Raw genomic sequence first — 70,167 nt, 5'->3', positions numbered from 1 at the left:
TTGTCTCCAGGCTGTTCTCTGTCCCAGGGCCTAAAGAGAAGGGGAGAGAAGATGAGGGAATGGGGTTGGGGGAAGAGGAAGATGGGAGAGGATGGAAGGGGAAGCATGTGGTGGCAGAGGGGGAGAAAGGAACAGTAGGAACTCGATCACAATGACCTCGGCAGGGTGCATCAGCTTCCCGTTTGTTTACCTCACTTAATCCTCAAAACAACTTTGCTGTGGCTGTTGTTCTCTTTTTACAGATGGAGAAAAACGGTTGCAGAGAGACCGCACTTGGCTCACGGTGCCTAAGACTCTGCCCAGCCTTGCCCTGGGCTTTTGTTTCAGAGTTGAAGGGGCAAATCTCCTCTGAGAGCGAGCGCTAGGCATGCCTGAACTGCATCAAACAGTGGCCCTCAAATACCGACCGTGGCCTGTGTCTTGGGGTGTCTCCATCCTCATCCATCTGTGAACTAGGGCTCCATCTGTGCCACGCACCCCACATACAGTCAGAGACTTCAGTTCCAGTGTCTGCCCTAATACTCACTTCCTGTGTGTCTCCGGGATGATCATTAACCTCTCTGGGCCTCAGGTGCCTCACTGCTTGGTGCTGATTAGTTGAGCGTGTCCTGGACTGTGCACACCTTCTCTGCAGCACCCCACACTTGGGGCCCAGGCCCCATGCTGCTCCTCAGCCCAAGTGCTGACTCTGGTTAACTTCGCCCTGGCTGTCCCAGGCCAGAACTTTCCGAGCCATTTTTCAGACCTCCCTTGCTCTTACCAGGCAAGCACTACGCCCTGTTGAGTGCGCCTCCTAAATACCTTGAGTCAAACCCACGGCAGACACACTGCCCTCAGCCCTGGCAAGCGTGCTGGCCCCCTGACTGGCCTCTCGCTTCACCTCCCCCTGCCAGCTCACCCCCGGCTTTAAAAAGTATTTCCCACTCACGCACGGAGTGAGCCCAGTAGCTACCCCAGCGGGCAGTAGGGGGATTAGGCGGGATAGTGGACAGAAAGCACACTGTGCCTGGTGTTTGGTAGCTGCTGGAGGAGGCCTGGTCCTTTTGTAGCCTCTCTGCCTGCTTGGAAAAGTATCAAGCGGTCTGAAAATGTGCTTGTCACTGCAATGCAGCCGGATTCCTGCCCCCCCTTCTCACTTCTCTATCTCCCCCCCAGGGGCTGGGGCTTTATAACAGCTTCTGTCACCCAGTTCCCACTGCCTGGCCTGAGTTCAGACTCCAGGGGTGGCAGTATGACAAAGTGGTTCAGCACATGGGCTTTGGACTCCAGCCCCAGCTCTGCCACTAACTAGCGGTGTAACCTGGGGCACGTGACTTAGTCTCTCTGTGCTTTAGTCTCCTCACCTGTAAAATGGGGATGATACTGGATACTGCACTTCATAGGCTTGTTATGACAGTCAAATGAATTTGTATATGTAAAGTATTTAGAACAGTGCCTGGCCAAAGAACACTTCAACAGATAGTAGCTTTTGTTGTTATTGCCTGGAGTATAATAACAACCTCCCAAGTGGTCTTCCTGGTTCCAGCTTTGTCCCCTCCAATACATTCTGCACTCAGTGCCCAGGGGACGTTTCTCTGTCACTTCCATGAGGGATGGCCAGTTCAAATGAAAATTTAACTGGATGTCTGGGATTCTGATTTGCTAGATCTGACACTTCCACTCCCCTGCTTAAAATTTTCTCCTGGTTATCCATTACCTTTAAAATAAAATCTAAGCTTTCTAGCATGACATTCAAGCTCTTCATGATTCAAACCCCTGCCCTCACCATTTAATCTCTCGCCTCCCTATTTCTCATCACCCCCCAGCCCCCTCATCTTATGCTCCAGCCACCTCCAGCTGCCATCTTTGAATCCCAGAGAATGAATCTTAGCATTTTGGAGCCAGGCAGACCATTTGCCACATTTTAAGAGGAGAAAGTTGGGGCCCAGAGAGGTTAAGGGCCTGCCCAAAACCACACAGCCAGTAGGTGAAGCCTACAGTATTCCTTCCAGGACCACAAACTTTAATTCTGAAACACTGAAAGCCACACTCAGGCCAGAGGAGGACCCTCTTGGCGCAACAAACATATTAATAGCTTCAAAATCCCTGCCTCCAGAGGACCAGCCATATGCTTCTCATTTAGCGTTTGAGGGCTGGAGGGAGGCTGGAGCTGCCGGCCCCAATTCTAGCGGCTGGCCTTGGCAAGAGGTGACGTCTAAGGGGTTTTGAAGGGGCAGGAGAGATGACCTGAAGTGTTAAGGGCTCAGGAAAGGACACACCTAGGATATAGGGGAAGTGCTTCTGAGACTCAGGGCTGGGAAAACGAGATCCAATTTGCAGATCCGTACTTGGGGTTTGGCCAGGAATGGAAACTTATTTCCTCCACTCCAGGCAGCTGAGAGTGAGGACATGTTAGGCTGCCGATTCTGGAATTTGGCCCAGCTGCCTTGTGGTGACCTCAGGGGCAAGCACGGCGAGGAGGCTATCATGATGGAAGTTGGGGACACCATTCCCTCCAGGCAGCTGGGGCAGGTCTCCTCAACTCTGCAGTCACCCCCAGCAGCAAATATGAAGTGGAGCAGCCTCCCAGCCAGATCCCCTGGGAGGCTCTGGCTCCGTTACAGCCACTTGATGAAAATATCTCTGCTCAGTGCTGAGAACTTGGTCTTAGTAATTGACTTGTATAATGTCCAAAGACTGTGCATATAACTGGCTCAAAGTGATGCATCATCTTTAGCAAAAAGATTTATCATGGAACCTGCGGCAGCCTCCCGATTGTCTGGAGCAGAAATAGGAACGACTTTCCTTGCCAGGACTCATCCTTTGTCTTCAAAGCAAATTCCTCCATGGTTGGACGCTTCCTGGGCCCAGGCTGGGGCCTGTGGCCAACTTCCTGGCCAAGGTCCCAGAGTCCTAGCCTCTCCATCTCCGGAACCTCAGCCACAGGCAGCAGGGAGCAAGGGAGAAAGTGGAGCACAGAGTTTAGGAGCCCTGAGTTCTAGGACTGATTCTGCCACCAATTGGCTTGTGACCTTGGGCAAGTCACTGAACACCCTCAGGCTTTTCCTTCTCTGTCTGTAAGACAGAATTTGTGATTCCTGCTTGAACTGTCTCCCAGGAGAAATGGGCATGACATCGCCCATCACCTACTTTGTGGAGAGTCCCTGTGGAATCTTTAAAGCCTGGGCTCTGGGATCATGGTGGATCCGGGGTCAAATCCCACCCCTGCTGTTTGGTTATGTCACATTGGGCAAGTTTCTTAACCTTTTTAAGCTTTGATTTTGTAAAATGGGGACACTAACAGCATCTACTTTGTAGTGTGGTTTTAAGGAATAAAATGAAAGGATGCATAAGGAGCCCTTAGAATGGTGCTGGTATGAGCCAGAACTTTCCTTGTGTGCCCAGCTACCTGGGAGCAAACAGGAAGCGTGAGTGGGAATGTTCATTGTCATAAGACAGGCCCATCACTACATGTCATATCATTTAAATGAACCCCCTCAACAACTCTAGATGAGGAAACTGAGATTTGGAGAAGTTAATGACTCACACAAGGTCATTCAGCCCATCAGTGCAAAGGCAAGCTTTCAGCCACTGCTAGCTGCCTACAGGGTCTGTGTCCCGGCCACACCACGCTGGCTCGCAGCACAGCTGGAAAGAGTCGAGATGGTCAGGTCAGGGTCAGAACAGCGACGTGCAATGTGTGGCTGTGGAGCCAGGAGACTCGGGCTTAGCTTCCACCTTTGCCACCTTTTGGCTGTGTGAGCGTGGACAAGTCACTCACCCTCTCTCGGTGTCATACATGCTAGGTTCTTAGTGCTGTAGATGGCGGTTCTGTACGACAGTTCTCGCTGCTGCCGCTGTTCAAGACAGGGTGTGCTTTGTCACTAAGAGGTGCTGGCAGAGTTGGCCTGAGGGACATCACTGTGGACTGGAGGTGATAAGACAAGACAGGGAGGAGTGACATTTAAATGGGCTTTGAAGGACAGAAAGGCTTCGGATGAGTGGAGCCAAGCAGGAGAATCTTCTAGGCAGAAGGGATGGTGCACGGGAAGGAATTCCAGGAGAGTGAGTACGGAAGCTGGGAACCCGTGAGGAAATGCGCTTCCTTTCGTCCACCCGTGAGAAGAGAAGCAACTGCCTTTTAAAATCACATTCTATGTGCCACTTTGTAATCATTATATCTAACGTTCACGACCACCCATCAAGGCAGGCGACATTATCCCCTTTTACAAGATAAGCAACTGAGGCTCAGAGAGACTAAATAAGCTCCCCAAGGCCACAAGAGTAAGTGACACAGCCAGGACTGAGATTCAAGTGTGTCTCCAAAGCGTGCTCTGTCTGCACCACCATGCTACATACCAGCCCTCCCAGGCCACTCTGAATGGCTTTGTGCTCCCATCCAACGCCCCCTGTTACAAGCCAGAGAAGGGGTCTATAGAATTAGGCTGGGCATTGTCTCAGGCAGCCCGTGGTCCCGGTAAAATAAACACACGCAGCATGGGCGCTCAGCTGGCTGGGAAGCGGGGCAGAGTGTGGCGTGCACACGGGCGGCACGGCCTCCCTCTCCACACAGAGTGCTCTCACCTTTCCAGGCTGGGCAGGGACTGCTGTGGTCAGTCCACTCGGCTGGCTAACAGACAGTGGGGCGGGGGCAGGGGGGGACTCTGCCCCCTGCTTCACGCCCTTACTCCTAAGCTCCACCAAGGTGGCACAAGTGAAGAACGGGGTAGACAGAGACTCAGCCTGGGCCACTCTGGCTGCTACCAGGCTCCAGCATGGGGGATTTTAACCTCCATGGAGCCTGCTGGACATCTGTCCCAAGTCCAGATGGTGACAGTGCCCACAACTACTGCTGACAGTCTTCCAGCCCTGTGATGACGTCTGCTTTTGTTCTTGGTCTTTTTCAGGAATGTTTCAACGCAAGTGTTTCTTTATCTTCTCTGAAGCCATCTCCTTCTGGACCCTCACTGCCGGCTGCTCGAGCACACGTGATTGCACCATATGAATCAGCTATGCAGGCGGCAGCCGTCCTAGCGGAAGACTTGGTCACCTCAGTCAAACCCACTCTCCCCTACCGTGCCACCCAGTGTCCCTGAAAATGCAACCCCCCATCTGCCTGCCAGGCTCTGTCCTCCCCCACTTCCTCCTGGAAGCTTTCCCTGACCTCTGTGGCCTGCCCTACTTCCAGGCCCAAGAACTTGCCCCAGAGCACAGCTTGCTGGTTAACAAGATTCTTCTATTTACTTGTCTGTAAGTATCTAAGCATGGCCGCTCTGTGAAGGCAGGAAGCATTCTTTTCCTGTCTCCTCATGTCAGCCCCAGCCCCAGGCAAGGAAGGGCGCAGGACTTGGTGATGTTTGAGGGATTCAGCTGGATGGTGGCAGATCTGGGACATTCTTAACAAAAAGAGATTTCCATAGATGACCAAGGACGACATCTGGCTTTGCTCACCACGGCAGGACCTTTCCTGATTTATTAGCCACTCTCTCCCGCAGTTATCAGCCAAGGGGCCAGGACTGAGACTTGGCACAGACTACAAGAGCTGTTTTCGCCTCCCTTGGAGGACCTACGACTCCAGTCAGGTGGAATAACCTGGGAGCAAAGGCACCTGAAGTCCCCTCATCAGAGTCACACTTGTATCTCTGTGGCCTACTGCAGACCCCAGCCCAGAGCTGAGCCCTAATTAGATGGAGAGGAATCTGCCAATGACATGCATCCTGGTCCTCGCCCCAGTTTTGCAACTGAGCTGCTGTGTGACCTTGGGGATGTCACTCTACCTTTCTGGGTCTTGTCGTTCTCCATCTGTACAAACAAGGGTAGTAGCTTAGGGGATTGTTAAGGTGCTTTCCAGCTCTGAACCTTTGATTCTCTGACTCAAAGGCAAGGATGTCTACTGTTTCTTGAATAAAAATATTCCTCCCCTGACAGCCAGCCTGGGGAGATCGATAATTCTGTCAGCGCATCCTTGCTAGAGCTCCGCAGTCTCCCCCAAGGCTGGGAACTTTATCTTTATTCATTGTTCATCCCCGTTCTTCCTCTCCTTGGCCCTCCCTCCAGCCCCGCTGCACCACCCCACCCCCAATTCAGGACACTGCAACCTGCCATGAATGAAGACTGGCTGATCATGTGGCCCGTCACCATGGCAACGGATCCCCGCAGAGGAGGTAGGCATCAAAGTCACATGAGAACCCTGGAAAACTGGCTGAGGTATTTATAGAAGCTGTGGCTGGTGCCTTTATGGAAACGGGTCTATATCTGACTCTGGTACTAAAACCTCCGTGCTGTCTCTGGGGCAAGGAGGGTTTTGCGTCTGATTCTCTCTCCGCCTGCCTGGTGGGGCAAACGTTCTCCTCCCCTTCCTACTGTCTCCTGGCACATCCCCTGACCCCCCACTCCCAGCCGCTGCTGGTCCTACTAGACCACACTCCCCGTTCTGCTTACATTGAACAATGCTTCCTTCCAGGCTGGAGTTTGGGGACCCAGGATGCTGGGCATGTAGGCAACTTGGGACACCCTCCTTCACCCTCCTCCTCATGTACAAACAGGAAGAATGTCCTTGCTGCTCTCAGTAAATATTAGAAGATACTGTTTTCCTCAAATCCTCTGCCATTTCTCTCTTCCTTAAAAATTTGGAGGCCAATGCTAAAGGGAGGGAGAGTACCTCTGAGTGCCGAGAGTTCAGCCACCCCCGCCCACCCACCCTTCCTGGGTGTGGCCGCGTGTTCCAGGAAAGCAGGTCAATGGGAGCTGCTGTGTGTTGAATACTCACTTTATGTGTTGTCTCATTTAATCCTCACCACATTCTATGACATAGATACCGCTGTTACCCCCATTTTACAGATGAAGACAGGAAGTTCCGAGTCAGAATGCGAACCCAGATCTCTGATTTCAAAGTCCGTGCCCTTCCCACTGTGCCCTGCCAGAGAGAGTGGCAGAGAGTCTGCCTGAAAGGAGGGGCCGGGAGGGGAGGCCGGGCTGATGGGCTGAGAAGAGAGTGGCAGTCTAGAGGGGAAGGGAGAAATGCATTTTGTTGTTTCAGTGGACAGGTAACACATGCCCATAGTCCAGGAACAATTCAAAGAAAATTAAAGTAAGTCTGATACCAAGTTTCCCTTCTCAGGGTCCTCCAGGCCCCCGTCTGCCTCTGCAGAGGAAGTCATTGTGGCCAGTTTCAGGTGTTCCCTTTTTGGAGATCTCATTTGCATATGCAAGCAGGTATGGATACATTGCATACTCACGGTACAGACATATGGTATACAATGCAAAAGGTAGATGGTGAAAAGCAAAACTTTCTCCCATGCCTACCCCGGGTCATGCAGTTCCTCACCCTAGTATCATTCCAGAAATAGTCTATGCCTCTACAAGTTCATGTACATACGTAACTGGTCACACCCTCTCTACGTTATTCTGCATCTTTTTTTATTTACTATATCCTGGAGGTGTTTCCAAATCCGAACACATAGAGTAGACTTGTTCATTTTAATGGCTGCAAAGAATTTCATTGTTGGAGGTACCATAAATTATTTAATTAGTTCCTTGTTGATAGACATCTAAATTGTTTCCATTTTTTCTATTTGCAAACACTGCTGCAAGGAGTATCTTTAAATGAATGTCTTTAAACAAACACGTGCAAAATGAGTATGTGCCTTCATAATTTTAATAGATATGGTCAAATGGCCAATGGGTAACTGTAATTTTGATAAATATGGCCTAATTATCTTCCACAGAGATTGTATTTAATCTAATTTAACTCTTCTCCCATTAGGAACGTGTGTTGTCAACCTTTTTCATTTAATTATCTGCCCAAAGTAAAAAGTGAAAAATGGTATCTCATTATTTTTCAATTTGCATTTCTCCTGTTATGAATGAAATTGAACATCTTTTTCCATGTGTAAGCACCCTTGTATTTCATTTTCTATGAGCTTTCTATTCATGTCCTTTTCTATTTTTTTCTTAATGGTTTTTAGGAGCTCTTTTTATATAACCCCCTTCTCTAACAATCACTCAATGGATATTTCTGAACACCTACTATGTGTCGGGACTGTTCTAGGCACTGGGGATACGTTGCTCATCCAGTTTGCGTTAGTCTATGAGCAAATAAACAAGAAAGTGAGTGAAATGGCTGACCGTGATAAGTGATTTGGGGGACAATAAAGCAAGATGAGGCAAAAGGAAGGCAGCGATTATGTCACAGGTACTAATACAAAGGTCTTCCCCACCCATCTCACTCGACATTGTAACAATTTTCCATGTGTTCTTTTAGTACTTTGATGGTTTCATTAAAAATAATCAGACCTTTCAAAGAACAAACTTCTAACTTTGATGATCCTTTCCATTATATGTTTGCTTTCCTATTTCATTAATTTCTACCTTTTCTTTATCATTTCCTTCCTCCTATTTTCTTTGGTTCTATTTTGTAGTTCTTTTCCTAAGTTTTTGAGATGGTTGCTTGGTTCATTGATTTAAAACCTCCCTTCTTTTCTAATTTATCTGTTTAAGGCTATAAATATCCCTCTAAAGTACTGCTTTTGATATTTTCTTGTGGCTTGTGTTTTCATTTATCAATATTGATACCTCTACAATTTATATTGATATCAGGAGTAAGCTATCACATTTGCCTTTTTTCAAATGGCCAAACCAATACCATTCATTTAAAAATCCATCTTTCCTCTACTCATTTAAAATGTAATCTTAATCATATTCTAAATGACTATTTGTATCTGAGTTTATTTCTGGACCTTGTGTTCTGCCTCATGTATTTCTCATGACTAGGTTCACACTGATTTAAACTTGTAGCTTTATAATATGCTTTACCTGGGCCAGGCAGCGTGGCTCACACCTGTAATCCCAGCATTTTAGGAGGCCAGGAGTTCAAGACTAGCCTGAACAACATAGAAAGATCTTGTCTCTACAAAAAATTAAAAAAATTAGCTGGGCATGGTGGCACACACCTGTAGTCCTAGCTACTCAGGCAGCTGAAGCAGGAGGATTGTTTGAGCCCAGGAGTTTGAGATACAATGAGCTATGATGACACCACTGCACTGGAGCCCACACAACAGCAAGACTCTGTCTCAAAAAAAAAAAAAATATATATATATATATATATACACACTTTACCACTTGGTAGGCTAATTCCTCACAGGACACCCATTAATCTCCTGTTTCATAATTTCCCTGGCTATTTTTTTGCTTGTTTCTTTTTCTATATGAGCACTGAAATCACCTTGTCTAGTTAAAAAGAAGGAAAAAAACTTTTGTTATTTTCACTGGGGTCATTTTAGAATTATGGATTGATTTAGAGAGAATTAACATATTTGTTAGGTTTTGCCTCCCACTCTGTGAACATGTCATTTCTTTTCTTTTGTTCATAACTTCTTTTGGCTCTCTGAATAGCATTTGAAAGCTTTCTTCACGTGGATCTTCTACACATCTTTTTAAGTTTATTTCTAAGGGATTTTTGTCGTTGGTATTGTAACTAAAGCCATTTTTATATCTTCTTAGTCTGTCGTATATCTGCAGGTTATAGATATTTAGTAGGTTGATTTTGCATCCAACCATGTTGCTGAATTATCTCGTTCAAGTTTTTTACTTGTAAATTAGTTTTAAATGAAGCTTTCAGCCTTTAAGGGGAGAATACACATTATAATTTAAAACCCCAGAGTAAATGGCTATTTAATGATTCGGCGACTTAATAAATGTAAGTTGCTTAGACTTGTGCCTGGCACATCTTGCGAACTATTGTTAATATCAGCAGTGGTGATACTGCCTGGAACTTACGGAGTTTTATCTCATTTGATCCTTGCAATGACCCCGTGAGGCTAGAGAAAAGATTGTTATTTCCTTTTCCAGATAAAGAATCTGAAGGTCAGAGATACTAAGTGATATGTCAAAAGTCACCTTCAAGGTAGCGTAGGGTCAGAACCTGAGTTTATCTGACGATATACATCACACTCCAGATGTCCTGAGAAAGAGAGAGGCGAATCCTTTTGCGCAGTGAAGGGTCCCTTGGAATCACTCATTCCAAAGGTCTATTTTGATCTTCATTCTGGATGTTCACACCCGGGCGTCCCTAGCTGGGTGCGATCCTGCCCTGCTCCGTAAGCACTCTGTGGAGTCAGAGTCCCCAGGGGCAACTTTCTGTGCCGTTGAGTTCCAATAAGCAAAAGAATCGGGCTGTCTTTGGAGTTTCGGCAACGGGGCCTGACCTGTGTCTGTGTGGTACTTCTTGCTCCTGTGTGGTACTTCTTGCTGCCCATCCACCTCCTCCACCAGCGGGCATGATGGCCTCGTGTTGCCGGGGAGATGAGGAACAAAGCGGTTCAGGGCTCATCTGTCATGGTGGAGGACGGTCAGGTAGCAGGTGCAGGAAAGAATCTGGAGGCCCGCCCTCTGGTCCTCTGACCTCTCGCTGCTCCTCCCCCACCTTCCTCACACTCCTCCCCATTTATTTCTGCCCCTGACCCTGACCCTGCTCAGCGCTGGGCTTTGTTAGCCTCAGGAATCCTTCTCAATCTCTGAGGAGAGGCTTCTACTTTATAGACTGAGGAGTCAAGACCAGGAATGAAGAACTTCCTAGAAGCTGCTGTGAGGTGGAACCTGGGAATAGGAATCAGGATCTCCTCTCAGGGAATAGGGTGCTTCTGAAGAGTTCTGGGGTTGCCACTTTCCATTTAGGCCCAGATAGGAAGTCCTCTGCACAATGTCACTATCATGCTATAAAACTTTCAGTGGCTCCCTATCATCCTCTGATGTAAGAAGAGGCTTTCCAGCCTGACACGTCAGGCCTCCACATTAGAGAATCAAACTCGCCTTCCAGCTTTATCTCCCACTTGTCCCCTAAGCCCACAGCTGCTACATGGCCCCCCTGGATCCAGACCTAGGTCTGTGAGGTTGGAGACACGGTGAATTCCTTCATGAGCTCATCCCGGCTTGCTCTCTGCTTCTGTAAAGTGGCCCCTAACTCCAGACAGGACGCTAGACAGGCCTGTTTCAGCCATCCCTTTGTCTGCAATTCGATTAATGCAGCTCAAACTTCAATTAGCTCTTTTAGCAGCCATTTCACATTGTCACCTCATTTTCTTTTAGCTTGAAATAAACTAAAACTCTAGGTATTTTTCATGTAAATTCTGATGAAACTGAGAAATATATATGGAGAGAGAGAGAATATCAATCCTATTTCCTTCTTCCAAGCAACATAATACTCAGACAAGAGTTGAACTGAACACAAGCCTGTGGGTGCTAACAAAGTCTCTTTTTCACTGCTTCAGGAAACATTTGCTTTTGCTTATATCTGGATGGAGTTCATCATTGTCTTCTCACCTCTGGGGCTGCTTTGGGGGCCTCTGTTATGCCCTGGTCTATCCAGAAGAAAGTTGTTTAGCTCTTTAACACCTTCCAAGTTGTCCTTGGCGGATTACATAAACGCTTCCTCTGTATTCTTCCATGAGCTGACTGAGTTTAGCATCATGCCTGACAGAGTAGATTTCCCCAAATAAGACTTAGTTGGATTTGAAACCCAGACCACTGCATGCAGGCGGGAGCAGGTGGGCACAGAGCTGTAGGAAGGGCTGTCACCACCCAGGGTTGGCACCAGATGGGCCAGGTGAGGAGGGGCAGCCGCCTGCTCTGTCCTGGCTCTGCCCAGGGAGGTCCCCTTCCCCCTCCAGGTTCCCACTGCTCCCCCCTTAACACACGGCTCGTGTTTGGACAGCCTGGTTTGCAAGGCAGGGCTCCCTCCGTGGGCTCAAAGCTGCGTTCCATCAACACAGGACCCCAGGACAACGAGCTCTGGCCTGAAGCATCCCCACTTCCAATTTCCTGGCCCCCCTCGTCACTATGCCGTCATCATCACAGCAGCAGCAGTTTATAGGGATTGAGTCCTCACTATGTACCAGGCTGCTGTTATAAATGTGTTGCTTGGAAAAATTCCATTTAATGCTCAACACACCCTGAGGGGGGCACCATTATTAGCTTCACTTCGAGGGCAAGGACACTCGGGCCCTGAGAGGTCCTCCCAAGCTGGTAATAATGGTGTGAGACTATGAACCTGACCCCTGGACCCAGGGCCCAAGTTGCTAACCACACACTCAGCACGCTATTGTACCACACTGCCCCCGTCCCGCCTCTGAGAGCCGAGCCTCACGTCTCCTCGCTTTCCGACCTGGGATGGCAAATGTGCTTCCTTTCTTCTGACTCCTGCTGATTGGTGACATGATGAGACAAGTAGGGTCTCGATGGAAAATGTATCCCGTAATTTATTAGGGATGGTGGCCATGAGCAAGGAAAGGGAATTAGAGAAACAAAAGTGCCATGGGTGTGTGTCTGGAGAAACATGGAGCTGTCACTCCAGGTCCCTGGAGAATTCCACTGGCATCTGCCTCTTTCTTCAGGTGAAATGCCACATGCCCACGTTTCAAGATGACGCACTCTCATGCCTGGCAAGTTGGGGATGGCTGCAGGTCAGGAGCTCAGCCAGGGCTAGGGGGCCTCAGTTCCTACCCTGTGGGCTTCTCCATGGGTTGCTTGGGCTTCCGCACAGAATGGTAGTTAAATTCTAAGAGCAACCATCCCAAGATAAAGATAATGGAAGCTCCCATTTTCTTATGGCCTGTGTCCAGAAATAAGAATATTATTTCTCTTATTCAAGCAGTCACAGAGCCCGGATTCAAAGGGAGAGGAATACAGACTTCACCTCTTAAAGAAAGCATGGTCAGAGGATTTTGAGGCCACGTTTAAAAACATGCACACTGGGGAAACTAATAATTATGCCACTAAGAAAAAAGGAGCGGTCATATCTTAGCACCTGTGTGTTTAAGATACTCCGAAACTCGAACACAACTTAGCTGAATTGAAACTTAGGTTGTTTCCATGCATCCTAGGGAACAGCCATGGCCAATACTTCCGCCTACATCTTCCTACTTAACGTATTTGGGAGTGGTATCTCTTAGATTTGTGTAGAGAGAGAAAACATTAGGACCATCATTTCAGTGTCTTTCTTTTCAGGAAGCCAGGCTTAGGTGGAAGGGGGGAAGCTGGAGAGGGAAGGTTAGCCAGTAAACGTGTCTCCTCCTCCAAGGAGGATCAGTATGGAGATGGATGCATCAAGTCATTGTGTTGGACCGGCCATATGTGACAGGGCTGCCCATGTGTAAGCTTTGACTGAGCACCTACTGTATGTGAGCCACTGTGCTGGGGATGTGAGGCGTGCAGACAGGAGTAAGAAAAGGTCCTTGCCCTAGAGGCAGTCACCCTCTAATGTAAGAGGAAAGGCATACACATACGAAGGCAGACCTATGTTATAAGGCCTAAAAGTCAAGATTGAGAACAAGGACGTTAGACCCAGGATGGACCTCACTGTATGACTTGGACAGATTATTTAACCACACTAAGCCTTAATTTCCCCATTAGTAATATGGGAATACTAATAATACTGACTTCATAATATTGTGCTGTATAATTTTAATGTATTTCTCTATGCCATGCAAAAGGAAGACTCTGTTTTCTAGATGCCCAGACTGAGAGGCGGAGTGTTCAGGAAGACTTCCCGGTGGAGGCCTCCCTTCTCACGTCCATCCCGGCACCTCCCTGAGGGCGCTGCCAACAAGGATGCCTCCCAGGCGTCACCCCCTTAACCGCGCTGCGGGTTTCAACACTGCAGACTGCCTTTTCCTTCTCGAAATTCTCTCACACATCGTCCTCTCACCTCTTAGTTTCTCCTCCCTGTCTTCTTTTCTGACCCTTCTTGCTCCTCCTGCCCCTCAGAAGAAAGAACTTGCCACCAAAACTCTATCCTCTTGACCATCTTCTCCGTGCTTCCTTTGGAGGGTCTCCCTCTCCCTACTCCCTTCGTGGTGTGACTTCCACGCCTGCGCCTCTGGCCCTCTTTCCTGGACTTTATACCCATATTTCTAACTACACTTTATTCTTTCAGGAAACATTTTTGGGTCATCTGCTATGTGTTGAAGATAGCCATGGTCTCTGTCCTCGTGGAGCCTTCGTGTCAACCCAGGAGACCGTCACTAAGCAGCCAGTCAGACTATTAAGCATGTAATTTGCAATCGTGACGGGGCTACAAAGAAGAAGAAATGCCCACCTGGGAGGTTGACCCAATTTTTCTCCTCGTCGGGAGAGGCATGAAGGATTGGGGTTCGAGGCGAACTCTGCTGGCTGAGCAGGCAGGGAGTGAGGGAAGAGGAGGAGGGGACTGCCGGGACGCTGGCAGGGCGGCATGTGGGCTGAGCCTGAGTCAGGAAGGAGTGGGAGGGCCAGAGGAGCTGGGAGAAGGTCGGGGTGGTTAGTGACCCAGGGAAGGCCGCAGGGAGAGGGGTGTGAGATGAGGCTGGAGACGGGGAAGGGCCGTGACAGACGTGTTAAAGATGTGGATACAACTATGCCAGCTTAAAAAGGGTGCGATGATATTTGTACTTCTAAAGATCACTCTTGCTGCTGTGTGGAGAGAAGGGAGCAAGACTGGAGTTGGCATCAGGAGGGGATTGTGAGAGTCCAGGTGAGTGATTATTATAGCTTGGAGTAGGGTAGTGGCAGTGGCATTAAAGAGAAGTAGCCAGATTCTAGAGGTATGTAGTAAGTAACAGCTCCAGGGTTTAGCGATGGATTTCATGAAGCCTGAAGTCTCAAGGGAGACTATTGGGTTTCTGGCGGGCTCAACTATCCATGGAGCCAGGGAACACTGGAGGATGGGCAAGAAGCAAAATGCTGAGCCCTTGACAGGGCTGATCTTTGACTGCTGAGCTCATGTCTTAGACGTGCACGTTGGAGGTAGTTCTGTGGGAGCTAAGTGGAAAGGTGGAGTGAGAGGGTGAGTACATGGAGCTCAAAGACTGTCTGGAATGGAGATAGAAGTGCAGAAGTCATCCGTGTAGAAGACAGTCTAGGAAAAGAGGATGAGTGAGAAAAGGGCAGGGCTCTGAGATGTCCAACATTTAAAGATCAGCAAGGGAAACTGAGGGCTGGCCAGAAGGGTAGTGTGGGGTTCCAGAAGGGAGAGAAGACAGCATCAGAAGGAAGGGGAAGGAATCCAAGACAAGCATTATAGAGATGTCAGTGAGACGGCCTGTGGATTTAGTGAGGCAGTGGCCATTGGCGACCGTAGTGTGAGCCATCTGGGCAGTATGATGGGGCAGAAGTGTGTTCAGAAATAAGTGGGTAGGGGGCAAGGAAATGGAGGCAGAGAAGGTAGAAGAAGCCAGGGATGAGAGCCTAGTGACATTTTCCAAGGAAGATACCTGAACATGCTTAAAAGCTGCCAAGAAGGATCCAATGGAAAGGGAAAGCTTGCTGAGCTAGGAGAGATGGGATAGCTGATGGTGGCTGAGGTTCTCAAGAAGGTGGGGGGCTGGAACCCAGTGGACAGGTGGGAGCTGGTCTCAGAGGGCAGGAGAGACCCTCCCTGCTGTATCAGGAGGACGAAGGAGAAGAGGGCAGGTGCAAATGTAGATACAGATGGGGAGAGGTCGAATTGTTCTCGGTGGAAAACCAAGGGGGCTTCCAATTGAAGTAAGGCAGCTCCTAGGAGTGCAGGGAAGTATGGGGTGGAGGTGGAGGGAAAGTAGGGGGAATGTCTGAGGAGAATAGAGAAGGTTGGAGTGGTCTTGATCAGAGTGGGGAAGTAAGTTGACCAGAGAGTCATAGGGAGGTCATTAGGAAGCGTGAGGATCCCACTTGAGGTTGGTGGCCATGAAGGCAAAGGGAGAATGATCCGCAGTGTGTATTTCTCTAAGGAACTCGGCATAGAGAAACCAGGTATTGAGTTCATTCAAGGTTGGGGCTTCACTGGGTAGATGTGATAAGAAGGTGGAGAGGCAAGGGCATCTTCTGGTTATCACTTTGAGAGCCCATGGACATGTCATCCTCAGTATGTCCCAAATCCATTATCTCTTTATTGTCTTCCCCAAATCTGCTCCTCTTCCTCAATTCCCAGTCTTGGTTAATAACAGTACAATCATCTAATAATACCACTAATAACCATCAGTCATTAAGCACATGGTATATCAGATGTGATACCAAATATTTAACAGAATCATCTCATGTGATCAGCATCACAACCTTATGGGGTATGTGTTATTCATTTTACAGATGTGGAAACTGGGCCTTGAAGAGGTTATGTAACTTGCTCAAGGTCTCTAGTAAATGTCAGTCAAGAGGAAAACTTAGATTTGTGAGGCTCTAAAGTCCTCCTTTCCCATCGCCACACCACCTTCAAGTTCCCTTGCTAAATTGCCTATCTCTGATGCTTTCCTCCCTCTCTCCCTCCCACACCATGTCAGTTGTCACATCCCATTTGTTCATCTCTGTTGTGTCTCCAGCATCACTACTAGCTACTCCCTGCCATGCCCCCTCCACCCTGCTCTGCTTCCCTGGTTGGTTCCACCAGAATGCAAGCTCCATAAGGGCAGGGATCACTGTCTGTCTGGTTTTCTGCCATATCCTCGGGGCCTAGAACGGTGGCAGGTAAACACTAGGCTTGCCAAATATTTGTTGAGTGAAAGGATAAATGTCTCTTGGGAGCTAATTCTCTGTGGGTGTTTTCCATTTCCATAAGCCTTGTGGGCTGATGGCTTTTTTGTTCTCAACTTCCAAACAGCCTTGGAAGATAGAGATAGTGTCTCCCACTAGTGGAGGGCAATTTTGTTTGCTTTCCAGTATAACAAAAATATGTCTGGGGTAAACATTGGGCAGGTTTACCTGTAGCCTGTTATAAAAGATTGGGGTTTCCTAAGCTTGGAGTTCCTCAGTGTGTGTACTACAGTGTGTGTGTAGTCCAGCCCCCATGTCCCTCTCATGGGACTTGGGGATTAAGGGAAACTGATTCGAATGTAAGGCTCATGTAGCCTGCTGTGTCATGAGTCATAAAAGTCCTTTGTCTCTGGCCCAAGAGTTTCCTGTCTTCTGCCAGCATCCATGAAACTGTGGTGGACTAACTTGCTAGATTGCAAGGGTAAAATCAGAGTTCTTGACAATGGCCCTTATTACCTTTCACTAGGACAACTAAGACAACCTCCACCTCCTATCCTTCCCAGACACCTGCCTCTGACGCCAGAGGTCCCCTTAGTGTCCCCTAGAGGAGAGATAAGTCATTCCAGACTCTCCAAACAATCCCCCCAAGGCCCTGGCAGGATGGCTCCTGCTTCCCTGTCTAACCTCACCTCTGGTCACCCCACCCCTGCTCCAGCTCAGGTGACCACCCTCCTGCACACCTCTCCACTCTCTGGCATCTATGCCCTTGTCATGCTGTCCCCTCCACAGGGGCCATCCTTGCCCCCTCTGTCTGTCCACCCTTTGAGACCAGGATTCTCCAAGAGGCCTGCACAGAGCCCAGTCAGAATTTCCCTCTCTCTTGCCGTCCCCCCACTTTACTCATCTTGTAGGATTCTCCAGTCCTTTTGCCTTGTATTGTGACCACCTGGGTAAACCCACTCTGTCTCTCCCAGAGGTTCCATTCCCTCACCTCTGTGATCCTCTCAGCCTCTGCAGCCCCTGGCATACAGTAGGCACTCAACAGAGGAGTGATGTACTGAAGAGCAGAACTGCGCAGGGAATGGCCTTGCAGGATGATGGTAGGATGGAAGGGCGGTGACGTGGAAAAGGCATCCCAAGGGAAGGGAACAGAGTGAACAGAAGCATGGAGGTGGAAGCGTCTAGGGCAGGGGGAATGACCACTTGGCGTGGGATTGAGTTCATGATGGCAGGCCGAAAGAGATGAGTCTGAATAAAAGAAAGTGAGACCCTGGGCTCAGGAAGGCTTGGCCACTGGGGTCCTATTCCCCTCCAAGGCCAGAAACCCAGATTGAGGGCTCCAGGGTCTGGGGTCACCTGACCAGGGGCCTCAAGAAGCTACGTCCCCCTCACTCCCCTCTCCCGCTCCCCGCCCACCCCTCTGCTTGCGTCGGCCATCAGAGCCTCGCTCACGGCCCCTCGCGTTGACGCGGGCCCGCGCGTGAGTCAAGCCTGCGTCACGGCGCCCCGCCGCCAGGGTGGCCTTTCGGAATGCGAGGGAACAGTGCGCGCCGGGCTCCGCCCAGCTCTGTTCCGCTCCGCAGAGCCGGCGCGGCCAGGGCGCAAGGAGGACGGCACTTGGTCCCAGCCTTCGCAGCCCCACGCGCTCCCTCTGTCGCGGGACCTGGGTCTCCCGGCCGCTCCCCTGAGCCCTGAGCGCGCGGCAGACGGGAGCTGGCTTGGGACTGGCTGCGAGGGAGGGAGTGAGGAGCCAGCAGAGTCGCGAGCTGAGTCGCGTGCGCCGGCGCGCAGCTTCGGGCCACTCCAGCCGGCCTGTGGCCGCCAGACTCCGGCTGCCCGTGGGAGGGGCTGTGCGCTCGCTACCCGTCGAGGACCGCAGCTGCTTGGCCGAAGTGCACCGGTCGAGTCCGCGCGACGGCCCACGCGGGACAGGTGAGTCGCCGGCCGAGCCCCGCTGGGCTTTACTGAGCCAGCCACCGCAACTTTCCCTGTTCCGGCCCCGCCCCAGTCAGGGAGGCCTAAGGACTCAGGTGCAGGCGACACTGCCCCCGCATCCGCCCGACCTTGCGCTAGCCCTGGGCTCCTCCCGCTGCTCCAGCCGCTGTTGCCTGGCGACGGAGCCCCAGGGCCCGCGCTCCTCCGGCGCATCCGGGGTGCTCAGCGGCGCGCGCACGGGTTGGACATCAGGCTTGAGCTTCTGGTGCTCAGGAGGGCCGAGAACTCCAGAGGTAATTGGGCTGAGCTGCGGAGGCAAGCGCCCGCGGAGAACCGAGAGGAGGTCTGCCTTGCAGGTCTCGCCGCCTGAAGCTGCGCGCCAGGGCGCAATTCCGCGGGGAGGCTCCTGCGCGGCTGGAGACCCCAGCTTCAGCCGCTCGGCCTCAGGCCCGTGACCTTGACAGTAACATTGGCAAGAGAAGCAGAACGCTCACGCCCGAGATGAATATTTAATTCCCTGTACTGAGGCTGGTCCTCGCAGGATTCAGAGCTAGCGGAGAGCCCTTTCTCCAGGGAAGCGCATCTGGGAACAGAATGGCAGAGATAGGGGTGCCGATCCGTAGGGGGCGCCGTCCCGGTCGAGAGGCCTCTGCCACATTTATACCTGTGTGAGCCGTGCCCTGAAGCGATGCTAGCAGTACTACGGGGAGGGCCGGAGCTCCCCCAGGGGCGCCGCTGTCTTGGCAGGAAGCGTGATGTTTCCTTTTAAAGCTCAAACAGCCCTATCAGGGCTCCAGTTCAGAAATCCCAAGACCACTCACCTTATAGGACCTAGTAGCTGTCAAGTTTGCTTTAAAAAAAAAAAAAAAAAAAAAAAAAAAAAAAAAGTTGATCCCATTCCTCTTTCCCTTTTTTTGAAAAATATTTCAATGGGCCTTGTGGATTAAGAAATCTCTAACCAGAGCTATCTTTGGGGCAATTCAATGTGAACATGAGGCAGATGGGGTGGGGTTGGGAAGACAGGGGAGAGAGTAGAGAAAGATGATTCTTTTGAGGGCACTGCCCTTGTTAAAAGGAACTTACAGGAACTAAGACAATCCTGCAATGGCTCCAAAAAAATTCAACCAAAACTTTAATTAGAGCCTAGCTGTTAAAGCTTTGCTGGACATGCTGACTGATGTCTGGAGAACCAGGTCAGAGTGCATTGAGGTTAACAGTTGGGGGCTCTTATGTCTCATGCTGTGCTTACATTATTCCCTTGCTGGGTGAGGCTGACCCGTCACCTGGGCAGGAAGGGCTCTGAGGTCACACCAGGTTGTCCTTGGCCATGGCCCATCCATGGGGACCATCGGAGGCACTAGCTCCTCTGCCGGCTTTTTCTTTCTCAGGAGCAGCTGTGGCTAAGTAGGTGGTTGAGTTTCGGCGAATCCCTGCAGCTCAGCCTGGAGGGTGACTCAGTGCAGGAGGCACATCGTGCCCACCAGCTCTGATTGGAGTGAGTTTGTTTGGCCTGAGTCACACACAGAGTCGTGTGTCAGCTGCTTGTGAGTTGAATGGAGTTCTTTAGCAGGACTCGTGAGCAGGAACAGCCTGAGCCCCAAGTGTTTTGGGCAGAGGTGGACAAGTCCTCAGGGAGAGCTAAACACAGCTCAGGCTGTCTGGCTGCTGAGCAAGGGTCCCGGAGCTCCGAATCCGTGGGGAAGGTGGGCAGGGCCAGGTTGGGGCAGGTGTTGAAGGGGAGGCTGGAGAAAGGCCCTGTGATTGTGGTCAGAACTTAGCCCAGTGCTCTGTCCTGTGCTAGCAGGGTGACCTTGGGCAAGTCACTTCTCCTCTGGAGCCTCTGTTTCCTCAGTTGTGAAACGAGGATGCCTGTGGGACCTTTTCCTCAGGCTTATTTTGAGCCCAGTGCTGGACACGTAGCAGGAGCTCGTTGCATGTTAGTTCCTCACCCCTTTCCTTAAGGACCTTAAGAAGAGGCGACTCTTTCTCTCCCTGCCCCTGCTCCAGCATGAGGAGGGGTGTGCAGACAAGTGAAAGTTAGGGCTTCCCATGTGATTAGGGAGGACCCATAACTCTACTTCAGACAGACCTAATTCCAGCCGTCAAGTCTCCCCGAGAGACCCTGAATGGGGAAGCCCGAGTGAGAGCAGGATCAGCGTCGGGGTAGGGTGGTCTGGCTGTGCTGGGTCTGCTGGCTGCCTTCGGCCACCTGCAGTATCTCCAGGGTGAGATTCCAGCATAGACCTTGACCCTTTGGAATCACTCGTGACTGTGGCCTGGTCTAAGCTGTGGCACTTGCTGGATGGACTTCCAGGGTCCCTTTTCTTTGACCAGGTTTTGCCATCACCCTTCCCACCCATTCTATCGTAATAGAGTTGGCATCTGTGAGAGAACTGTTTGGGAGAGGTGAGGCTGGCCTTTCCTGGACAGGAAAGGCAGGAATGTGTCTCCTACTTTCCTGAAGGATCCTGGGCCCTCACTCCCTCCTTCTGTGATATGTCCAGACTTGGTGCTGAGCTAAGGTGTGTGCACCTTAAGAAGTGAAGGAAATAAAGGGATCCCCAGTGTATCAAGGAAGAGGTTGTGCTGACGCAGGGGACTCCAGTCTGCTACTGGATGTGTGTGTGTGTTTGTGCACGCGTGTGTGCATATCGCATTCACCATTCACTCTGGAATCCATGGCCTCCCTACTGGATCTGGGAGCAAACGCCAAGGGTGATGGAGACAGATGAGTGGATTCTAGAGAGGCAGGTTCTAGAAAGCCTGTGCACCCTCCCTTCCCTCACACTCCTTTCCCATCCAGGTTTGCTGCAGCAGGACAATTCATTATTAATTCCTTTAAAGCTGCTAGGATAAGCAGCAGAATGGTTTAAAGGGAAGACGGATTTAAGCTTTTTTCCCCTAGAACCAGGTCTGAGTTATCACTTGCTCCCAGGCTAAGCTGCAAGAAGTCCTCACAGCCAAACATCTGGAGCACCAGGATGGGAAAAAACTGTCATCTCAGCCTTTATGTCAGCCTCCCCTGACTGGTGTTGCAGGCTGCCAGAGGTCAGAAGCACAGTGCCAAGGGTGGACCTGATTGTTAGAGCACTATCCCAACTCAAGCGGGGCAGTGGTCTATGGGGAAATGCCTACTTTGTGTGTTTTAGGAGAGGCAAGAACGGTTCTGGATTCCAGCAGCTCACCCTGGGCTTGGCACGCTGTGATAATACCCAGGTTTTACTGAGGCTTTTGTGCTGTGCTAAGTGCTTTATTCCCAGACCATCTCGTTTAATCTTTACTGCGATCCCAGGAGAGAGATATTGCTATCCGCAGTTTGTAGATGTGGAATTTGAGGTTCAGAGAGGTTAAATAATTTGTTCAAGGTCATAGGTTGTGAGTGGCAACCAGAGAATTGGAACTCAGTCTGTCAGCCTTCGTGCTCTTAACCACTCTGTGATATGTTTCTATAATAAGTTCTTAATAAATGTTTGCCTACAGCCTAGGCATTTACCCAGATGAGGTTGTCTAAACACGTGGGACCAGTTCTTTTAAGCTAGTGCCCTGGGGAAGTGGGGAATGGGTGTGTACCGATGAGAAATGGGTAGAAAATGAACATACCCAAACTTCCAAGGTTTGGGGAATATGGTGTTTGGTTCCAGGTGGGTTGAAATGCAGAAAAAGATCCCAGGCTCCATCTTGGTGCGTTTTTGTCCTGTCCCTGTTCTTTCTCTCCCTGACCTCTGCCACCCCCAAACTCATTCCCTTCAAGTTTATCCAAGCCAGGGGCCGGTACCTGCAGCAGTGAGAGGAGAGTTGGAGCAGGGTGGTTGTTGCCCTGAGACTTTCTGCATCTGCAGAATCAAAGATGGCCAGTCGCTGATGGGAGCCCTGGTGTGTCAGGTTTCTCCGCTGGAGGGTGTGTGCCAGGGATTTGCGGCAGTTTCTGATGAGGCCCCGTACCCCAGAGCAACACTGCCAACACGCCAAGGTTATTTACAGCAGTTGCTGGCAGGGGCTGCTTGGAGGGACGCTGCTTGCTTCCTGGTCTTGTCCCACAAAGAGCCCACTCTCTCCTCACCCCAGCAGCTCTGCCGCTGCGTCCTTGGGCGCCCTGGGAAACCTGGCATCTGAGTCCTCCTGCTTCTCTGTCTCTTCTCTCTCTGAGAATCTGTCATCCTCAGAGGAGCAGGCCCATGCTGTCTTAGCTTGCCTGCCGTCTCCAAACCGCCCGAGATCTCAGTGGGGAAGTTCCCGTAAATGAGGGTGGGGAACCGGAACGTGAGCGTTGATGACCCCTCCCCCTCAGTGGACAAAGAGGACTTCCCAGAAGCCCTTGCTTCATAGGCTGCTGTCTTGTGGAGGTTCAGTCCTTTGATAATTCGTTTTCCTCCTCCTCTTCCTGTGAGTAATTTTTTTAATTAAAACATTGTTCATCTATAGGCAAATCCAGTTATTTTTAAAAATCTAATTAGATATTCACTATGTGCAGAAAACTCACATGTGAGAACATAAGCTCCGATGAGACATGAATTACCGTACTAGTCTCATGTTCAGAACCAGGTATGTTTCGGTAGAGAAGAATTTGGGGTCAGGTGAGTCTTAGGCTGCCTGAGTCCCCAGCTTTGAAGTTGAGGGTTAAAGCTCTGTTCTGCGGCCTCTTGAGGCATGGGAGGGGGACACTCGTGGGGCCAGAGGAGCCAGTGTGCCAGCTACCAGGCCCCGGGGCCATCTCATTGGCTGCAGTTGACCCACTGAGCTGCCACTCTGCCTTCCAGAGCCTACCTAGCAGGTCACTTAGAGATAGCAAGTTGCTTCTTGCTCCATTCCACCATTTCTAGTTACTGGTCTAATTAGAATTTCTGTTGGATTCGGTGCACCACTAATTTACCACCTGTTCTTTCAACTGCAAATAACATTCATTGGTCCACACCCCAAAATCCTACTGGTTGCATTTTTCTTTAATTACAAGACTCCTGGACTCCTATGGTTTTAAATCCCTCACCAGCTGTACACAGGGCAGAGTGCTATTTGCTAAAGCTACCTTGCAAGAGGTGTGAACAGTCATCCAATGGAGTAGTTCCAGCAGGTGGTGCCAGGTGAGTATTCAGTGAAGATGTGCTCCTTCCTTATCCTCCCCAGCTCTAAAGGAAGGAGAGCAGATGTTCCTGTGTTTAGTAATCCCAGCTTGTCCCAGGATGGCCTGGTGGGCGCTGTCCACGGTCCTGCCACAACACTGGGGCCATCTGCCTGCTAGTAATCTGGGAACTCCTCTAGAACAGCTGACCAGTCCCCCAAATTGCATTATGTTGTGAGCTTTGGGAAGGGACTTGGCTGAATGAGGAAGTTCCTGACCTTAGGAAGACATGGTGGTAGATGGGCTTGTTCCAACGTTGACTTCCTGGCTGAGATTTACGTGTATCAGTTTGCAAGGCAACATGGTACACTGCAGAACCTCCCAACCAGTGCCACAGATGGGTATCATGTGGCCCAGAAATCATGATGCCCTCATCCTTTGGAGTAGCCTGTGGTAGCCTAGGGTGGTGGAGCCCAGTGTGCCATACCAGCGTTATTTCCTCTCTGCCTCATGACGTGTAAAAGATTGGGAAGCACTAGTACATTGGAAGGTATATGGGCTACAGAGTTTGCTAGATCACGGTCTGAATGTCCCCTCTTCCACTTCATGGCTGGGTAACCTTGCGCATAATAGTTATCTTCTCTTAGCCTAGGCTTCTCCATCTGGAAAATGAGGATTATATTTGATCTCAAGTTGTTGGCAGGGTACATAACATATGTAAGCATAGTAGGTCACCTGTGATTTTTTCCAATAGGAGCGCTTTTCTGCCCAGCCCTCCACAAAGCTGCACTGAAACCTGGCGAGGAAAGAGACACAAACCCTTCTTGTTCTCAGGAAAGAGACATCATGTTGGGACTGTAATTAAGGGTTTCTGATCATTATTCCTTTAAGTGCTCTTCAGCAGTCTGTTGGGTAACTCAGGTAATTGGACACCCTTGGTTCTCTCTCTGAGACAAGAGAAAGTAGTAGCTTTAAGAAAATTCAGGTCAGAGGATTTGGGCAGATGCTGTGAGGGCCCGTCTGTCACCACTGGGGACCCCCATGAATGAGGAAAGAAGGGAGTAAGGCCTTCACTTGTTGCTCCTGGATTTTTATTTTTACATCTGATTTTTTTTATTTCCCTTTTTCCAAATGGGTATAGTTTCATGGATCCTCCATCTATCTAGGACCCAGTGTGCCTTTCAGCACCTGCGGCCCTCTGTGTCCCTCTGTCTTCAAAACCTAAACCTCCTCATCCAACAGCCTGAGCCACAGCTCCGCCACCACTTGCCCACCCTCCCTGGTGCTCACTGGTTGTCCTGTAAGCATCCAGAATCCCTTGTAAAGTAGTCGGCTCACATCACTCCTCTGCTCGAAAACCTCCAACAGCTTCCCATGAGCCTTGAAAGAAACTTCCTCCTTCCCACGGCCTGTGAGTCCTGCCTTCCCTGGACGCTCGCTGTCTTCCTGGCACGGCACCTGCCACTCTCCCTTGCTCAGGGCGCCTGAGGCACGTGGCCTCTGTCTGTTCCTTGTACTCACCAAGTCTGCTGGTGCTGCCTTGGGGCCTTTGCCCTCCCTGTCCCCTCTGCCCTGATGCTTTCCAGGATGTCCACGTGGCACATCTCCCACTCTCCTCAGGTCTTCGTGTCGCCTTACCAGAGCCTGCCTCCCTGCCCCGCTCCATGTCCTCACGCTCTCTAGTGTGTATATTTATTTGATGTATTTATCTATACTGCAGACATAGTGTATGTCTATGTGTGCACTATAAATTATGTATTTGTCTGCTTTTTAATTGTCCCTCTGCACTAGAATATAAGTCCCACAGGGCAGGGGCTCTGTTTGCTCTGTTCTCTGCTGTATAGAACAGGGCCTAGCCCACAGCGTGCAGTAACTATTTGTTGAAAGAAGGAAAGGAAAGGAAGGAGGGAAGAGAGAGTGAAAATAGAGGAATATTTTAAAACCCCGTATTCAGTCGTACCTCTAATTTGCAGGAGTCGCTGGGCTCCATTCTCCTTCCAGCCCAAGAGGGAAGTGAGGAGTCAGCTGGAGTACTGAGCCCGGCCCCCCCCACCCCCACGCCAGCCCCTGTGTCCTCGGGCTCCCAGGTGCTTGTTCCACCAGGTCCCGGGCGTCGTGGGACCGGGCTGGGCGTGCCACGATTCCCATGCGTGCCCATTTCCGCCGTGTTCTCGCACGAAGGGGCAGCTGGCACTGGTTCGCGGCAAGCGTCTGAGGGCCTGGCCTGCGGTGAGCACAGCCCTCGTGTTGCCTCCGTTCATACTCATGGCAACGCCGGGACGTGGGAGGCTTCGTCCCCATCTTTCCAGACCCGAGAGCTGAAGCTGAGGAGGGCTGCGTACTTTCTCCAAAGCACACGGCTGGTAAATGGCAGAGCGGGACTCAGATGTAGGGTTTCCTGGCTCTGAACCATGATCTTAAAGCCCACGGTAGCGTCGAGGCTGAGTCAGGCCCCAGAGTCAGACTGTCGGTGCAGATCCAAAGGCCTCCACCTTTTGACCGTGTGCCCGGGGATGAGTAGCCTTGTTTCATCAAGTCCAAGATGCCTATTTTTGCGCATTGCCACATCTTAAAATTGGGACATGACATGCAATCAAAATGGCTGTGGGACTGTGGCAGCAGTGACCTAGTTGGTGAAAACCTTCCACTGACGCTTTCTGGTAAGTTCAAGAAAGTGCCAGCATCAGAGGATCCTAAGTTCAATGAAATATAGGTAATTAATCCCTCTGAGCCTCCATGTCTTCATTTGCGAGATGGGAATCACAGCGGCTCCTACCTGGTACAATTCCTGGCAGAGTGAAAGGAGATTACGTCTGTGCAGGGCTCAGCACAGTGGTTGCCACAGAGGGCTACTCAGGGTCGTGGCCTGTGTGCTGCTGTTGTCATTGCTATCGTTACTGCACCCCACTGTGCCTTCAGCACTTCCCCCAGTAGATCCCTGGGCCCCTGAAGTCTAGTAAAGAGAGAACGCGTGGGGGGCATGGAGCTGCCGTTGCTTACGTGCCCGCTGAGCGTGCATCCCCCGCACATGCAGTGGGAAGGTGGAACCAAGAGGTCTGCGTGCACTGGCCCCGCCCACGCTTCCAGTGCCAGTTCCTCCCCCTCTGAGCCATCTGCCCCTGCTCCTGCTTCCTTTCCCTCTTGACGGAGAAAACAAAATATCGACTGAAGAGAACAGGCTTAGCAAATGCACCGCGAAGGTGAGGTGGGGTTGCAGAGGATCCTGTTGGCTCCTTGGCCTGGTTTGTTGTTTGGAACAGTCCCACTAGTCCCGTGGGAAGACTGTGCCCACCCAAAACTTACATCTCTGAGGTGACAATGGATCCTGTCTACAAAGCAGGGAGAGTGGAGCGCAAATACTGACTCCTTTAAAAGAGGTGAAAACTCATTGAATGATGGCCAGGCTTCTTAGTGTATCTTGGCTTTCAAACTGTCGCTTGAGGTACCCTTAGGGCATGGGATGCTCTTGGCATCAGAAAATGGGAAAAACTAGAAGCTGGAAAAATACGTCAGACTCCAGAAAATTTGGGGAGTTCAAAATGCACCAGTTCATTCATGTGCTCATTCACTTCATTCACATCATACTTATTGAGCTCATACAACAGTAGGACCTCAGGATTTGGCCTTGCAGAAGCAAAGGTGGTGTCAACTGCGACATGGAATGGAAGGTCGAAAACACAAACCTGGCAAATCTGTGAAATGGAGTAAAAGAATTACCACTCTGTTTATTTGACTTCTCGATATGCTTTTCTTGCTCTTTCTCCCTTGATCCATGTGGTAACCAGATAGGTAGCTGGTAGGTAAGTGTGGATCTCTATTTTACAGGTGAATGAGGAACAAGTCCTGGGGTCCTCCCCGCATACGCTGCAGGGCTGCACTCGATTAGTGTCCCCCCAGCTGGGGCACGCAGACTTCCAGTAGGTCTAAGTGTCTCCCTAGTCGGCCCGTTAGCATTTCACCCCTGCCTCTTTGTTTCAAAGGTGAGGCAGTGGTTAGGATTTCAACATGGGAAGCAGGTTATTCTCAGAGGATGGGAAGGCAGGGAGCCTGGAACAGCTGTAAGGGCCAGGTTCCACCCACGGAAATTTGTAGGATAACCTGCGTGTGCCAGCACTGGGCGGGCAGGGAGCGGTGAAGGGTGGGCACAAAGCTGAATACACCTTGGTTCCTGCCTTAAAGGAGCTTCCTGTTTAGAAAAGGGATGAGGCGTGTAAACAGTTAGCTGTACCAGGAAGTCGGATGGTAAAAGTGTAAAGTAATATTGTGAGGAGCGGGCGGAGAAGGGCAAAGGAGGAGGGTGTTAATGCTCACTCCCAGGGTGGCTGCAGGCGTCAGAGAGGCGAGGCAGTGGGCCCGGAGGCTTCAGGAGGCAGAGGAGGGGGAGAGGTTAGTGTGGATAGGGTGGGCATGGGCTGGGGGGCACATGGAGGCCCAGGAGGTGGAGGGGCCCAAATGCCTCGGAAGGGCCCGGGCTACCTTCAGTAGGTGGTGGGAGCGGGTGACACGAGGCAACGTGCAGGGTGGCCTGCGGGAAAGTGAGTTGAGAGCCGCCACAGACTTCTAGCCAGAGAGAAGGCCTAAACTCAGGGAAGAGCGTAGGAAGAGGACACATCTGTGACAGTTGGAGAGGGTGGAGGACAGGGAGGCCAAGAATGGTGTGGGGTCCTGGCCGGTGTGTCCTGGGCAAAAAACATCCCAGGAGAGCAGCCACCAAGTCAAGGCCAGGCCCTGTCAGGAGCAGTTTGCTCCAGGTGACTGTCAGAGGTTTCAATAAAACAATTAAAAATAATTTGGAGGACAGTTTGTGTCTCTGATAACCGTCTGACCTGTATTGGGCTCAGCGGAAGCCCAGAGGCTCTGAGGTAATTAGAACAGTTTGGGCCACGACTGCCTGTCACACAGAAACCAGGAAGCTGTGACGCCTCCTCTGCGGGCAGGGGACCCGGCCGCGTTGCCTTCTCAGCACCAGTTATACCTGAGTTGGACTTGCCTTTGGGGCCTGGGAGCGGGGCCCCCTCCCCGCTCTCGTCTCCTCGAGGCTCTCCAAGCTGCCCATTGCACAGTTTTCTTCTCAAGGACGGGCTTGGCCACAGAACCCTTTCCAGAGCCACGAGACCCACGGGCGGGGCACCGTGGGGTCGGTGAGGTGACCGCCTGCTCCCCCAAAGACGGAAGGTGACTGTCTGCTCCTCCACTCAGCTCCCCGGGGGAGTCTGACTCGGAAAGTCAGTGATTCCGTTCATCCCTTGAGTTTCCCGGTACAACCTTCCTGAGCAAGAAACACCCGAGGCCCAGGAGGCAGGTGCTCCGAAGGGCCAGCTTCAGCGTTCCAGAAGGGCCTCTCTCCCCTGCCCCGTCTCTGGCTGCTGTGGGGTGGGGAGGCTCCAGGTCATAGGGTGAGAGCAGCCATCTCCCACCCCCTTGGGCTCCTTGCCGATGCTGTGCTTGAAAAACTGTTGTGGAGCCACCAGCCCTCTGGCAGGAGATATTTTTACCTGTCTGCCTCCTAGTCGCACTATTTTTTTCTCCTTTGAAGAAGATTCACAGTTCACTCGCTCAGTCCTGCCTCTCTCGCATGAGCTATTCTGAGCTGGAAGCAGCATCTGTTGCTAAGTGACGAGCTGGCACCCAGGGCTTGCTCGGCACTCGAGCCCCTGTGCGTTGTGCTTTCAGTAATTGAGGCATTCCTTTCAGAGTGCCATGCGACTTCAGCGTCCGACGTGCTGCTCGAGAAAGCAACTCTCCAGCCCACCCCAGCTACTACAGGGGGGTGATGAGAGTGTGGCTGGGCTGGTTGTTAACACACCCCCACAATGCCCCAGCGGGCTCTTGGCCAACGGTGGGGGTGGCAGGACAGATAGGCTGCACAACCTGCTGCCCCTGGTGCCTGGGACAGAACGTGCCACGCGGGAGGGGCTCTTGCTGGATATATGCTAAAGCTGAAAGGGGCCTTGGAGACTGTTCACACCAACCCATTTTACACACAGGGAAACTGAGGCCTGGGGAGGTTAGGGCAATGGCATCAGGTTGTACAGTTGGTCAAGACCAGTACTTGGCCTCCTGACATCTGGATTCTGGCTGGCTTCACGCGGTGCAGGGGCAGAGAGGAGTCACTCCTCTCTGCGTCCTTTAGTCCCAGTGTTTGTCCCAGGCGATGCTTTGGGATCATTGGCTAGGAACACTTTAGATCCCCAGGGCCCTGGGCTGAAAACTGCCCTTTCACCCGTACCTGGGCTCCAGGCCTCAGGGAACTGGGGTGAGGGAGGAAGGGTTGTTCCAAGTTGCTGCCTGCACCTCGCCTTTAAAAACTCTTTCGGGCTAGAGAATGCAGTGAGCGCAGGAGAGGAGACCTGAGTGCTGACAGCTGCGGGGCCTGAGCCACGCCTTGTGCCACCCTGGCCTCAGCACCCCCGTCTGTAACCTAGGCTGCCAGCTCACTTCCCGGGCCGGGCGTGCATGGAATGGGCGCACAGGAAGAGGCACTGTCTGTGAGCACCTCCTGGCTGCCCGCTGAGTTCTCGGACCACTGCGACATATCCTCCCCGCAGCGCCGAGAGGTGGGCGCTGTTGGCATCCTCCTTTGTCCGATGAGGACACTGAGGCTCAGCCAGGTGAGGAAACTTGCCCAGGCCAGGCAGTTGGTACACAGTGAACCTGGGATTTGAACCCAGGCCATCTGATTTCTGAGCAGTATCACCACCCCATATTGTACCAACAGAGTATGTAAAAAATGTTTTTTTAAACGGTTTCAAACTATTACAAGTACGGCCTATATTTTTAGTAATAGTGACAATGCTAAACTTTTAATACAAGGCCTTGTTTTTGTTGGTAATAGTATTGCTGATCTTTTGAACTCAAGCCTGGAGCTGCGGGCTCTTGCCTGGCTTCCTTAGACACTGGGGTGGGGTGAGTGGTGGGGCTTTGAGGCGCCACCCAGCAACCTTAAGAGGTTGCCCATTCTCGCTAACAAAAGTGGGTTTTCCTGAGGTGGTGCAAAATACTTTCTCTACTTCCCACCTCTACTCCTGCTGTGAACTCACTTTGGCCCTTCCTGAGGAGAAATGGAATTTGTGGGACCAAATATAAACACGGGGACTTGCATAATTTGCAGTGCATAAAGGTAAACATCACGAGGCTTCCATGTAGCCATTGCCATTCGGATCCTTCGTGCGTGCCGAGCTCTGTGCTGGGCACTCCCTAAACAGCCACTCACAGCAGCCCTCCCTGGGAGGTGGGAACTGTCATTGAATAGATCCTTTTACCCATGGGGAGACTGATGCGTGCATAATTAAAGAGCCTTGTCCAAGAGCACACGCCCAGTGTGTGGCCAAGTCCTCGGTGGCTGCCCCTCACTCAGAGCCCTGCCCTCTCCCCACCCCACCTCCTCTGGCCACCTTGCTGTTCCTGAAATTCCCAGTGCTCCTTCCTTTTGGGGAGTTTTGTGTCTGGTGTCTCCTCTGCCGATGGCCTCTCAAATGACATTCAGCTCTCTGCTCAAATGTCACCTCCTCAGAGACACCTTTCCTGACTTCTCCCCACCCACCCACCCAGCATAAAAGAGCCACCTGCCGGCTCGCTCTGACCCTCCACTGGCTATTACATGATACATTCATTTCTTTAGTATCTGGCCCTTCCGTGCAACACGTAAACTCTGCAGGAGGAGGCACCTTGCCTGTTTTGTAACGTACTGTATTCTTTGCACCTGGAACAGACCCTGGTGTGCAGGAGGCACTCAGGAAATGCATGTCGGGTGAGTGAGTGCATGAGTGGATGAATTAAATGGGAACTCTCAAAGCCAGGCCTGTCTGACTTCAAGGCCCATGCCCCACACCCCCATGCCCAGCTTCTCCCTGTGTCCCCCCTGCTTACTGAGTCCGACTCAGTCTCCCCAGACGAGACTGTGCTCAGGGTGCCAGGAGAACCTATAGCTTTGGGCACTTCACTTCCTCTCTCTGGGTCTCAATTTCTTTGAATGTGAAATGGGAATGTCGAGTAGGGCAATTGCTAGGGGTCCTTTAAGCCTTAATTTCTAAGAGTCTGACCCTGCTGTCACTGGAGCATATTCACTGGGGACAGGTTCCAGTTGTGATTGCAGCTCAGCCCAGTGCTTCAGCTTGCAGATTTGTACCAGCACTCGGCATCCTGCAAGCCTGATGGCACAGGGGGTCCTCGGGTCCCATCCTGTGATGCAGGATGCTCATATGCATCAGAGACAGCTTGGGAAGAAGGAGGAAGCTCATACTGAGCTGATGCCGTGCAGTTGCTGTGACGCTGCTGTGGTCATCCTTCTCCGGCTTTACCAGAATGTGCTAACTTTGTCCTTGGGTTCTCCTAGTTTCAAAAGGTGCCTTTTTTCCTCCCAGCCCTTTCTCATGTTGGTGACCGGAGCTGCCACTCACTAGGCTATTTAGGGAGAAATATGGGCTCCATTTGGTCAGCATTAAGATAAATTCTGCAGACTTGCAGGAATCCCCCTTGGTTTTCTCCGGTTGTGGCTCGATGGTCGGTAAATCATACCTAATGCATTGCAGATTGTTCTGATCAAATCCCACTGCAGGCAGAGTAGCTGGAGGGAGGCTCTGAGCCAAGGTACCCTAGTGGTTGCAGCCTCCAGAGGGACCCTGGCCCTAACCCCCAGCTCTAGTCTTCAATAAAAGCTGTTGACATAGGGAAGGAGGAGGTGCCTAGACAAGCAGCCATTCCTCCAGTTGAGCACCCTGGGGACTGGGACCTGCTGAGTGGGGCAGGGGCTCATCTGTCAGCCCAGGGAAGGACACAGGCCTCCCCATTGCACAACTCCCTGGGGCCACCCTTCACTCGTGTAGTGTGGGCAACATAGCAGCCCCGGGGGAGGCTGAGGGCTGAAAGTTCCACAGACACACAAGGGACACCCCTGGGGCACCATCCAGGACACAGTGGGCTATTAGCTGGCCCACCGTGAAGTGAGTCCCAGCAGAGAGCTTCTTGTAGGGAATTCTGTGGTCTTTTAGGCAGGCTAGCTCCGTTCTAGTTACTCCAAAGCCCAAGACCCTGACTGTTCCTGGGTGGGAGGAGGCAGTCACTAAAGACCCACTGTCCCCCTTGAATGACGAGGGGAGGTGTTACCCACTAATGGGGTCCGAGGCCTGGCCTGGGGAGGGCCGGCCAACTCCACAAGCCTGCATGGACAGTTGTCCCCATCTGCTAGGCCTCCCAGCTTCCTTACGTGGGCAGCACCATCTGGCTGGCCAGGTCCCCTCGAAGGTTGGGCCCTTGCTGGAGTCAGGCAGGAGGTTGGGTCAAGGACAGCAGGAAGGGCAGCCTGTGCCCTTCTGCTGCACAGCGACCTTGCCTGTGCCGTTCAGGTGGTACTTGCGTACGAGGAGAACAAACGGAGCCCGGCTTTCCCTCAGTAAAGGAATTACAGAGCTGGGTAACTTACATCCCTAGAAAGATGCAGGGCAACTGTGGGCCGGGGGTGTGTGCGTGTTTAATTTTAAATCCTCCAACCTCCCCTTAATGAGGAAGTGCCTTGAAATGTAACGGAATGTTGGGATTCTTCAAAGGATGCATTTTCTTGGTGCTTTATTTCTTTAAGGGAAAGCATGAAAGACAAATGAGGGCTGGCAGGCGTGGAGGAGGGTTTGCCTCCCCTGCCCGTGTTGTGCAGACATTATCTGCTGTAAAACTGTCGCTGAAGGATGGAGAATCAGCTCTTGGCGGCAGCGGCCCTCAGATAATGTCAGTGCTGAGCAATGGCCCAGGATTTGTTGGCACCGAGCAAACCCCTCTCAGGCTCTGGTGCCAGAATCCTTAACTGTGCCTGGTCAGCTGCTCCCGCCAGGGGAACAAGGGGCCACAGGCGCTGGTGTCTGGGGCCCCACAGTGAGGGCTCCAGAGGCTTTTTTTTTTTTTTTTTTTTGCAAATATTAATGTCCTTTGAATAGCTTGGGGATCCTGTAAAAAGGCAGAGAAGGATTCAGTAGGTCTGGAATGGGCCTGAGATTCTGCATTTCTGACAAGCTCCTGGTGATGCTACTGGTACAAGAACTGCATTTTGAATAAAAAGACCCCAGAGAAGGCAGACACTGGCTTCCCTGGCTCCCGCCAGGTGGTTTTGGCTAAATAGAATGCAAGAGGGCTAGGTCTTGGCCACAACCTTGGCTACCCCGGAAGGGGAAGGCTGTGGGCACCTCCAAAGGGTCTTGAACACTCCAGGCCCTGCAATATGAAAGAGAGAAATGTCTTTCATGGATAACCCTTTATTTGGGCTTGGTGTATGGTTTTGCCTATTTTGTCCATTTGGTTTACCTTCTAATGATGCTCAGGGAAGGCCTGTGGGAAAATGGAGTTTGAGCTCCTCCGTGGGCACCTCCTGATGGGGAGAGAAGGCACGCTCATCATTTGCAGCCCCCGACCAGCCTCAAAGTGTGTGATGGGAAGTTGGTTTGGGTTGTGTCCACCTCCATGGTGTGGTCAGCTAATCCTTTCCTCCTCCCCTGGATTTGCAGGTCCCTGGATGAGAAAGAGCTGACAGCAGCTGAGTGCCACCTTCTCTGCGTGCTGGGGAGCGGGGCTGCACGGCCCAAGTGGCATCAATGCCTAAGAACAGCAAGGTGACCCAGCGTGAGCACAGCGGTGAGCATGTCACCGAGTCAGTGGCCGACCTGCTGGCCCTTGAGGAGCCCGTGGACTATAAGCAGAGCGTGCTGAATGTGGCCGGGGAGGCGGGCAGCAAGCAGAAGGCGGTGGAGGAGGAGCTGGACGCAGAGGACCGGCCGGCCTGGAACAGCAAGCTGCAGTACATCCTGGCCCAGATCGGCTTCTCCGTGGGCCTCGGCAACATCTGGAGGTTCCCCTACCTGTGCCAGAAAAATGGAGGAGGTGAGAGGCAGCCCCACCTGGACCAGGGTGCCCCGCAAATGGGCGCACTGAAGGGTAGGAAAGAACACCCCTTTGCTGGGGCAGAACTAGGGCCCTCAGAGGCTGGAGCTCAGGATTCCAGAGTAAAGCTCTCCAGGAATAGCTGCAGTGATGCTAATAGCTGTCAGGAAACTGTAGGGCATGATGGTAAGAAGGTGGGTTCAGACCCAGCGCCCGCTGGGACCTGTGCAAGTTGCCTGACTTCTCTGAGCCTCTTCTGCAAAATGGGGACAGTGTAGTTCCTGCCTCACGGGATAGCTGGGCGGATTATATAGCCTTACTTGCAGCACACATAACACACGCCTGACACATAGTAAAGAGCACTTATTGGCCATTATTACTACACACTTGCCAGGTGCTAGGCCCTGTTTTATGGGCTTAATGGACATTAGGCTTAAATGCCTGAAACTGCTGATATTTGAGCATCTTGGAACAACCAGAGTACCAATTTCGTACAGTTCAGCCACTGAATCCTCCCAACAACCTCACTCCTTAAGTGAGGAAGGAGTTATTATCATCCTTATTTTAGAGACTGCAAAACTGAGGTATAGATTAGTTAGGTATCTTGTTCAGGATCATCTGTGATTAAAGTTACAGCTAATGGTAAGGTCAGGGTTCAAACCTGCACAGCCTGGTCCCAGAGCCTGGGCACCGAACCACCACTCCTACTGCTTCCCAGGCACCACCTCACGCTGCCCCCTGTGTTTGAATCCCTCGTGAATCTCCAGTATCAAACCACTACCACCACGTCCAGCCCCAGCTGGGGAGAAGCCCCCAGGCATTGTCTCCCTGGCATCTCTGAGGTAGGCTGGAATTTTCCAAAGGCAGCTTGCTCTGAAAATAAGGGATAACTAACCGAAAATAAACAAAGAAAACCCCAACAGGCTGGAAACAATGACGTTTCCAAGCCTAGACCTCTGGTCCTGAGAAAGTCACCCAACAGAGCGCTCTTGTGCACCTGAGTCCCTGTGCCCTGGGACTGCACACTCCAGCCTGTTGGGGGGCCACAGCTTTGCAGGCATTTCAACCTAGCTCCTTCCCTCCGGCTCCGTGGGACTCTCCCCACGCAGCCTCTCCCAAGATGCAGCCTCCTTCAGGTTCGTTCCTCTTCTCTCCAGGACACATCTTTGCCTGGTTCAAAAGGCCACACCTGGCCGGGGGCTCCTCCTCCTTTCCAGTTTCCACTGAAGGGCAGGGAGCGAGAATGCCCACCTGAGCCTGTGTGTTTGAGTTAGGCTGGAGGCTTCTATCTCTCCACTATAGCACAGTATATTCACAACGTGGTCTTCTTGCTTGAAATATCTTTTTTTTTTTCCCCAATAAGTAACTGTCAATCAGAGCTTTGGTCTGCATGGCATGGTCACTGAGTTGGTATAAGACCAGCCCAAAGCAAAGATATAAATATATAGTTATAAAAGATATAAGATATCTTATATCTTATATAAGATATAAAAGTTTCCTTATGCCCTATGAGATGTTGAGAACAGCTCCAAGGCACCCAAAACAACTTCAGAGGACATGTGGCATTTGGGAATTTCCCTGGGAACCTCTACCTTTGTCCCTCCTGGCTTAGATGATCCGTTCTGCCTGGGTGCTTGGTGCTGAATCACAGAGTCCCTTTCTCTATCACACACACACACCCACTCACACTCACGCCCAGGGCAGTGTTCCTGCCTCAGTCTGCCCATTGGCAGCCAGTCGCCATCGCACCAGACGGAACCTCCCCCAGAAGGAAAGTGTTGTCAACCCTTAGGGTTCTGAGCTCTCCATTCCACGTCCCTGCCTTCATTGTTCCATCCTCTCTGATCCCTGCAGTCCCTTTTTATCTCTGCCTTTAACTGTTCTGTAGAGTACAGGTTTTATAGTCAGTCATCTTAAATACTTTTTAGAAGGAGGCGAATTATCACAGGAAGGAGACAGCTGTTTGGTGTGAGAGTCGATTCTACGTGCTTGCCATGGGTGATCCAGACGAACTTTGCTTAATTCTGAATGGAAACTCTGGAACTCTCCTTAGCTCCACTGGATGCTGACAGTTTCTTTATTCTGTATTCTCTTAGTCTTTTTTTTTCTTTTTTCTGTTTATTCTTACGAGAAAGAGGCAAATGTTCATCAAGTGCTTACACGGGTAAGTAACTCATTTAATCTTCACAGCAGTGCAATAGGTATAGGGTCGAAGTTTCTGAAATGGCCATTTTTGTAAGTCAACAATGATAAATATCAGAAATTTCACACCTACTATTTTCATTCTCTTTACACAGATGACAAAATAGCACAGAGAGACCCAGTAATTTGCCCGAAGTCACACAGTTAGTAAGTGGCAGAGCCAGGATTCTAACCCAGGAGGTCTGGCTCCAGGATTTGGAGCTCAGCTCCTATTCAATCTACATCTCAACAGGCTGAGGCCAAGGTGGTCTTTTAAACCTCAGGAATAACCTTGGGGTTTACAGAAGTGAGGCTCAGAGTGCTGACTGAGACAGACTTAGAGATCCGGGGGACGTCAGCGACCCTGGACTGTACTCCCCGAGGGCTGTGTTCCACTGCATTTCCCATTCCCTGAACCCTCCTCCCAGCTGTTCTGATGAATGACCTGGGGCTCCTGAAAGCCACTGAAATACCAAAGAAAATCCAGTTGTGTCCCCAAGTTGTATTTTCTAAGGCGGAAGAGGGTGTGGTTGCACTTCCAAATCATTTCAACAAAGATTGATATGAAAAAGTGCCTCTGATTAACTGCAAATTCTGCCCACCTTGACTGTAGCCCCTCGAGCACTCTGGTTAGCTTGGCCGTGGCGTGGGAGAGCTAAGCCAGGTCAGCGCCCTGAGGCCTGGCTGAGGGGGACAGGGCCTGGGTGGCAGCGGGCCAGTGCCCAGTCTTTGCCTCCAATCACTCTTTGACAGCACTCAGCTGGAAGCTCTCCCTGGTTCTCTGGGGAGAGGAGAGAGGCGTCCACAGGTGATGCCAACACCCTGAAACCCATCTCCCGGCACATGGTGCCCCACCCAAAGACACTGGGGAAAAATATAAAACCACCAAGGCTGTGAGTGCCTCCGCCTTCCTGCAGCAAATCACTTCTCTCTTCTTCCATTTCCCTGCACCCAAGACCAAGAGTCTGAGTTAAAGACAGACCCGGGGGCCTCGGTGTGGTGGTCCTTCAGGCCCTCCCTCCTTTGAGAACCATGATGGGGGCGGTTTGTTGGCGACCAGTTGAATTTATGTGTGCATGTGTGTGTCTAATGAATTAGATGCTGTTGCATCAGGCTCGGTGGGTTGCGTCCCGGAAGGCTTTCCTGATTAGCTGCATTAGACCCCGACCCTCCCTCAGCGTGAATGTGCTCACTTGGCCTGTGTGACTGGTTTGTGTGCACACACACAAACGCTGACATTGCTCACGTGAATCTGAGGGAGCTGCCTCCCCGGTGAATGGGTCCCAGGAGGGTGTCTGTGCCTTCTGCTGCTCCACCATCCCCTGCTGCCCCTGCCTGGCACAGAGTAGACCCTCACTGAACAGCAGATTGTTACCAAGTGCCAGGTTTTGTGCCCAGGAGATGCCTGGTCCCCAGTGTTCATTGGCAGATTGGGCACACGTTGGGCAGCACGTGGGATGTTATGGTATGGGGGGGCAGAGCAGCGTGGCTGGGGGGCTTCTGAAGACTCCTCACTTGCAAGGCTTGGTCTGGGAGTGCTGGGTGACCATCAGGGCCCTGGTGACCTGGGCTGGCCTGACATTGTTTGATAGACAGACAGGGCCTTGCTAATGGGACTAGGTTGTTGGCACAGCTGTCAGCGAGGTGCACTCGTCTGTGTCCGGATGTGGTGTTAATTCTCCTGCTAAATGCCCTGTCACTTGGAATCGAGATTGTATCTGCAGTGAGGCCCAGGACAGTGAGATTAATTTATCATCTGGAATCTTTAGTGAGATCTATTCTATCCTTTATGATCCTCCTGGCTACGCTTCCCTGAACTGCTAATTTCGCTCCCGTTCCTCCCAATTAGCAGCTGTAGATTAATGGTGAAGCTGGTCAGACCCTCTCTCCCTGGAAAGCGTCCAAGCTCTGCTTCCCTGGAGCTGCCCGGTGTGCTGTGTCAGCGTCTGGCCTGGGCACACCCAGCGAGCCGTGTGCCATCTGGGGCTGCTTGTCTGTGGGCGGGAGGGGGTGTGAACAGGTGTCCACAGAGCACCTCATAAGGTGACTGTGTGTGTCTGCATGTGACTTGACATGTGGATTCCCGAGTGGCAGCGTGGTGTCTGTCCCTGAGCCTGGCCTCGTGAGTGGGAGACGTTGACAGACATTTGGCTCCTCCCAGCGCGTTTTCAGGTCTGGGGAGTCAAGGGGCAGAAGGAGGGTCTGGGTGGGCCAGTGTGTGTTAGGTCCCCCGTGGGTCAGACCATTCACGGAGGAGCACGGGGTCTGGGCTGAGGCTGGAGGCCACGGCTGCCACCCCTTCCCTCGCCCAGCTGCTATGCTCTAGACACCCTCTGAAATCCCGCCCCCTCCCCACAGGTGCCTACCTGGTGCCCTACCTGGTGCTGCTGATCATCATTGGGATCCCACTCTTCTTCCTGGAGCTGGCCGTGGGCCAGAGGATCCGCCGCGGCAGCATCGGTGTGTGGCACTACGTGTGTCCCCGCCTGGGTGGCATCGGCTTCTCCAGCTGCATAGTGAGTCGAGGGCTGGGGACAGGCACTGAGCGGCAGGCAGGGGGGCTGCTCTTGGGTACTGGGGAGGAGGTCTCCGAGTTCACAGGCCAGAGTGCGGGGCCAGGACAGGGCAGGACGGGGATCTTCAACGTGAGAATTGCTTCCAGCTTGTGTCTCGGGACCACAGTCCACGTATTCCCTGAACTGAAAGCTGACCGCACGCCTGTAACAGCATGCGATATTTGCAGCTGGTGCTAAGGAGGAAAAGCTGGGACATCTCAGCCGGAGTTCTCTGGGGACATAGAGGCCGTGCCAAATACCCCTCTCTGCTGACCAGCCCGGCAGCTCCGCATGAGGGCGGTCCTTCCTCTTTCCTTGGTCAAAGAATATTTTAGTTGGGCGAGTGGGTCGCTCAAGAAAAGGCACACCTGGGGCTCAGTGTCCCCTTGCCATTTTGCTGAGACGATGAGCAGAGTCAGAGGACTCAAACAGGAAGGAACCTTGTGGTCAACCCAGGACGGGTGAGTCTTTGGAACAGTGGGAGACAGGGAGACCCCACTGACCCAGGATGAGGAACTCCATGAGGGCTCCAGGCTCGTCCACAAGGCCGCAGGTGAGGCTCTGCACAGAACTCTAGGTGAGGAAACTAAGGGCATAGCCCGCAGGTGCCCATGCTCACAGCAGGGATAAAATCTGGAATGTGCTGCTGGAAAGGACTAAGCACTCTCTCAGGCCTGGCAGCAGGGACAGCCCAAACCTGCCTCAGGCAGAGACTGGGGCGGGGGGGCGGGGGGGGGGGCGGGGTGCAGGGGGCTGTTGCAGCCCCTGCTCTCATGCCAGCCACCACCTCTGCACAGGTCAAAGGCAGCGTGCTCTGCTGGCGCTGGCCACGTGTGTATGCACAGGAGTGTGTGTGTGGGCTCCCACTTGGACGAAAGCACCTAAGTAAAAGCAGGTGTCTCTCTGTCTGTATTCCCACTAAGCTTTGTTCTGTGAGTGTCTGGGCCTGCACACAGGTGCTCAGGTGAGACTGACTGCCCAGCATCCACGGATGCTGGAGACAGCCAGGCCCCTGGAAGGGAGCCCTCAGCATCCAGAGTGGACGCAGCAGATCCCTGCCTGTAAAAACATTGCTTTCAAAGAAAGCCCTTAGACCCTCAGTCAGACTCCATGTACTCCTATTTTAAATAAAATTCTGCAAAGGTTAGTTATTGTGTTTCCAAGAAATGAAAACTGACATCTTTCTAGAGACAGGCTGCTAACAACACCAAAGAGAAAATAGAATCCCTGAGAGAAGAGAGGACACGGGGGACCAATCAGAAGCATCCACAAAATCTCAAAAAGTGCAGCGGTCTGGGGGCCAAAGCCGTGCAGGGGCCAGAGCTGTGCTGCCTCCAGCCCTGCAGGGCATCCCTGTGAATACGAGCCCGAGTCATCCGGAAATGATGGCGAAGTGCCTTGAGTATCTCAGAAGAGTTTCAAACTGGAAATGATTAACATTTTTTAAGAGTTTGTTGCTTAAAGGAGAGAACTTTAATATCTGAAAAATTCCTTTGTGGATTCCCTGAATACCAGATGAATGGAGGATTGAAAGGAGGCCCTCAACTGCCCACATCTCATCCCTCCTCTTCCTCCTTCAAGGCTGTGCCACTCTGTTCTTTGTCATTCCTGGTGCTGCTGGGCCTTGGTTGGAGTGTGGGGGTGGGGTGGAGTGTGGGGGTGGAGTGTGGGGGTGGGGTGGAGTGTGGGGGTGCAGTGTGGGGGTGGGGTTGGGGTGTGGGGGGGGTGGGGTGGAGTGTGGGGATGGAGTGTGGGGGTGGGGTGGAGTGTTGGGGGTGGGGGTGGAGTATGGGGGTGGGGGGTGGAGTGTGGGGGTGGGGTTGGGGTGTGGGGGGTGGGGTGGAGTGTGGGGGTGGGGTTGGGGTGTGGGGGGGTGGGGTGCAGTGTGGGGGTGGAGTGGGGGGGTGGGGTGCAGTGTGGGGGTGGAGTGTGGGGGTGGGGTGGAGTATGAGGGCGGGGGTGGAGTATGGGGGTGGGGTTGGGGTGTGGGGGTGCAGTGTGGGCGTGGGGAAGAGTGTGGGAGGTGGGGTGGAGTAGGGGTGGGAGTTCAGCCTCTGAGACCCCTGCACAGACCCTTGTCCTCAGGTCTGCCTCTTTGTGGGGCTGTATTATAATGTGATCATCGGGTGGAGCATCTTCTACTTCTTCAAGTCCTTTCAGTACCCGCTGCCCTGGAGTGAATGTCCTGTCATCAGGAATGGGACGGTGGCAGGCAAGTATGGAGCCCCAGCTGGGGACGCCCAGCTAGCCCTTGTCCCAGGAAGGGGTCTATCAGGCGTGATGCACAGACTTGGGCGTCACCTTAACATCTCTGATCCTCATTTCCTCTTCCCCGGTGTGATAATTCCCCAGTGTGAATTATCTTTTTCTGGCTTATTTCTTATGGGGATTGAGTAAAATAATCAGAGTAGGTAAAACTCTGGAAGTTGTGACCTTTGCTTAGTTGTTATGAATTGCTCTGTGTTATTCTAACACCATGCTTTCTGGGAACGATTTTAATTTGCATGCCAGTCCTATAAAGGGCTGGATGATTATCCCACTTCACGAATAGGAAAACTGAGGCCCAGAGTGACTTTCCTGTGTTCACACCACCATTTAACCAATGATCTGGGATGAGAACCCAGGTCTCCAGCTCCCAGCTCAGGACCTTCCCCAAGGAACATTAGGCCAGTTCAGCCTAACCCTTCCTACCTTCCATGGAAGACGTGGGCAGGGGTGGCGTGGGTGGGAATTCAGCCAGGTCAGTGTGTCCTGAAGCCCCCCAGGCCCATCAGGAGCCCAGGATTCCCCAGGGCCTGCCAGACCGCGGCTAACCCAGAACGAGCACAGCCCCTCCCGGCTGCCCGGCCTCAGCCTCCCCTCCACTCGCTGCTGCCCTGAGTGGGGTCCAGCAGAGGAAGTGGCCCCACAGGTCCTGCCACAGAGGCCCTGTAGCCTTTGCTGCTGTTTCAGTGGTGGAGCCAGAGTGCGAAAAGAGCTCAGCCACCACCTACTTCTGGTACCGAGAGGCCTTGGACATCTCTGACTCCATCTCGGAGAGTGGGGGCCTCAACTGGAAGATGACCCTATGCCTCCTCGTGGCCTGGAGCATTGTGGGCATGGCTGTCGTCAAGGGCATCCAGTCCTCGGGGAAGGTGAGTGGTGGGGGCACCCAAGACCCAAACAGGGAGCAGCAGAAGGACAGAGAGGACAGAGAATCCCGGGTCACCCCCATGCAGGGTCCTACAGGTGGGCTTGGGCTCGGGAGGGCTCCAGATAGGACACAGGCCCCCAGAGGCGGGGGTGGGAGTCTGACTGCTGCAGGATTGTTCACTGCAGACAGCTGCCAGGAGTGGGCTGGGAGTGAGCCTGCTGGAAAATCATTGCCCCGACCTGCAGCCACCTCCATGCCCGGATAGCTCAGGCCTGCCCTGCAAACAAAGTGTTAACCCAGGGACATCTGCCTAGATTCTGGCCCCTCAGGTTCCCAGGCAAAAGCCCTGGAAGAGCCTGCTCTAAGAAATTTTTGGTGAAAACCAACAGCTTTCCATGCCTCCAGCTAAAGGGCCCTTTGAGCTGGTGGGTGCTAGGAGTGAAGGGCACCTTGGAGGCCTCGGGGGAGCAGCTCCACAGCAGTCTCTAAGGGGCAGGCCAGCCAAGCCCCAAGCTTTTCCCAGCAGTTCAGATCCCTTTTAAATAAGAGGCCTTTCTCGCCTGTCACATATCAGCATTCATGGGCTGCCAGGGGTGGAAAGGACATTAGAGATCCGATAGCTGAATTTATTAATATTCATTTCACACATGAGGAAACTGAGGCCCAGAGAGGGGAAGGCGCCTCACCTACCGTCACACAGCCAGCCGGTCTCACAGCTGGAACTAGAGCTCTGGCTGGTTGAGGCTCTCAGTTCTTTGCCTGACTTGATAATCGAGGAAGCTAAGCTCTAGAGAGGAAGCTAAGCTCTAGAGAGGAGGCTAAGCTCTAGAGAGGAGGCTAAGCTCTAGAGAGGAAGCTAAGCTCTAGAGAGGAAGCTAAGCTCTAGAAAGGTAGGCATCCAGCTGCCACCCTCCCCTCTCCAGAGGCCCGAATAAGAGCTGATGCTTCACGGCACTTCTCAGGTACTGCCACCTGTGTGAACACACTTGGTTCACAACAACCTTATGGACTAGAATTATTACACCCATTTTAGAGGTGAGCCGATAGAGGCACATCGAGGTTAAATGAATCGCCTGGGGTCACGTGGTGGCTAAATGGTAGAGCCAGGATGAGAACTCAGGCAGTCTGGCTCTGGGCATGCGCTCTCTTGACCTTTACAGCATTCGGCCCAAACAGCCCTCTTGATTTGTTTCAGTGCAGCAAACCTTCCGCGAGCATCTCCTTTGTGTGAGGCTCTGTACCAGGCACACAGGGACGTGGAGACGAGCAAGAAATGCGTATTCTAGAAAACAGCACAGGATTTATAATCGCTAGGGGCTAGGTCCTGCATCACATCTTTTCTGCTTGGGAGCCAAGTCTGTAACCTCCTGGATGTCTTGTGTCAAAGAAACTCTAGGGCCCAACTTTTGGGCCCGGTGCGGTGGCTCACGCCTGTAATCCTAGCACTCTGGGAGGCCGAGGTGGGTTGATCGCTCGAGGTCAGAAGTTCGAGACCAGCCTGAGCAAGAGCGAGACCCCATCTCTACTAAAAATAGACAGAAACTATCTGGCCAACTAAAATATATATAGAAAAAATTAGCCGGGCATGGTGGCGCATGCCTGTAGTCCCAGCTACTCGGGAGGCTGAGGCAGTAGGATCGCTTGAGCCCAGGAGTTTGAGGTTGCTGTGAGCTAGGCTGACGCCACGGCACTCACTCTAGCCCGGGCAACAGAGTGAGACTCTTGTCTCAAAAAAAAAAAAAAAAAGAAAAGAAAAACTGTAAAGACAGGGGAGTCCTTTGGGGGTCCGCAGGAGGCATGAGACATGGGAAAATGAGGAGTTGAGAGCAAAGGGCTCCCTTGCCCCCTTGGCAGCCCTTGAAAGGAGAACACCAGCCCCAGGCACAGCCGTGCCGACTCCAGCTTGTCCTGCTCCTGCTTCTGCCTTGGCTCGGTGCCTGACATGTGCTGGGTTTGGCCCTGTGCCCAGGGGTCCAGGGCTCTGCTTTCTTCTGCCATAAGAGGAGGCTCATGTGCCCCAGCTGTGAGCGGGGAGAGGAATGCCAGCTGCCAAGGGTCTCTGCCTGACCGTGGGTCCCTGTCCTCTCTGTAGGTGATGTATTTCAGCTCCCTCTTCCCCTACGTGGTGCTGGCCTGCTTCCTGGTCCGAGGGCTGCTACTTCGAGGGGCAGTCGATGGCATCCTCCATATGTTCACTCCCAAGGTAAGGATTTAGGGCTCCTACACACGCCAAGGGACATGGACAGGTCCACTGGATCTGGTCAGCTTCATGCAATTTAATGTGCACTGCACGCCTGCTATGTGTTGGATGTCGTGTCAGGCCCTGGAAGGATGCACAGCTTCCGGAAGGGGGGATGGGCCCTGCCCTTAAGGTTCCAAGGAGAGGGACATCACATCAATTTGGGTGAACTTAGCAAAAGCTTCAGGGAGGAGATGACATCTGAAATGAGCGTATGAAGCAGGTAGGATTGCAATGAGCAGCCGTAGGACACTGTGATCAAAGGGAATCACATGGGCAAGGATGCAGGAAACACCCGGCATGCTTGAAGCAATGATGGGAAGTCAGGTCTGGCTGGGGCACAGGGGCAGGGGGCTTCATTCATTCATTCATTCGTGGGGGGTTTCATTACACGACAGCAGGAACCCAGAAGACACCTAAGAGAAGGGAATTCCTGGGAATCCCACTTTGTACCCAAATCAGAGATGAAGTTACTGTTCTATTACAGAAAACAGACCATGTGGGTAGTGATTTTAGCCTTACGGAACCCATTCATGCCTCCTCTCAATGCTCTCGGTAGCCCAGGGTGGGAGACAAGCAGGACAGGCAGGATCACTGTTCATGTTTCACAGAGGCACAGGCGCCCTGAGGATGTGCACCCAGGTTCCCTAACGGTAGTCTGTCCCCGCCTGTGGCCTGGCCTCTCTATGACCCTTCAGACCACTGCGCAGAGCTGGCATGAGTCCGTCCACTGAGGAACAAGAGATTTCCCAATGCAGACTGACGTGCCCTTCAGGTTGCCCCAGGCCTTGAGCATGAGTAACCAGCTGGTCAGGCTGAGAAGTCGCCTCCGAATGCCAGCTGAGCAATGAGCAACCATAGGGGCCTGGTGAGGGAACAGCCCACGGGCACAGGGTCAGAACTCAGCCAGGCCAGCTTGAGGTCCTCAGTGCTCATTGATGCCACCTCTCATGTGTGCATGCATGCACACACAGATACACACACACACACACACACACACACACGCTAATCCTTACACAGACAGCTCATGCAGATGACATAGGAAAACCCAGTAGGGCTTGAAATCCCCATTCGCTCCTGACTTCCCTGCCCTGCTGCTATGAATAGGCTCCTGATGGGGGGTGGTGGCACTGGCCAGGTCACACACCACTCCATGGTCACCAGAAAGGTGATAAATTGGCCCTTGGTGTTCTTGGACATAACATCTGAGGTTTCTACATGAACAACTACAAAGGTCCACTTTATGAAGCACGTAGTGACTCTCCTGAGGCATGAATGTGAATCCTGAGCCACGTGGCTGGCTGAAGGGTTCCTGTGAACACGTGAGATCTGACAGCAGAAAAAAGGCAAACCTGGTTTCCTTGGGGGAAATGGCCGTGAGAAGGAAGCCAACTGTTTTCAATGAATTACTTCAACTGTGTCTCTAGATCATGATCAGTCCAAAGTGTTCACTTGAGTCGTTCAGTCTTTCTACTTTACTGAATTTTATGAGGAGATTATATGCTCTGGTGATGTTCATAAATGTGCAGATTCACAAAGGTCTCCAGATGGGCCCCTTGATGGTGGTAAGAGTCCCCAGGATGTAATTCCACGAGCAAGTGAACAGATTCACCAGGATCAGCTACCAGTCTCAACACACACAATGCTGCTCCCCACTGGCTTCAGACACTCTTTAAAATGTCTTGTTAAGTATGAAATATCTAATGCATATGAACACATATCAAATAACATAATAGGCATTCTTAAGTAATAAAATATTACAGATGCCATTGAAGTACATGTGATCCCATTACCTTCCCTTCCCAATGATAAACACTGTTTTAGTCCATTCCTGCTGCTATTACAAAAATATCTCAGACTGAGTAAAGCATAAACAATAGAAATGTATTGCTCACAGTTCTGGAGGCTGGGAAGTCCAAGATCAAGATTCCAGCAGATTCGGTATCTGGTGAGGGCTCTCTGTTTCAAAGATGGTACTTCCTCTCTGCGTCCTCACATGGCAGAAGGGCAAGGGAGCTCCCTCAAGCCTATTTTATAAGGGCACTGATCTCATTCCCAAAGGCCCCACCTCTTAATACTATCTCATTGGGGATTAGGTTCCAACATATGAATTTTGGAGGGACACCAACATTCAGAACATAGCAACCACTATCCTGAATTTGGGATTTATCCTGCTAACACATTCTTTTGTTATGCAAATATGTGTATCCATAAATAACGTATGGCATTTGTGCATACTTTTAAACTTTACATAAATGTCATCATATTATATATATCCTTCTACAACTTGCTTTTATTTTTGCTTAGCGCTATATTTTGAGATATACCTGTATTGATGTGTAGCTCTAGTACATCAGTTTTCACTGCTGTATAGTATTCCACTGCTGGACTAAGCTAAAACTTATTTATTCATTCTCCAATTGATGATCGGTTTAAGTTGTTTCCAGTTTTCACTATTGCTAATAACGCTACAATAAACCTTATTACACAGCTCTTCATGTACTCAAGTTTCTCTAGGGTATATATGTGTAGAAGTGGAATGGCTGTCTCAAAGGGTATACATATCTTCAGTTTCTCTAACTGTTGGCCAAATTGGTCTCCAAACTGGTGAACATTCCTACCAGTTGCGTGTGAGTGTCCCAGTTGCTCCACACTTGTCAGACTTTAATTTTTGCTGATCAGATGGTGCAAAATGGTTGATGTGCGCTTTGAACAACAGGGGTGCTTCTCTCCAAAACTGTTTCCTGGATGTTCAGAAAACTGTGTGACTCCACTAGCATTTGCAGAGGCCAGGGTTTTCATGAGCTGGGGCTTTGAAAAATCAAATCCAGAAAGCCCTAGAGGAGCCAAGTCACCAAGAACCAGCATGGTGTGGCGCCTGGCCCATCCAACTCTGACTTTCAGGTCTGGATAGAACCTGTGGGGCCCATTTTGAGACCTTGCCTACTTAACATGGAGCAGCTCCTGCCCTTGACCCTGGAGGGATGTTGAACAGGGAGGGCAGGCCTGAAGGGCTTCACAGGCTAAATCTTCCACCAAGGACACCCCTAAACAGCCTGTGCCACTATTTGCTTGTGGCAAGTGATGCCAATGGTGATGGCTGGGGTGAGGTTCCTATTTGCAAATCCTTCCAACTCATCTGCAGAAAGGGTGGGCCCACTCTCAGAAACAATTGTCGGACAGCTCATATGTAGCAAACTAATGTTGCACAGCTGTGACTGTTTCTTCACAGGACTGGGGAGACTGGAGGGGCCGTGGGGGAGCCAGTTCATGTTCTTGCCCTAGAATGGTGCTGTCGAGTGCCTGGTCACTGCCCACAGCTGCCCAGGCTGTGCACCGCTCCAGATCACAAAGTGAATGACATCCCCGGGGTTATGCCATTTGGCAGCCTGGCAGAGTCCAAGGACGTTTTTGGCCAGGGCATCTGAGAACCCATGTGGGAGAAGCACAGGCTCTCCATGGGTTATGCTAAATGGCATGGAAGGTCCTCCCTTCCATAAAGTCATTCAACATTAGAAATAATCCAGGCTATCAGACCTGAGCTTTCAGTCACTATCTTCAAGCAGACAGTTACTGGATATGAGGAATGCAATGTGGCCAGGATACTGTGATGACCCTCTAGCATCTTTGTGGCAACAGTAACCTGTGTCAATGGCTAATGAACTTCTTGAATTCCTTGGGCCACTTTTCTCCTGGTTACTCTTTCCATCTAGTTAAAAACCCAGGTCAGCATGAGGTACCGTGCAATTACTCGTGTGATTTGTTCAACATAAAGTGATGGGTTATGGTGGGTTTTCTCACCATCAAAACTTTCAGGGAAATTACAAATGCTTGTGTCCTTTGGCCCAGCAATTCCACTTCCACTATTTGTCCTACAGATGTGCTGACACATAAGCAAAATGATCAGTGTGCAATATTGGCCATTACAGCATTTGTTTTAGTGGCAAAGGACTGAAAACAACCCAAATGCCCATCATTCACTTATTCGTTCATTCAGCAAAGGGTCACTGAATGCCATTATGTGCTTTACACTGTTCTGGATCCTGTTACCCAGCAATGAAGAAAGCAGACAAAATTCCTAGCCCTCGTGGAGTTTATATTCTGGTGGAGGGAGTTATGTAAAATAAAGAATTGTTGTTGACTGGCGTTGCTAAGGAGAAAAATAAAGAGGAGAAAGAAGGATTGGGCATTTGGGAGAAGAGTTGCAATTTTAGATGGTGTGGTCGGTAAGGCCGCACTGAGAAGTGACATGTGACATGTAACATGTGACACCTCCTCCGGGTGGAGGAGGTGAGGCGCAGACTGCGTGGGTATGCGGAGACAGTGCCTTCCGTTCCAAACAGAGAGAACTATGAGTGAAAAGGGCTTGAGACTGGACATGGCTGGCACATTGAAGGCGGTCATTGTAGCTGGAACAGGAGGGGAAAGGGGTAAGACGTGGTCCGGGGCAGTGCAGAGCTAGATCGTGAGAGTCCTGTAGGCTAGGTAAAGAGTTTGACACTTTACCCTGGGTCGAAAGGAAGCCATTCAGAGTTCTGAGCAGAGGAGTGACACGATCTGATTTCTGTCTTAGGAGGCTCACTGTAAGCCCCTTAGGAGGCTGCCATAGAGAATCTGAGGAGGCAAGGACAGAACAGGGAGACCAACTAGGAGGGTCCTCCAGGTGACAGGGGGCTGGGGTTTGGGCCAGGTGATGGCAATGGGAGCGATGAGAGATGGTTAGATGGAAGACACATGTCAGGGGCAGAGTCAACAGGATTCGCTGTCGGATTGGATGTGACATGTGTAAGGAAGAGAGGAGTCAAGGTGACTCTGAGATCTTTTACCCGAGCTGCGAGAAGGATGGAGTTGACATTTATGGAGATGGGGGAGGCCGTGGGAGGGGCAGAGTTGGTGGGGAACATCAAGGTACTTGTTTGGACATGGCAGGTTTAAAATGTCTAATAGATATCCAAGTGGAGATGTTGAGTAGGCAGCTGGAGATGTGAATCTGGAGGTCAGGGTGGAGGGATAAATTTGGGAGTCTGGGGTGACAGAGTTTAAAGCCGTGGACTGGTTTACAATCACCCAGAGAGTGAACACAGGGACGGGGACTGAGCTGGAGCCCCAGCATTTAGAGGGTGAGAGGGATAGCTGGTGAGGTAGGAGCAGACAGGCAGACAGACATCCCAGAGGCAGAGTGGAGAAAATGCTTTAAGAAAGAGGGAATCATCAGCCATGGCCAAAGCTGCTGAGAGGTCAGGCGATAAGGACTCAGACATGACTGATGCACTTGGCGACAGAGGGGTCGCTGGTGACCTCGACAAAGGCTGTTTTGATGGGATTCTGGGGACAAATCTAACAGGAATGGGTTGAAGGGAAAATGGGAGGTAAGGAATTGGAGACAAGTGATAGAGACCACTTATTCCAGTTTTGCTATAAAAGGAAGCAGAGAAATGAGAAATGAGGTGGTAGCTGGAGAGGGCCCTGGGGGTCAAGGGTGTTACTTCAGAACTTTACAGGACGATAAAAATAATCCATCATGCACCGCGGTGGGAATGTGAAATGGTGCAGTCGCTTTAGACAACAGTCTGGCAGTTCCTCAAAAGGTTAAGCAGAGTTAGCATGTGACCCAGCAATTCCACTCCCAGGCACACATCCAAGAGAACTGAAAACATATGTTCACACAAAAACTTGGGCCTGAATAGCAGCATTATTCATAATAGCTGAAAAGTAGAAACAACCCAAATGTCCATCAGCTGAAGGATGGAGAAACAAAATGTGGTATACGCACGCAACGGGATATTATCCAGCCATAGACAGGAAGGAGTACGGATATGTGCTCCGGCATGGAAGGCCCTTGCAAACATTACGCCGAGTAGAAGAAGCCAGAGACAAATGACCACAAATTGTATGATTCCAGTTACATGAAATATCCAGAACAGGTGAATCCATAAAGATAGAAAGTAGATTAGTGGTTGCTTAGGACTGGGCTTCCGGAGCTGTTGGGGAGACGTGGGGAATGACTGCCAATGGGTATGGGCTTTCTTTTGGGGTGACGAAGAGGTTTTAGAATTGATCGTGGTAATGGTTGCACAACTCTGTGATATACTAAAAACTATTGAATTATGCTCTTAAAAATGAGGAAAGGGGGTGAAATTGACGCTATATGAGAGGCTCCAGTGCCCAAGTGGAGGAGTTGATGTAGGGAGGGGCACACACAGTGCCCACAGAGCAGGAGGGAAGGGCCAGCCCGTGGCACTGAGGCTGGCAGTGAGTTCTCTTGTGATTGCATCATTTTCTCAGCAAAGCAGGAAGCGAGGTGATCGGCCAGGAGTAAGCATGGAGAGGGGTGGAGGTCTGAGGAGGAGCGAGTGTAAAGTAATCGTGTAAGAGATCGGGGGCACGAGTGGCCAGGAGCAGCACTCGGGGCCCACCGAGGCTAGGGCTCGGGTGCGGTGAGCTCCGCCAGCGCTTCAGCGACGCCAGGATGGGCAGTTTTTCACATCTGAACATCTCTGAAAGCGGGCCGTTTCCAACAGTCCTCACACGTGAACAAGCGGGCGGTGCTTACTTCGTGCCGAGCACTGCTAGACACGCCTTGCTTACGTTAGCTCATTTAAACCTCCCACCAACCCCAGAGGCAGGGACGCTTATCCCCTTGCCCAGGTGCAGACGCTGAAACGTGGAGAAGTTGGATAACTGTAGGGACGCGGCGTGAGTGGCAAGGGCAGAGGGGGCAGCTTGGCGAGACTCTGGGACACTGCGGGTTCCCAACTCAACACGCTGAGGACATGCCAAGGCTGGGGCCAGTGGTGGTGGCCCTGGGATGTGGAAAGCTCCATGACAACTTTGGTGTGGATGGTAGGAAAATAAAGGAGGAACATACACACACATATTCACGTGTGTGTATGTGTGTGTAATATACGTGTGTATATAGTGCTGGTATACGCGTAAAATATCACGGCGGGGTACGCAGGAAACTGATGTCATGGTTGTGTCTGGAGAAGCGGAACCTGGTGTCTGGGATACGGGGGTGAGGAAAAGGAGCCTGCAGGATCAAGAGTGTGCATTTACTCCTGCAGGCCTACAGGCCGGGTGCAAAGGTTAGTGGTGGAACTTCTAGACCCCACAGTCAGAGCAGGGGCTTCTCAGCAGGGTGCTGAAGGTGGCCCAGCCTTGTTACCAGAGGGTGGGCTCTGGAGCCAGATGGGCTGGTTCAGATCCCCGCTCCTCAGTTGGCAGCCAGTGGGCAAGTTCCTGGACTCTCAGGGCTCAGTTTCCTTGGTGGCAGGATGGCGGGAATGGTGACACTTCCCTCACAGAGCTGTCAGCAGCGTGCCTAGGCCTGCTCCTGGTGAGTGGAGAGCGCAGGGTGAGCGTTAGCTATTATTATCCTCGTCCCTTGTGAAGGTGACACTGTTCTTGGGCAGCTGGAACCCGGCGCTCCAGTGCCATCTGGCGTCTCATGGCCCCGGCTGGCTCCACACGGGGAGGTGCACGGCAGGGCTGAGAAGCAAGGGTGTGTGCGCCTGTCACACACCAGCCCAGGCTGGGACTCGGCAGCTGCTGGCAGCATCAGAAGCATCTTCATGCCAGTGAGTCAAATGCCTTGAAACACCTTGTTCCCCTGCGTGAGGAAGTGACTCAGCCATCGTGCCAAAGAAATGGCAGGAAGCTGTTTCAGGGCCGGCACCAGAGGAGGGCTTGAGCCTTTCCTTCGGAGGGGAAAGCCCACTGCCCATCTCTCCTCTTGTGGTCACATCCTGCTGCCTGGAAGGACCGTGGGGCTTCCTGAGTCTGGCCATGGGTTCATCCTCTGTTGACACGTGTTGGAATCATATGCCATCACCCAGGGATCTTGCAAAGAGCCCTTTTAATGAATAATAGGCATTCTCTACTGAAGACTCCTGACTCAGTTTACCCTGAGATTAGCATCAGCATCTGTGGTCCTCTGTATCAGCAGGAGCACTCCCGCAGGCTGCGGGCCAGAAGGGAGTGTGCCCGGGTACCGCTCACACCGGGCACGTCTCTCCTCAAGGGTCAGGTCTGGCACTCTCAGATGCTTTCCCAGGGCCCTACTGATGTTAGCTTTGGCTCCGTCACTTTGCTGGGTAATGGGTACACGGAAGTTCGTTACATTATCTTCTCTGCCTTTGTACATTTTATAATAAATATTCCATACTTTTTAAAAATGGAAAAAGAGCAATCTTAAACAAAAAACCAACTTTTGGGCCCGGTGCGGTGGCTCATGCCTGTAATCCTAGCACTTTGGGAGGCCGAGGCGGGAGGATCGCTCAAGGTCAGGAGTTCGAGACCAGCCTGAGCAAGAGCGAGACCCCGTCTCTACTAAAAATAGAAAGAAATCAGCTGGACAACTAAAAATATATAGAAAATATTACCCTGGCATGGTGGCGCATGCCTGTAGTCCCAGCTACTCGGGAGGCTGAGGCAGGAGGATTGCTTAAGCCCAGGAGTTTGAGGTTGCTGTGAGCTAGGCTGATGCCACGGCACTCTAGCCCGGGCAACAGAGCGAGACTCTGTCTCAAAAAAAAAAAACAAAAAAAAACCAACTTTTGTTTTTATTCAAAACTGTGCATACTTCATCCTCCAAGAAATGCCCTGAGCTATAGGGGCAGCTCTGATATGCTGTTTGGGATTGTGGCGTCCTCGCTGGGTGGCTGCCTCCACAAAGGAAATTTGGCCCCGAACCGTGACTAGGTCAAAGAAGTTGTCCACGTCTTTGTTTATTCTAAACCCTTTAGGTTTAAGGAGTGATGAGAATCCTAATGATGGCATGTATTTGGGTCTCACAGATGGTCTGGACCTTTTCGTAAAAACTTTAGTAATGACTGACATAGATCAAAAAGAAATAGTTACCAAAAAAAAAAAGAAAAAGAAAGAAAGAAAGAAAGGAAGGAAGGAAGAGAAGAGGAAAGGAAAGGAGAAGGAGAAGAAGCCAGCATTAAAATAGGCATGTTTTAGAAAGACAAGTTTAAATCCTAAGACCATCTTCTTGTCCTAGAAGACAGCATCTTAGCCCCAAAACACTGGTACCGCTTCCCAGCCCCTTGTCTGGTCCTTTCTGCTCAGCTCACGACCTCAAGGAGAAAGGTCATCTTTTACCCCTCTGTCTCTGTCTCTCTTGCTCCCCACTCATACCTTCTCTTCCACGTGCCAGGCACTGCTCCTGCAAACACGAGCAGGAGGTGGGCTCCACCCCTAAGCACAGAGTGCTGACAGGAAGACACCCCTAAACCTGTGATGTGGGTATTGACATGAGCTGTGAGCATCCAGGGACCATGACTAGCTTGGCCAGGGAACGTCAGGAAAATCTTCAGAAAGGAGGTGACATTTGTGCAGGGTTTTGAGAAATAAATAGGAGTTCACCTGGAAGTGAGCAGAAGGAAGGGAATTCCCGGCGAGGGAACAGCCTGGGCAAAGGCCAGAAATGTGAAAGACCATGATGCTTTTGAAGAGTAGCAAGTTACCTGCATTTAGAGTATTCAGAGAATAGAGAAATGGAAAAGATTTTCTAGGAGACGATGGGGGAACCATCAAAGATTTTTCAGCATGCCAAGGACATGACCTGAACTGTGTTCATCTCAGCCTGCCCTCTCTTACATAGTCTCACACTTCCTCACCAGACTGCCCAGAGCCCTCCCGCCAGGTCCTCATTTCCAGCCTGAGAGAAGTCCCAGGTTCCAGCGGGCTGTGGTAGGCCCGTCACGACTGGCATCCCTGAACACCAGTGGAGGGTGGCCAGCATGCTCCCCAGGCATAAGTCATCCCTCTGCTAATTTCTGGAGCCTTCTGGGAGGATTATTTTTTGAAAACTCACCCAAGTGAGGGGAGTTAACAAAAGCCCTTTCCCGGTGGGACTATGATTATTTTCTTTTCCTTTTCTATATCTTCAGATTTGTATTAGGCACAGTACAGGCCTGTGTTTCCTTATCCACGTGCCAGAATCCAAATAGCCCTGAAAACCAAAAGTTGGTCTTGCATTGTCTTTTGGCTCCCTCAGAACTCATTTGAAGACAAAATGACCTGCACAGATGTGAGGCTATTTATAGTGTTTATTGATTCACTTGGTGTGAATATTCATATTCTGCTGCAGAAATACTAATATGTTTGATCGCAGGGTGCTGCCCTAGACCCCGCGGCGGGTGTTATGTAATTAAGTGGCATAGGCACCATATTGCCTTTCTACAATAAAATTAGAAACAAAAGCTTGAATTCCAAAACAGGTCTGATCCCAGGGCTTTTAGATAAGGAAACAAGGCCCACATTACCTTGTAAAGAAGACGACATTTCATCTTACTTTAAAAACCAGACATCCACTGAGTGTGGTGGGCCCTCAGCAGTGCCCTGTTTCTCTGATCACCTGGCTTTCCCATGTGCCTGCTGGCACACCTGCTACTCACAATTCTTTTTTTTTTTTTTTTTTTTTGAGACAGAGTCTCACTTTGTTGCCCAGGCTAGAGTGAGTGCCGTGGCGTCAGCCTAGCTCACAGCAACCTCAAACTCCTGGGCTTAAGCGATCCTACTGCCTCAGCCTCCCGAGTAGCTGGGACTACAGGCATGCGCCACCATGCCGGGCTAATTTTTTCTATGTATTTTCAGTTGTCCAGCTAATTTCTTTCTATTTTTAGTAGAGACGGGGTCTCGCTCTTGCTCAGGCTGGTCTCGAACTTCTGACCTCGAGCGATCCTCCTGCCTCGGCCTCTCAGAGTGCTAGGATTACAGGCGTGAGCCACCATGCCCGGCCAAGCTACTCACAATTCTATCTCCAGCTCAGCTCTCTCCTCTAAACCCCAAACTCATTTGTCCAGCTGACCACCTGAAATCCCCTCTTAAATGTGTTAAAGATACGTTCAGTTCAACCTTTCTAGAACTAATGTCTTGATCTTCCCTGCCCAACCCCACCAACCTGTTCCTCTCCCACCGTTCCCATCTCCACCTGCTCAGGTAAGCAGGCCAGAAACGTGGCCATCACCTTGGCCTCTCCCTGCCCAGCATCTGCTATCTCCAGTCCATCCCTAGGTCTCCTCGGTTTCTCCTACTAGGCTGTCTCCATCGGCACCACCCCACCCCTAGGCAAAGCCACCACCCCTCCCGCCTGGACCCTGGAAGGTGCTTTCTCGCAGGTCTCCTGCACCCCCTCATTTCTTTTCTGACTGTGGCCCTCCTTCACACCCCTGTGTGGTTTCTCGGACTAGATGCTTTCTTGGGGTGAAGACAAGGATCCATACAGGCCTTTGATCTGACACCTTTCCTATCCCAGCCTCACCTGTACACCACCGCCTCGTCCTCTCTGCTTCAGCCACCAGCCTTTTCCATCCCCATTATGCCCCATTCTCTGTCCCATCTTGAGGCCTCTGCCCGAATGGTCTCCCCTCCCCTTGTAGCCTACCTCTCATCAGCTTTCAGACGTCAGCTCGGTGATCCCTTCCTCTGGGGAGCCTCCTTCAGCCTCCTGATTCGCTCAGATTCCTGTTCCGGGCTGTCTGAGCACTGGATGCTTGGCCTTCACGGCCCTTGTTACATTTGCAATTTAGCATCTTTTTGTGGGATCATTTGGCTAATGTCTGTCTCTCCGACTAGAATGTAAACTCCACAGGAGCTGAGACCCCAGCTGCCTTTGCTCCCCGGGGTCTCCCCATTGCCTGGTGCCGGGCCTGGCCCACAGCAGCTGCTCCAGGACTGAAGGATGGGTGGCTGCACGTGGTAGCCACAGGGAGCCACGACACCTTCCACCTGCTGAGTACACGGGGGCGGGGCGTGGGGAGAGGCTCTCCGCATGGATGCCAAGGGGCTCTTAGATCCTCAGAGGCTGGGTTCTGCGCTCTCGTGGTGGACTAAAGATGGCTCTACCCATTTTGTGTGGGGTGGGGACCTTAACCTCCCCTGGAGTACTCGCCAAACAGACAGTCCCCCTGGGTCTCCATCTGTGCCCAGACCCTGAAGGCTGAAGGCCCTTCTGCCACCCGCACCTCCCCTTGTCAGCATGTGGGCACCTCGCTCAGCCTCACCGCTCAGCCTCAGCCCTCCAAGCTTGCTGACACCTCAGCTGGTGGAGTGACGTGCGTGGGAAGCTGCTGAGATGGCAGGCAGGGGCCTCTGTCCTGGACGTTAGGGCCGTGACGTTAGAGCCTGACAGGCCCTACGGTCCAGCACCTCGCTGTTCAAATGAGGAACAGACTCCCCCCCAGGCAGCAGAAGGGGCAGCCGGGACAGGACCCACGCAGGGCTTGTGGCCGCGGGGTGGTGAGTTCTCTGACTTGTTCCTTGCCCCCCTAGTCTGTCTAGAGTGAGGTCACTTAGGTCCACTTCGGCAGCAAAGGTGGAGGGGAAAGTGCTCTGGGGAGTGTAGATGACAGGCAAACTCAGTCGGCAGCAGGTGCTAAGGTGGCACCACGGCCCACACTGGAAGATCTGTACTTTAGAAACCCCCTGCCCCAGCCAACCAGCTCCAGTACTTTCAGCAAGTAATTTTATCTTTGGTTCTCAGTTTACCTTTTCAAAATATGAATCATAATCCTGCCCCCTGCCAAAAAAAAAAAAAAGCAAAAAACCCTGTCGTGACTAAGTCAGCATCATTTTGTCAGGATTAAGTGCTACTATGTATGAGGCATTACTTACTGCTCTACGTTTGGTCCTCACAGTCATTCTGACAGGGAGACTCTATTACTATGCCCATTTTTCAGATGAGAAAACTGAGGCTCACAAAACAGGCACTGACACTTGCCTAAGGCTTCATAGCTATGTAAAGGTAAGACTTAGGATTGAGACCTAGGTCTGTATGCGACTTTGGTCCCTGACTCAAGGAACAAATAGTAAAAGGAAAATGGATGTGAAAAGGGCTTTGGAAATTGCCCCATGCCATCCAAATGCTGTTGCGGTTCGGGCTCCTGTTAGGTCTGAGGGCAGATGGAGGCTTAGGCAGGGGCTGCCTCTCTCCAGGGATTGTCTGGGTTCTGGACTTCAAGTTCAATGGGGCTTCTTCTGTGACCTGGAACTGGTAGATGTGTATAGATGAACTTTAGGCCTCTTTTGCTGGGAAAGGGGAGATTAAGTAGGCAGAGGAAGAAGAAGGTGTAAATAAATAAATAATTTAAAAATTAAAAATATAAAGAAGAAGCTGTTTTTTTTTTTTTTTTCTCTTCCCAGCCCCCACGGTTTGAGATGGAAGAGGTGCCAGGGTTCTCGGTTCTCTTGTACTGTTTTGCAGGCTATTCACTGCATCAGTCTAGGAGGCACCCATTCACACCATAGTCTAAGTGAATGGCACTCCCTAGAGTTGTGCGCTGCACAACTGTACTTGATAGCCTTGGCCATATTCCTTAGTATGATAGCTCCATGATAAGTAATGATAGCGGTTAAAATTAACTGAGAGCTTACTATGTAAGCACTTAGCATTTATTTTATCTTACCTAGGCCTCACAATAATTCTGTGAGGTTGAGAGATGCTTTGCTATCTGTGTTTTACACGTGGGGAAATCAAGGCTCAGAGGAGTTAGGGGAATTGCCAAGTTCACACAGCCACAGCATCTTACCACCATGCCATGCTACCTCGAAACGCTGTTGAAGCTGAGGACAGTGGTGTGGAGGAAACCCCAGTGCACGTGAATAAAACCATGGTCTCTGTATCTCTTTTCTTCTTTCCGCCTTGGTCCTCCCCCATAGCTGGACAAGATGCTGGACCCCCAGGTGTGGCGGGAGGCAGCTACACAGGTCTTCTTCGCTCTGGGGCTGGGCTTTGGTGGCGTCATTGCCTTCTCCAGCTACAACAAGCAGGACAACAACTGCCACTTTGATGCTGCCCTGGTGTCCTTCATCAATTTCTTCACCTCGGTGCTGGCCACCCTCGTGGTGTTTGCTGTGCTGGGCTTCAAGGCCAACATCATGAATGAGAAGTGTGTGGTCGAGTAGGTGGCATCTCTCCTCCTGTCCCTCCTTACCTGGGAGTGGGTAGGTGGGCCGAGCATGGAGAGAGGAATGGAGATCAGAGAAGCACTCTCTGTCCCAGCCCTGGACCACAGGGAGAGGCTCAGAGATGGCTCTGTCGATGGCCTGGGGGGGTCCTGCCTGGGAGCAGCCTCCAGGATCTTGCCCACCGCCCCACCCCTGCCTTCTCACCTGGCCCTCTCCCCTTTGTGCTGCAGGAATGCTGAGAAAATCCTGGGGTACCTCAACACCAACGTCCTGAGTCGGGACCTCATCCCACCCCACGTCAACTTCTCCCACCTGACCACAAAGGACTACATGGAGATGTACAATGTCATCATGACCGTGAAGGAGGACCAGTTCCCAGCCCTGGGCCTAGACCCCTGCCTTCTGGAGGACGAGCTGGACAAGGTGTGGGGACAGGCTGCCCTTCCCTGGACAGGCAGGAGCCCAAAGAACAGCCCTGAGTGTCTGGAGCTCCGGTGCATGCCCTAGGAAGCTGGTGGGCAGTCATTCTTGTACTTAGTAGGCGAGGACCTACCATGTGCCCGGAGGGAGCAGGAGGGATGAAAGGTATCAGCCAAAGCTGCTGCCCTGGGGTAGGCTTGAGGCGACAAGGCAGACACACAGGGTCACAGAAATCACAATAAGTATATGGGACAACTTTCCCATTTTTTGTGCACCTGTTACTGCTGTATGTAATGTACTTAGAACAGTGCCTTGTACACAGCGCGCGTAAAGTAAGTGTTGAGATTAGTGTGTGCCCTTTACTGTTTATCTCCCTTGGCCCTCATGACAGCTCTATGAGTTGAGTATTAACATTGCCCCCTGTTTTACAGGTGAGGAGCCTGTCAGTTGGGGCTTGATCAAGGTCTCCCAGCTAGTAAGTCAGGGAGCCAGGGTTCTCATGCAGGTAGTCTGGTTCGGAGCCCACGCTCTGAACTGCCCCTTGATGCTTCTGTCCCCTCCCCCAGCTGTGCCCACTCCCACTCCCTCTGCCATGATGACCTTTAGCCCCAGCTGGAGCAGCGGGGTGCTGCCTCCTCCTTAATGCTCGGGCCCAGGTTTGGATACCTTGCTTCTATTTGTGTTTGCATAGCCAGACACTTCCAAACGACTGTTCCGTTAGAAGGGGGAGGGAGGAAGAGACACAGTCACAGTGTCCTGGGAACCCACTGGCACCAAGGCTCGCATGGGGCAAAGCCAGCTCTCATCAGCCTGGGCTAACCCTGCCCTTCTTCATGGGACCAGGGAAGGGGACACTTTCCCCGAGCTGATGGCTGAGTTCCGTGTTACAGTCCACTGCCCTGGACTGGCACCGTCCTAATGCTGAGGGAGCTGCATCCTGCAGCCCTGATCCCTTCCCGGGTGATCAAGAGCCAAAGAGCCCAACCTGGGGACCCCTGCCCTGGTTTCTTCCCCAGGTGGCTGGCGGCATAAAGGACTGCCGCCTTCCATGTTCCCGGAAACTCTGCCCCATGCTCATGGGCGTGGCCTGGTCCTTTCCATAAAACCGGGCTCATAGCAGTTTTTCCATATAATACAACCTCAATAGCACCAGAATGACAAGATTACATAGTGTTCCCTCACAATCACTGAACATTACAGGAAAAGTATAAGTGAGGTCAGCGTCAGTGTGTGGTCACTTGCCCATGAGCAGGGGTCCCAGCATTAAGGCAGTGGCTCTCTACCGTGGCTGCCCCTTAGAGTCACCTGGGGAGCTTTATAAAACTCCAATGCCCAGGTTCACCCCAGACCAATCAAATCATCGTCCCTGGGGTGAGACCCCAGCAGCGGTGTTTTTAAAGGCTCCAGTGTGCTGAGAGCGCTGAGATCTGGAGTTCCGAAGTTCGGAGCTGGGCACAGCCACAGTGTGGCTGGAGCAATCAGGGAGGACATCTTAGGGGACGAGGGTCTTGAGCTGGCATGTTTCTAAATGTGAGCATCTTCATCCGAATCACCTGGGTCCTGGTACAGCCTGCAGACTCCAGGTCCACAGGTGAACTTCTGAGTTTGTGTTTTTACTCCCCCCCAAATTCTGACGCCCACTAATGTCTGAGACCCACCTGCCCAAACCAGCGGGATTTATGTAGAGGTGGGGATCCCTAGGAAAGAGGGAATAGTTACTCCGAAAGCTCTGGGGGAGGGTGAGGAAGCAGGGGGCTCTTGGGGTGGAGGTGGCCTCACTCACGAGCCCTGCTCTCTGCCCGCCTCAGTCCGTGCAGGGCACAGGCCTGGCCTTCATCGCCTTCACGGAGGCCATGACGCACTTCCCCGCCTCCCCGTTCTGGTCCGTCATGTTCTTCCTGATGCTCATCAACCTGGGCCTGGGCAGTATGATCGGGACCATGGCGGGCATCACCACACCCATCATCGACACCTTCAAGGTGCCCAAGGAGATGTTCACAGGTAACTCCTCCCTGCAGCCGCCACTGGGCCCTGCAGGCTGCCCACGTGAACAACAGCCAGGTTCTGGCTGACTTTAGACAGATTGGGTCCCAACTGGGTCATTCGTGACCCCATGTCCAGAAGGTCCACCGCGCACACAGCTAGAGCCTGGCAGTGCCGCTCCGCAACAGGCACTCACAAGCCAGGAGGAGAAAGCTGTTTGGAAATCTGGGCCAAACCCGAGCTGGGAGATAGGCCTCTTCCTTGGGTCACTTGCCCCTCTCCCCAAGGGTCTGCTGGGTGGTCTTGAGCAGGGTGCCCTCTGCCAGCACTGGCCTTGCACCCTATTCCACCTTTGTCCCTCCCAGTTCTGGGCTCTGTTTCCAGTCCCTTCTGTCCCGATTGAGTTGGTCTGGGCTGTCACCTGCGTCCCCAGAGCAGAGTATCCTCCTGTTCTCAAATGGGGAAACTGGGCTGGAAAAAAGACTCTGGGAACAATCAGATGAATCATTTAAATTAGATGCAGCAGTTAAATAGAGCACCCGCTTGGGCCAGGCACTGTGCCAGGGGCGGGGCACGGGAGAAGAAAGGAGCCACGATGCCTTCCTCAGGATGCTCCCGCCTGGTAGAGTCAGGCTCGGCTCCTCAGCCTCCGGATCCCTTGTGCAGGGCCGGGCCTGCTGGAGGGTGGGCTGCAGGCCTGCTGCGGGGAAGAGTGAGATGGGAGGGGCCCGGGTGCCCCTAAGACCCCCAGGGCCCCGCCCACCCTGCACCTTTGCCCCCACACCGGCCTCCCGGCTCTCTGTAGTGGGCTGCTGTGTCTTTGCATTCTTCGTGGGGCTGTTGTTCGTCCAGCGCTCCGGAAACTACTTTGTCACCATGTTTGATGACTACTCGGCCACCCTACCACTCACTGTCATCGTCATCCTCGAGAACATTGCTGTGGCCTGGATCTATGGAACCAAGAAGTAAGGGGGACATGGGGAGAGGTGGGGACAGGAGGAGGGGTCTGTCACATCATGACTCCCTGGAGAGACAGGAGATCATAGCGTCAGAATGGCAGAGCTCAAAGTGCCCTTACAGATCCCTTAGGGAAACTGAGGCACAGAGAGAGGACATGGCTGCCCAAGGCCAATTGTCCAGTGAGAGAGAAAGCCAGGCTGAGGACCTGGGAGTCCTGGGTTCAGGTCCTGGCATCATCTTTCAATTACCCTTTCCTGGGTACCAGCTCTCTTCGAATTCTGTTAAGCTTGTTAAGCACATAGTGGGTACATAAGAGGCCCTGCCCTTAACTTGTAGACTTTGGTGGCCTTCGCAATTTTAGAGGACCTAGATAGGGTCCTGAGATGAAGTATGGTTTCAGCCCCTAGTTTGGAGTCACACGGAAGAAGAGTATTCGGCAGTAAGAAAGGTCTCGTGGCCTAAGCCTAGGGCAGACCTACACTCACTGTCAGCTCCTGGCCTCATCCCTGATGTAAGGACAAATATGTGTCCCCAAGATGCTCCAGGACTAGGTCCCTCTCACTCAGTCAGCGTTGGCTATGGCCACACTGCCCTTGTCCTTGGCAAAACCGACCTCCGCTAACCCATTCTGTCTGAACGCTCCGGATGCCTGTCCTGGCTGTGGCCCTGGGGCTGTCTCACAGAGAGGGCAGGAGGGAGGGGCAGAAAAGGAGCACTCCCGGCTGCAAGCCAGGGCTGGAAGGGACCATGACTCTTTTGTGTCACAGACTCCTTGGGCAGTCTGGTGAAGCCCCTGTACTCCCTCTCAGAATATTATTTTAAATGAATAAGGTAAAATATATAAGATTATATAAGAAACTAGTTACATTGAAAAATAGCAAAATATTGTTTAAAACGTGTAGTAATGTGTGTGCACTTTAATGCATTAAGTTACAAGATCTAGCTGTGGATCTAATAACAATGGTAATTTTGAAGTAATAATGAATATAAATGCTGTCTCTAGGTATCTTCACAACAACTGTAATGTGATATGAAACTATGTGTGACTTAATTTATTGGTGACAACGCCACAGATATTGTTAATGCTACTGTGGTTGCTTGTATTTATAATAGAAATGCCAGGTGTCAGTTAGGTGTCATTGAGGTAAAGAGGATTTTTCGGTATGCCATTCAGGCACATAGCCTGCCCGCCTCGGGGACTTCTCAGGGACCCAGCGGTCAGAAACCCCTGAGTCGGGCAGCTTTCTGCCTTTAAATGCCAGGGAAGTGCACTTCACCTTCTCCAGCAGGGGGAGTCTCGAGCTTGGCCAGTGTGAGGGGGTCTGGGCGTTCCGTACACAAACAAGCCCTCTGGTGCTTGTCCACCTGCTTAGGGCGTGTCTGATGGCTCTATCACGTCCCTGGGTGGGGCATGATGTGACGGAGTCAGAGGAGGATAGAGGAGGACTGCAGAGCCTTCCCAGAGGAGTCAGGGAATTTGAAGACTAGAAGAACCCAGGAGGGAGGGACTGGTCAGTGAAGGCTTCCTGGAGGAGGTGGCAGTGGGGGAAGAAGGAGGCATGGTGGCAGGGGCTGGGGGGGGGGGGTAACTGCTGGCTCCTCTGCTCTGCCTGGCAGGTTCATGCAGGAGCTGACGGAGATGCTGGGCTTCCGACCCTATCGCTTCTATTTCTACATGTGGAAGTTTGTGTCTCCGCTGTGCATGGCAGTGCTCACCACCGCCAGCATCATCCAGCTGGGGGTCACGCCCCCGGGCTACAGTGCCTGGATCAAGGAGGAGGTGAGGGGTGGGGCCCCCGAACCGCAGGGACATTTCATCTTCCCGGGCCTAATTTAATGCAACAGCCAATAGGGATTAACCTTTATGGGGCAGCCACTATGTACCCGGCCCTGCCAGGTGCTCTGCACACCTAATCTACAGTCTTTACAACAACCCAAAGAGAGAGGTGGCATTATGACTGTGGCACAAATGGGGAAACTGAGGCTCAGAAAGATTAACGCACCTGTCTAATTTTTCTAACCCATGTTCTCTCTCATGTGTGTGGAGTGGAATTACCTGCCCATTTTACAGGTGTAGAAACTGAGACCCCTTAACCAAGGTGACCAGCTAAACTCGAGTAGCAACCCCTGATGACCCCCTTCTCTGATGGTGCCTGGCCAGGATGGTGGGAGGGGAGAGGAGTAGAAGGCATGGGTGAGGGTAGGGAGGGGAGGGCTCACCGCAGCCCTCACCGCCACCCACCTCCAGGCTGCCGAGCGCTACCTGTATTTCCCCAACTGGGCCATGGCCCTCCTGATCACCCTCATCGTCGTGGCGACCCTGCCCATCCCCGTGGTGTTCATCCTGCGGCACTTCCACCTGCTCTCCGACGGCTCCAACACCCTTTCCGTGTCTTACAAGAAGGGCCGCATGATGAAGGACATCTCCAACCTGGAGGAGAACGACGAGACCCGCTTCATCCTCAGCAAGGTGCCCAGCGAGGCACCCTCCCCCATGCCCACTCACCGCTCCTACCTAGGACCTGGCAGCACTTCCCCCCTGGAGAACAGTGGCAACCCCAATGGACGCTATGGGAGCGGCTACCTCCTGGCCAGCACCCCTGAGTCGGAGCTGTGACCACTGCCCGGACCCCACCCGCCTCTCCCCCTACATCCAACCTACCCACTTGTCCAGGCCTGGCCTCTTCCTCCATGGTGGCCACTGGGCCCAGGCCAGGCCTTCTGCCCAAGGAGAGAGGGTCCGCCCTGCCTCTTTCCCTACTTCAGTTCCAGCACACTCTGCTCCCCAGCCCTGAGCAGGGGGTGAGAACAGCTCTGTCCCCCAGTTCAAGCCCCCAACCCATCTAACCCTCTGAGAGCCTCTCACCAAACTGCAGCTGTCACCGGAACACTGCGGAAGTCCTGATTCCCAGGGCAGGGGAGACTCCAAGTGGCCACTGTAGGAGTCACTCCGCCCTCCCCCTCTCCCTGTGACTTGCCGTCTGCAGTTCTTAGGGCTTGGGGGTCCCCCTGTGCTGCCAGGTAGTGGTGGTGAGAGGCATTGGGGCCGGGGATGGGTGGTGGGCTCTAGCTCAGTCTGCCACACCCAGACCAGGCTGCTCCTGGGCTGAGAGCCCCCTGATGGAAGGCCGTACCTGGGAACAGGTGCTCCAGGGCTCGGGGCTTAGACTTGGGAGGGGAATGCAGAAGCCAGCAAGTTCCATTTCCTGAGGGTGGGGGGCCCTCTTGAATAAGAGCCCTGGCATCAGGGATGAGGGAGCTGCTCTGCCCTGGGCTCCTGGAGGAATATTCAGATGTCCTTGCCCCTGCCTGGGGTGGGTGGGGAGTGTTCCTGCATCTTGCCTGGGAGGGCAGTGACTGGGCCAGAACCCTTCCCCACCTGGATTAGGGCTTAGCCATCTCCCTGCCCCGCCCCGACCCCCGGAGCCTAGAGTGGTGGCCTCTGCCTCTCTCCTGGAAAGAGAAAGGGACAATGCAAAGAGAGGTTTCCAGAGCACAAACTGATGGTTCCCAGCACAATTTAGATGGTTTGGAGCACAATTGTGAAGCACACACCCCCTCCCCTTGCCTATGGCCCAATTTTCTCTCTAGTGGCAGCTTTTCCCCTGGAATAGAGGTCCCTGGGGTTCAGGGGCTCATCCCCAGGTAGCCTCACTCCTGGGGAAAGACAGATAATCTCACTGCCCCTTTGGGCCACCACTCACTCCTTGTTGCACAAGCACAGCCACCCAGTGTGCATGTCGTGTGCAGGCCCCTTGGAAACCTTTCCCAAGCCTCCTGGGCCGATGGCAGGCGGTGCTGTGGACATAGGAGGCTGCCAAGGGCAAGGGCTGAGCCTCTGTCCTGAGGCCTTTCCCCTGCAGGAGGCCAGGACTGAAGGCTGCATCCCCACCCACTGTTACCTCCAGGGCCTGGAGGAGGGAATGTCCTCAGAGCCTGGGAGGATTCAGAACCTGACCTGAGAATAAATGCCTGCAGAGAGATGGATGGACGGATGGATGGATGGATGGGTGGGTGGATGGGTGGGTGGGTGGATGGGTGGGTGGATGGGTGGATGGGTGGATGGATGGATGGATAGGTGGATGGGTGGATGGATGGATGGATGGGTGGGTGGATGGGTAGGTGGGTGGATGGGTGGGTGGATGGAAGGAAGGCAGGCAGGCAGACTGGCTCCATCTTTGAGAGCTCTGGTGGGCAGGGCAGGAGCAGGCCGCAGTGCTAGGCCTGGACACCTTTATAAAGGGTCCTGAATCACCAGAAGGGACAGACTATGTCCAGGGTCCCCTCCTTTACCCCTGAGTCCCTTGATCTCCCCCGTAGCTGGGGGGTCCACCCTACCCTGCCATCTCCCTTACTCATCCCTCCCCCACACCTCCCATTTCTAGCCCTCTTGGCCCCACCTGTCCTTCCTGAGTGTTTGAGCGAGGGAGAGAGACCCACATCTCCCCAAAGAGATGAGCTCTTGGGGCACAACAACCTGCCGTAGGCCCCCTCACCTAACACCACCTCCTACCTGGCCCCATGCCTGATCCCAAGCAGAATTAGCAACAGGAAAAGCAAGGCCCCAGGAGAGACACTCTACTATATATACTCTTCTATATATTCTATTTCTATTGTATATTCAATCTGTACATGTGGGTGTAAATGCTGTTAAATGACAAACCCAATATTATACTGTGGCTGGTGGACTATTTTCATCCTCAGTGCTGTACAGATCTATTTTCATTGTATATTTGATATATTTTTAATTTTGTAGCGTGTGGCTGGGCCAGGCCCCGGCCCATGAGCCTGTGGGAGGGGCTGAGCTGGGCTGTCTGCTTGCTGGGTGTGGGCTCAGTAGCGTTTCCTGGTAGCCTTTTGCTGTAGGCTGGGCCCTGTCCCGCCGTCTTTGCTGTGTGTTAGACGCAGGGCCTGGAGCTTGGTGTGTGTGCGTGTGTGTGTGTGTTTGTGTGTGTGTGGTGTGTGCACATATGTGAGTGTGAGTGTGTGTAGGGTGCTGGCTTGTGACTCCCAGTGTTCTCCACCTTCCTGAGGTCACGTCGCCCTCCCCCGCCTCTTCCTCCTCCTCTGGGCTCTGTTGGGCCAGGCCTCGGGGCAGGGTCCCTCAGGAAGTCTCCCGCTGTGGGGAAAGACATATATTTCTTGCTGGTGACTCATTGCCTTCACACCACTGGGTTTGCCAGAAATAGGGAAGGAGGGTGTTGGGGAAGAAAGCCCCCAAATGTATTTTCTAGTCAGACTCTTGCTGTTCCCGCTAGAGTCACAGGGCTCTTCTTCCAGAGGAAATGGACTGGATTTCTTAAGATGATGAGACCCCAAGAGGGCATCTCACAGCACCCCTGTCCTGCCTTTGCCCTTGAGACAGTCCTGACAGTGCTCAGAAAGGAATGCCTGCCCACTGTGCTGCTGACACCTCCGCTCACTGCTCAGGGCAGTCACGGCAGGTGGGGTCCCCTGATGAGCTAAGATCCAGCCCCAGAAGCCTGGAGGAGCAGGAAAGCCAGGGAGGGGCAGACCCCTAAGTCCCTGCACATGGTCCCCACCCCCGCTGGCTTTGGTGCTGTCCGTGCAGTACCCACCAGAAGGCAGAGGGGACTCCAGGGCCGTAAGTCACTAAATTAGTGACAGGGCAGGGGCGTGCCTAAAAGAGTGCCCTGGTCCCCTGCTCCTGCCTGCCCTCCAGCCCCAACCACCAGCTTCTTGCTCAGGGAGCCTTCCGCCCTTTCCGCTGAATAATGCGAAGCCGGAGGCCCAGAGGAGGGGTGGATGGGTAGGGCCTGCAAGTTAATGCCAGTGAGGTTGGGTTCTGTCCTCCGGCAATAAATCTGCAGGGGCTGCTGCTTCCCTAGTGCCAGGAGAAGCCCTCCCCGTCCGCCTGCACAGGCCTGCGGTATTACAGGCAGGGACTGCTCTTCCGCCCTCCCTCACAGCCGCCCCCAGTACGCCCTGCTGCGAAAAGAGATGCGAGACTGAACGGGTTAGAAGCACCTGACTCCCTGAGCATCACCAGGCCCTGAAACGTGCGGTCCGCGGCTCCCTCCCAGGGGCCCAATGCCTGGGGCTCGGGGAGGAAGGCCCAGGGCCCCTTGTCACTGAGAACTCTGCTCCACACAGACCCAAGCACACACGCCAGGCTGTCACTTGGGTCCTGGCTCAAGTTCAGAACAATCCAAGTCCATGCGTCCCACGGCTGATCAGAGCCCTGGGTCAGGCCTGCTCAGCCCAGGGGAGGGGAAGAGGCACTGTCACCCCGGAACCCCTCCTTCCTCTCTCCCCCACCATGGTGTACAATAAAGTGTCTGTTCTTACCAAACCATCTCGCCTTTCTTACCTGCTCTTGGGATCAGGGAGAGGCGGCCAGGGATCCTGAGGGAAGATGGCAGGGGTCGGAGGGGTGGGCAGAGCATGGGCTGGGCTGGGCGGACGGGACAGCTGTGGAAGTCACGGCTGGCTGAAGGGGGTGGGGAGGGACAGACATGTATTTTCCTAGGATTTGTCCTAGGTACTATTGTAATGTGCACACTTGTAGCCTTGTTGGGTTCCAGCCACTCCATACATCTGATCTCCTGTCATCTGTGGAACAAGTCTCTGAGGGAGACCCTTTATTGTCTGCATTAGCCCAGGTGAGGCCGTCCGATGTGAGGCTGGTGTCTGGTGTCCTCACGCAGGGCCCCGCAGGGGAAAGCTATGCCTGTCAGCTTGGCAAGGCTGGGGCATGGTGGCCCCTCACAGGGAGGGTGCCAGTGTCCAGAGGTCTGAGAGTGAGGACGGGGAAGCAGGGACTCGAGGGTGCTGGGGAGGTGGGTTGCACCAGAGCAAGCCCTGTTCTGAGTTCTGAGAGCACCGTCCCTTGTTTCAAGGTAGCTAACTCCTTTGCAAACTCCAGTAGAATGTAAAGAGGAACTGTGGGATCTGACACCACCTCTTTTCTCAAATTTCAGTCCCAAGTATGTATTTATTGAGCATCTACTGAATGCTCAGCACCGTGAAGAACTGAATGAGCTGGTGGCAGGGGAAGATCTTCCTGTCTCACCCTCAAGGAGCACAGGCATCGGGAGAGGAAATAAGTCTGACTCCTAGGGGACACGTCACCCCCATTCCACCCTCCTCCCGGCTGGAATAATGCTGCTTGATCCCAGACACTGCCCAGGTCCCCAAAGGAACCATCCATTTTCCTCTCTTGCCACAGAGAGGAACATGCTGTTCCAGGAGCAGCCACCAGATGGCAGGAAAACCTTTCTCTCCAGGTCTTAAGGCCACTTACCCTCCTCTGCCACTCTGTCACTTACTTCCTTAGGGGTTCGTTTATTCGTTTAACAAACATTTACTAAGCACCCACGTGGATAGGTTCCACGCTAGCTACAGATACATGAGAAAATCAGCCCCAAGATAGCATTTTTGAGCTCGGCAGAGGCAGGAGCCTCACCCCATGACTCCAAATTTCCCAACATCTCTCTCAGACAGGCCAGCGTCCCAGCGCTGGAAGTCATTCCGTCCTTTGGCTGAAAAGCCAACACTCCTGCCAGGAGGGGCACACAGACCAACCAAGAAGCAGTATAACAACGGCTTTGGTGTGAAGAAGCTCTGGAGTCATACCTCCCAAGTTCAAGTTCAAATGGCAGCACAGCCTCCTGCTTCCTGGGAGGCCTTGGGCAAGTTACTTAATCCCTCTGAGCTTAAATTTCCTAGTCTGTAAAATAGAGATAATGAATAGATCGGATGAGATAATGCATGTTGGTCCAGTAGATACTGCTGTGTTCCAAGTTACCCCAAAATCTCAGTGGCTTAAAACAACCATCTATTACATCTCACAGTTGTGTGAGCGAGGAACTCAGGCAGGACTTGCCGAGCAATACTTCTGGTGGCAGCTGAGGTCACTCAGTGATATCCAGCTGCAGAGGAGCTAGTCTGGAGGGTACAAGGAAGCTGCTCTCACATTCACTCAAATGTCCGGCACCTCAGTGAGCATGGCTGGAAGACGGGCTCAGCGGGACCCGTTGGCCAGAGTGAGCACCTGCACTGGCCTCTCCAGCATAGCTCCTCTCTGGTGGCCAGACTTCCTACCTCATGGGTCGGGGCATCCAGAGAGACCATTTCAAGAGACAAAACATGGAAGTTGCCAGTTTCTTAAGGCCTAGGCCTGGAAAATGGCACGTCACCTCCACCATATGCCGTGGGTTACCAGAATAAAGGGGAGGGCAGGCAGACCCCACTTATCAGTGCAGGGGGAGGCAAAGAATTCGTGGCTGCCTATTCTAGGGTGTTAGGGATCTTGGTCATCGGTCACTGGCATCTGTGTGGAAGCTTCCTCCTAACGGGATACTGGCTTAGCGACAGGGACCTGGGACACACAACAGGTACGTTCTGACGGGGATGTGAGTGGCTAAGTTTGGGCGCCGGGCGGACGGAGCAGGCAGGCAGGAAGATGAGAAGGGCACGCAGGAGGACACGGGAGCCAGCTTCGTCTGCCTCA

General features: G+C 52.3%; 1 protein-coding gene across 2 annotated transcripts; it reads left to right on the top strand.

Annotated features, from left to right (window-relative positions):
* Positions 1–34,023: 34,023 nt before the first annotated feature.
* SLC6A17 (solute carrier family 6 member 17) lies at positions 34,024–64,311 on the top strand. Of its 2 annotated transcripts, none has more exons than XM_069479018.1 (11): positions 34,024–34,309; positions 38,849–39,006; positions 41,131–41,257; positions 41,998–42,179; positions 44,271–44,381; positions 58,083–58,324; positions 58,562–58,754; positions 60,569–60,752; positions 61,540–61,699; positions 63,312–63,474; positions 63,943–64,311. In XM_069479018.1, the coding sequence occupies exons 1-11, from the start codon at positions 34,024–34,026 to the stop codon at positions 64,309–64,311; spliced, it is 2,175 nt and encodes a 724-aa protein (XP_069335119.1). The 2 variants fall into 2 exon arrangements, with proteins under 2 accessions (XP_069335119.1, XP_069335118.1); XM_069479017.1 differs by having other exon boundaries at positions 60,560–60,752.
* The last annotated feature ends 5,856 nt before the right edge of the window (positions 64,312–70,167 follow it).

The sequence above is a fragment of the Eulemur rufifrons genome, chromosome 8, assembly GCF_041146395.1.
Source record: "Eulemur rufifrons isolate Redbay chromosome 8, OSU_ERuf_1, whole genome shotgun sequence".
Lineage (NCBI taxonomy): Eukaryota > Metazoa > Chordata > Mammalia > Primates > Lemuridae > Eulemur > Eulemur rufifrons.
Note: the sequence above shows the minus strand (reverse complement) of the source record. Positions and strands in the feature narration are given on the sequence as shown.

What these genes read in the sequence shown, in the direction of transcription:
- SLC6A17 (XM_069479017.1), top strand. Translation starts at nt 34,024, where the DNA reads ATGCCTAAGAACAGCAAGGTGACCCAGCGTGAGCACAGCGGTGAGCAT. An exon ending in GTGCCAGAAAAATGGAGGAG is followed by an intron (nt 34,310 to 38,848) that starts GTGAGAGGCAGC and finishes CCCTCCCCACAG; the next exon opens with GTGCCTACCTGGTGCCCTAC. An exon ending in GCCCAAGGAGATGTTCACAG is followed by an intron (nt 60,753 to 61,539) that starts GTAACTCCTCCC and finishes GGCTCTCTGTAG; the next exon opens with TGGGCTGCTGTGTCTTTGCA.